Source organism: Eptesicus fuscus, chromosome 2, assembly GCF_027574615.1.
Source record: "Eptesicus fuscus isolate TK198812 chromosome 2, DD_ASM_mEF_20220401, whole genome shotgun sequence".
Lineage (NCBI taxonomy): Eukaryota > Metazoa > Chordata > Mammalia > Chiroptera > Vespertilionidae > Eptesicus > Eptesicus fuscus.
The window spans coordinates 34,306,049-34,378,137 of record NC_072474.1 but is presented as its reverse complement, the minus strand read 5'-3'; the positions used below and the strand labels follow the sequence as shown (position 1 = coordinate 34,378,137).

General features: G+C 45.7%; 1 protein-coding gene across 1 annotated transcript; it reads right to left on the bottom strand.

Moving 5' to 3' along the window:
- Positions 1 to 38,966: 38,966 nt before the first annotated feature.
- Positions 38,967 to 57,975, bottom strand: ECHDC3 (enoyl-CoA hydratase domain containing 3). Its single transcript, XM_008157758.3, has 5 exons — positions 57,702 to 57,975; positions 54,454 to 54,575; positions 52,224 to 52,321; positions 46,457 to 46,657; positions 38,967 to 39,356 (listed from the first exon to the last, which is right to left on the bottom strand). The coding sequence occupies exons 1-5, from the start codon at positions 57,869 to 57,871 to the stop codon at positions 39,045 to 39,047; spliced, it is 903 nt and encodes a 300-aa protein (XP_008155980.2). The 5' UTR covers positions 57,872 to 57,975; the 3' UTR covers positions 38,967 to 39,044.
- Between the last annotated feature and the right edge of the window lie 14,114 nt (positions 57,976 to 72,089).

The window sequence follows — 72,089 nt, the reverse complement described above, 5'->3', positions numbered from 1 at the left end:
TACTCCAACAAGAAGCCTTTTAGTGGAGCTGTTTATGTGTGTCTGTTATTTAATCATGAGTTCTAGAAGATGAAAATTGTGTCTTATTAATTTTTGTGTCCCCAACACTGCATTCCACATAGTAGTTATTCGGTAAATCTTTTTTTTTTTTTTTAAGGACAGATTTATTGATTGAGAAGGTGCCAACAGAGAGGGAGATCTAATGGTGCCTCAAATCCATCTTGCTCACTGGACTAGGTTAAGGGGCTTTAGGGAGTTGGAGGGAACAGATATGCAGAAGTGCTGGTGGGGCAAGTTTTAATTGGCAGATCTTGGAACTTGGCCGTTTATGGTAAGGGGCACCAACTCTGGATCTTCCTGGACAATAGACCCTTGGCTTCTGAAAGGGTTCGGGTGCTTAAGTTATGTCCAGTCCTTTGGTTCCATACTGTGTGTGGTTTGGCGGGGGGGGGGGGGGGGGGGGGGGGGGGATGAGGAGGGGAGAGACTGGTTTCGAAAGATTCCGGCAATTGTGTTGTCCTTCTTTTTGTAAACTGGCAGACCACGTTTAATTTTGAGAAACCAAGCACTTGAACATCTTCATTCATAACTTGTTTTTTATGACCAGGTTATCTTTTTTCCCCTTCTCAGTGGGAAAGGGGGTTTGTGATACTTAACTGGCAGGAGGTGCCGAGGACAAACATTTACATTTTGGCAATTTGGCTTCTCTCCTCCTTGGTCTCCTCCCTTCTGCTTCCCACTTCCTCCACGCCCTGGGGACGGGCCACTTTCTCTACAGTATTTGCTATCAACAGTTTCCATTCAATTTGTTGGCCCTCGTAGTTTTTTTTCCAGCTTGAAATAACACCCGAAAGACACCTGTATGAGATTTTGGTCCCATTTAGGGATGGTCTGGAAGACCTGGGCAGCCGGGTTTTCTTATCTACTGCGCTCTCAACATCCAGATTCTCATGCTCAGTCTTCAAATCAGATCTCGTCGCTAAGAGGCATGAATTGCAGTGAACTAAATACCCATAGGCTTTTAGCCCTCCTTGTTCTCATCAGCGCTAGCAAGGCAGCAGCAGTGCGGAAATAATATCCAGGAGGTGCTGTCAGCGTGGTGAAGGCTTGCGCCAGCCTGGCGTTTTTCTGCAGCTCTCAGTGCGCTTGAGTGTTGGGTGAACAGTAAGGGAATCTGTGGTTGGATTCTTACTCCAGGCAGAGAGCCAGACTCAGCTGAAAGATTTCCAGGCCAGGGAGAAGATGGCTGAATGGAGTAGAGCTTTTCACGCCGCCTTAATAAACTCAGCTCCGTAGGGAAGAAGGTGTAGGAGACCCGGGAGTGGCTTAAAGGGCAGCTCGTAGCGCTCTGAGCATTTCGCTTTCCCCGAAAGTCCTTGCAAGAAGTTGTTTTACAAAAAACACAAACAAGGCTTTCTCAAGCATCCCGGGCACCTCAGTTGTTAGTTGGGGAGGGGGGGGGGGGGCGGGGAAGGGTGGAGAAACTGCTAACATTTTGTAGATGAAAATTCCGCTCCCCAAGGATTCTCGCTGAGAGTGCTGGGGGAGGCGGGGCAAGGGGACGAAACGAGGACGCCCAGGAGGCTGCTGTGCTCTCAGTGCCTGCTCGGGGTTGGGTGACGGAGAAGGTGGGGCGAGGGCAGCGCGCAGAAATAGGGCTTTGGGCTCAGAGCACTGCCAGTCACCAGCGCAGTCTTCTGCCCGGAGCCAGTTCCCACGGAGGCTGGTGGGGTGCAGTGCGGGACGCCCACAGGGATCCTTACTCCCCAAGAGCCTCCGTGAGTCACCCGCTGAGTTCCGTTTACAATCCAGAGGAAATCAGGCTCCGGGTGGGGCGCATCCCCGGCGCCGTGGGGTCACCCCAGCTCGCCTCTCGTGGCTGGTGTTACCAGCTCTGCGTGCGCTGCGGTGGCGTCCGCGCTGTTCTGTGCCTCCAGCGGAGAAAGAGTTAATCAGCCAGCACTAGACGAGCCCAAAGGGAAGGCAGGAAATTGCCGTCCTTCTGAAACTTTCTCCTTCCTTTCTTTCCCCCCCACCCCCCCTCCCCCTGCGCAGAGGTGAATGCCGGGAGGCGGCGCTGATTCTCCCGTGCTGGGCTCTACGCCTCTGCTGCTGGAGCTGCTGCCCGACTGCCTGGGGCCAGGGACAGCCTTCGCGCTCGGACCTCCACTGGGACCCCTTCCGAAAGGGTGCGCACTGCCGTGTAGGGCGCGGAGCTGGCCGGGGGGATGCTTTTCGCCTGGCTGACGCAGGTGCTCGGCCTCATCCTCCTGCCTTCGGCCTTCAGGGTGTCTTTGGGCATCTCCGAGACGTACAAGTTCCTGCTGAAAACTTTGAGGTGAGCGCCTGCAGGGTTTCGGCGTCCTCGCACCTCCGGGGGCTTCAGGGAGAGCCTGGTGGTGGGGGTAGGGTTGGGGCCGAGGGTAGAACTCAGTTTAGGGGGAACCAGTTCTGACGGTCATTGGTCCGCCAGGGTGAGCATTTCTGTTTATCCTCCGCAGTAGCGCAAAGACAGCTTCTGCGGAGCTGGAGAAATCCGGGTGGGACTCCTGGACCACCCTAGTGTTCCTCTTCTTGGAGGCAGGACTACCCCACTTCCTGCACCGTTATTGTTCTTTTTACTGATAGATTAACAGTGCGGCCGCCTTTTATATCATTAGCTTTCTTTATATCCATCGCGCAGTGCCGCTGTCACTTCCCTCTCCGAAGTTTTCACAGCCCCTGGTTTCAGAGGTCCTTTCCTGTACTAAGGCAGCATGTTTATCTATTCAGTAAATCTTTGGCGAATTGTTTAACTTAAAATCTATTATTTTTAACTTGTGAACCTGGAAGCATGGGCTCCAAACAAACATTTGGGCTGATAGATGTTATTATGTCTGTATTTGTGGAAGAAGCAAAACAAAGTATAATTATGCCATGACTATTCCTCTCTAAAAAAAAAAAAAAAAAGATGGGTTGTCTCAATGGTGTGTGTTTGGGATGGCCTCCAGGCAAACCATTCCTTCTGCACCACTGTTTTCTGTGGTTAGGCGATTGAGTGTAGGTATGATCAGTAGATACCTATAATAATGTAAAATTGTAACCTGAGAAAGCAATTTCATATTCTGAGCCAAGAAAGTTTTTAAGCTATTCACGTACACATAAGAGGTAGAAGGTATACTAGTTAATGTTAGGGGGGGAAATCACTTTTTAATCTGTCTTTATGAAAAAATAATTAAGGTGACTTTTTAAAAATTCTTTATTGTTGAAAGAATTATGAATGTCCCCCTTCCTCCCCATTGTCCTCTCCCAACCTGCCCCCGCCCCCAGCCCAGGCCTTCACTCCCCTCCCATTGTCTGTGTCCATTGGTTATGCTTATATGCATACTAGTAGCCCTGCACATGAATCCGTGCGCCAGTAGCTCTCTGCAAGACCTGGCTGCTCCACACCCGCTGCCCAGAGGCCCATCCACAGCCACGCTTGCCTTGTCACCGGGGCGATGATACAAGCATCCCTCCTCACCACCACCCCCCACCACCACCACCACCACTCCGTGCCTGCTGCCCAGAGGCCCTTCTCGGCTGGGGTGGAATGCTTGCCTCGTCACCACAGCGACGAAGCAAGCACTCCACCAGGCCACTCATGCTGCCCTCTCTCAACAGCCACCACCACCACACACACACCCCCACCCCCGCCGCCCCGGGACTGAGGACTCCAGCGGGGCTGAGAAGACTGGGCGCTGCCATCTTGTGGCTATGGGCGCCACCATCTTTACGACGGAGTGATGGTTAATTTGCATATTACCCTTTTATTAGCTAGGATAAGTTCTTTGGTTGATCTCTTACTCCCCTCCCCCTCCTGCCCTCCCTCTGAGGTTTGACTATCTGTTTCATGAGTCTATGTCTCTGGATCTATTTTTGCTCATCAGTTTATGTTGTTCATTATATTCCACAAATGAGTGAGATCATGTTATACTTATCTTTCTCTAACTGGCTTATTTAACTTAGCATAATGCTCTCCAGTTCCATCCATGCTTTTTCACAACAGCATAGTATTCCATTATGTGGATGTACCACAGTTTTTTAATCCACTCATCTGTGGATGGGCACTTAGGCTGTTTCCAGTCTTAGCTATTGTAAATTGCAATGCTATGAACATAGGAGTGCATATGTTCTATCTGATTGGTGTTTTTTATTTCTTGGGATATATTCCAAGAAGTGGGATTACTAGGTCAAATGGGAGTTCCATTTTTAATTTTTTAAAAATGTATTTTTATTGATTTTGGAGAGGAAGAGATATAGACATCAATGATGAGAGGGAATTATTGATTGGCTGCCTCCTGCATGCCCCCCACTGGGGACCAAGACTGAAACCTGGGCATGTGCCCTTGACCGGAATCGAACCCAGGACCCTTCAGTCCGCAGGCCAATGCTCTATCCACTAAGCCAAACCAGCTAGGGCTCCATTTTTAATTTTTTGAGGAAACTCCATACTGTTTTCCACAGAGGCTGCACCAGTCTGCATTCCCACCAGCAGTGAACAAGGATTCCCTTTTCTTTTTCTTTTCTTTTTAAAATAAATCTTTATTGTTCAGATTATTATAGTTGTACCTCTTTTTCCCCCCATAGCTCCCCTCCACCTGGTTCCCCCCCACCCCATTCCCTTACCCCCCCCCAACTGTCCTCATCCATAGGTGTAAGATTTTTGTCCAATCTCCTCCCACACTCCCCACACCCCCTTTCCCCGAGAATTGTCAGTCCACTCCCTTTCTATGCCCCTGATTCTATTATATTCACCAGTTTATTCTGTTCATCAGATCTTTTATTCACTTGATTTTTAGATTCACTTGTGGATAGATATGTATTTGTTGTCACTTTGTTATTCATAATTTTTATCTTTACCTTTTTCTTCCTCTTCTTAGAGAATACCCTTCAGCATTTCATATAATACTGGTTTGGTGGTGATGAACTCCTTTCGTTTTTTTCTTGTCTGTGAAGCTCTTTATCTGACATTCAATTCTAAATGATAGCTTTGCTGGGTAGAGTAATCTTGGTTGTAGGTTCTTGCTATTCATCACTTTGTATATTTCTTGCCACTCCCTACTGGTCTGCATAGTTTCTGTTGAGAAATCAGCTGACAATCATATGGCAACTCCCTTGTAGGTAACTGTTTTTCTCTTGCTGCTTTTAAGATTCTCTCTTTGTCTTTTGCCCTTGGCATTTTATTTTATTTTTTTAATATATTTTATTGATTTTTTACAGAGAGGAAGAGAGAGAAATAGAGAGTTAGAAACATCAATGAGAGAGAAACATCGATCAGCTGCCTCTTGCACACCCCCTACTGGGGATGTGCCCGCAACCAAGGTACATGCTCTTGACCGGAATCGAACCTGGGACCCTTGAGTCCGCAGGCTGACGCTCTATCCACTGAGCCAAACTGGTTTTGGCTGCCCTTGGCATTTTAATTATAATGTGTCTTGGTGTGGTCCTTTTTAAAGTCTTCCTGCTTAGGGTTCTCTGCACTTCCTGAACTTGTAAGTCTATTTCTTTCACCAGGTAGGGGAAGTTTTCTGTCATTATTTCTTCAAATAGGTTTTCAATATCTTTCTCTCTCTCTCTCTTCTTCTGGCACCCCATAGTTCAGATGTTGGTACGCTTGAAGTTGTCCCAGAGGTTCCTTACACTATCTTCATATTTTTGGATTCTTTTTTCTTTTTGCTTTTCCAGTTGGGTGTTTTTTGCTTCTTCATATTTCAAGTCTTTGACTTGATTCTTGGGTTCTTCTAGTCTGCTGTTGAATCTCTGTATATTATTCTTTATTTCAGTCAGTGTATGCTTAATTTCTGATTGGGCCTTTTTCATATCCTTGAGGGTCTCACTAAATTTCTCAGAGGTTTCTAAAAGATTCTTGAGTAACCTTATAACCGTGGTTTTGAACACTATATCCAGTATTTTGCTTTCATCCATTTCTTTCATTTGTGACTTGTTTCGTTGTCTCTGCATTTTGGCTGCTTCCCTGTGTTTTCTTCTATGTACTGGGTAGCTGCTAAGTCTCCTTGAGTTGATAGAGTGGCCTTGTGTGGTTGATGTCCTATAGGGCCAGTGGCTCAGTCTCCCCAGTCACCTGAGGTAAATGCTCTTAGTGCACCCCTTTGTGGGCTGTTTACACAGTCTTGTTGTAGCTAACCCTTGATTGCTGTTGGTATCACTGGGAGGAATTGACCTCCAGGCCAATTGGCTGTGATGACCAGCTATCTGCACTGGAAGATCTGTTGTGCAAGAGACACCCTTATGGGGCAGGACATGCTTCAGTAGGGCTTTGGTGCTCACTGAGTCTGCCCCTTGAGTGTGTCTCTTGTGGATGTGAAGAGTTGTAATCCACTATGGTCTTACTCTCACCACTGAGTACACTGGCTCTTGGATCTCCAAGGAGGTGCAAGGTGAGCCACTATATGGGGCCGCCCAGCAGGAGCTACAGAGACATCTGCAGAATCCTCCTCTTTTTATGGGGTTTGGAAGTGCCCAGATGAAGCCCAGCTGTGAAGCAAGGCCACTGCTGCTGCTGTCAGGCCTTGGGCCTTCTTTTGGAAGCTCTGGGGCTATCGGACCCAGCTTCATTTTGACAGGTTTTAGGTGGAGAAACGATAGGCCATTCATATGCAAAAGCCGATGAGCACAGCTTGCTTGGGGTTGTAAATTGGGAGGGGTAGGGTCTCTGGGAATCACCAGGGCTGAGCAAACAGGAATGGCTGCCAGTCAGCCCTGAACCGGAGAAGTCCCCGGTTCTCTGTGTCCCACGCCCCCGTACAGGAACAATGATTGCTGTGAGCACCTCTAAGAGTAAGCTGCCCTCACATTCCTGTCCTGATGCCAGACAGTCCAGTTTCTCCCCATATGTGTCTGGGTCCCCCAGAGTCTTGCCCGGAACTGGAGTTCAGAGCCAGTGGTAGCTTGTATCACCTTCCTGGTTAAAAGAGCAGCACATCCAGGTGCCAGCACTTTCCGCATCTCCGCACCTCTTACCAATCTCAGTGCACTTTCTTCACCTCTCTAGTTGTGGAACTTCCACTCAGCCAGCTTTCCTGTGGTTCTGGGTGGTAGTTGTTCTGCCGTTTAGTTGTGGTTTTGATGTGGTTGTGAGAGGCAGCAAGTATAAGTGATTACCTATGCCGCCATTTTGGTTCTCTCAGGATTCCTTTTTCTCCACATCAGCACCAGCACTTGTTGTTTGTTGATGACAGACGTTTTGATAAGTGTGAGATGGTACCTCGTTGTTTTGATTTGCATCTTTGGAGGATTAGTGACTTCGAGCATTTTTTTCATATGTCTCCTGGCCTTCTATATGTCTGCTTTCAAGAAGTGTCTATTTAGCTCCTTTGCCCATATTTTAATTGGATTGTTTGACTTCCTTTTGTTAAATTGTATGAGTTCCCTATAAATTTAGGAGATTAAACCCTTATCGGAGATAACATTGGCAAATATGTTCTTTCATGCAGTGTGCTGTCTTGTTATTTTGTTGATGGTTTCTTTTGCTGTACAAAAGCTTTTTTATTTTGATATAGTTTCATTTTTTTGCATATATCTGTCCAATTTTCCCAACACCATTTATTGAAGAGACTATCTTGACTCCATTGTATGCTCTTGCCTCCTTTGTCAAATATTAATTGAGCATAATGGCTTGGGTCGATTCCTGAGTTCTCTGTTCTGTTCCATTGGTCTATATGTCTGTTCTTGTGCCAGTACCAGGCAGTTTTGAGAATAGTGACTTTGTAATATAGCTTTATATCTGGTATTGTGATCCTTCCCACTTTGTTCTTCTTTCTCAGGATTGCTGTGGCTATTCGGGGTCTTTTTTTATTTCAGATTAATTTTTGGAGAGTTTTTTCTAGGTCTGTGAAATATGCTGTTGGTATCTTAATGGGGATTGCTTTGAATCTATAAGTTGCTTTGGGTAGTATAGACATTTTAATGATGTTGATTGTACAAATCTATGAACATGGTATATTCTTCCATTTGTTTATATCTTCCTTTATCTCTTTTTCAACATCCTGTAGTTTTTAGAGTACAGGTCTTTTACCTCCTTAAGTTTATTCCTAAGTATCTTAAATTTTTGGTTGCAGTGGTAAATGAGATTTTTTTTTTAGTTTCTCTTTATGTGAGTTCATTATTGGTGTATAAAAAAGCCATAGATTTCTAGGTGTTAATTTTGTATCCTGCTACATTGTCAAATTCATTTACTAAATTTAGTAGTGTTTTGGTGGAGTCTTTGATGTTTTCTATGTACAATATCATATTAGCTGTGAATAATGACAATTTTACTTCTTCTTTTCCAATTTGGATGGATGTCTTTCATTCCTTCTTGTCTGATCTAGCTATGGCTAGCACTTCCAGTACTATGTCAAACAGGAGTGGTGAGAGTGAGCATCCCTGTCTTCTTCCTGTTCTTAAGGGAAATGGTTTTAGTTTTTGCCCATTGAGTATGATGTTGACTGTTTTTCATATATGGCCTTTATCATGTTGAGATATGCTCCCTCTATTCCAACTTTGCTGAGAGTTTTTATTAAAAATGGGAGTTGGATTTTGTTGAATGCTTTTTCTGTCTCTATTGATATGATCACATGGTTTTTGTCCTTCAATTTGTTTATGTGATGTATCACATTTATTGATTTGTGAATATTATACCAGCCTTTCTTCCCTGGAATAAATCCCACCTGATCATGGTGTATGATCTTTTTAATATATTGCTGGATGCTATTTGCTAATATTTTGTTGAGGATTTTAGCATCTATATTCTTCAGGGATACTGGCCTGTAATTCTCTTTCTTTGTAGTGTCTTTATCTGTTTTTGGAATTAGGATAATGCTGGCCTCATAAAAAGAATTTGGAAGTGTTCCTTCCTCTTGGATTTTCTGAAATAGTTTGAGGAGTATAGGTGTTAATTCTTCAAATGTTTGGTAAAACTCCCCTGTGAAACCATCTGGACCTGGGCTTTTGTTTGTTGGGAGTTTTTTTATTACTGCTTCTATGTCATCAGTTGTTATTGGCATATTCAGGTTTTTTTATTCTTCCTGATTCAGTTTGGGAGATTCTAGTTTTCTAGGAATTTCTCTATTACATCCACATTGTCCAGCTTGTTGGCATATAGTTGTTCATAGTATTTTCTTACAATCCCTTGTAGTTTTGTGGTGTCAGTTGTTACTTCTCCACTTTTGTTTCTGATTTATTTGGGTCCTCTCTGTTTCTTGATGAGTCTGGCTAATGGTTTATCAATTTTGTTTACCCTTTCAAAGAGCCCACTCTTAGTTTCATTGATTTATTTTTTTTTTTTTAGTCTCTATGTTATTTATTTCTGCTCTAATCTTTATTATTTCCTTTCTTATATGTACTCTGGGCTTTTCTTGTTGGTCTCTTTCTAATTCTTTAAGTTGTAGGGTTAAATAATTTATTGCTGATTTTTCTTGTTTTTTGAGGTATGCCTGTAGTGCTATGAACTTCCCTCTCAGGACTGCTTTTGCTGTGTCCCAGAGACTTTGGGTTGTTGTGTGTTCATTTTCATTTGTTTCCAAGAAGATTTTGACTTTTTTCTTGATCTCATTGGTAACCCATTCATTGTTTCATAACATGCTATTTAGCCTCAATGTGTTTGAATGTTTTGGGGTGTTTTTACTGTGGTTGATTTCTAACTTCATTCCACTGTGATCTAAGAAGGTGCTTGATATTATTTCAATCTTCTTAAACTTGTAGAGTTAATGCTGGGGTGATGTCCAGCATCTAGAAGGGTTCAGGAACCTGAAGAAGGGGCTGCAGCATAAATTAACGAAGAGACTAGAAATATAATATAAATTTGTAATCCATGGGGGAGCCAGAGGAACTCAACTGTAGTAGCTAAATTCTAGTAGTCAAGTTCTCTCCAGACCCAGGAGCTTTTTATTCCCACGTTTAGCCTTATAGCAAAGTAGATATACATATCAAAGGTAAGGTTTAGTATACAGTAGGCATTTTCGGTTTGGGGGGAACTGCCTTTGGCTGTTCAGGTGTTTGGCCAGCAGGAGACAATAACATGTAGATTAAAATGCCCTCAGCTGTCTGGTAACAGGCAATAATATATGCAGATCTTCAGGTTTGGGGAAATGCCCATGATCATTCCAACAGGCAATAATATCTATCTTTCAGCCCTTGCTGAAGGCTCAAGCTTCACCAACCTTTTGATGAACTTCTTGCATGTATGACCTGCTGGAATTAGCCTCCAGCATAGAGACTTGTTTGTGTCCTAATATATGGTCTATCTTTGTGAATGTTCCATGTGCACTTGAGAAGAATGTATATTACACTTCTCAATCTCTAGTGCAGGACAGTGTTAAAGGCTGTTTCTGACTATTTAGATCAGGCAAAGACTCAAAGCCTCCAGAGACCGCCTCTGCCTACAGACTGATAGGATTGTGACTTGAATTTCCCCCCAGGCAATCTTCCTCATGTGTGGTGAGAGTTTTTTTCAACAGGGTGGGGCAGTTGCTTCTGCCTGGAGGCTAATTGTTACTTTTAATCTCTTAAGTAGCCTCAGGGCATGGTGTTTTCCAATAGGTGTGTCAACTGTATTCCCCCCCCCAGACAAGGCAAATGTCTATGTGGGAAAAATGTCCTCTGCTGAGTGAGGGAATGACTCATCCCAGGAAACTTGGGGTGTCTGCCTTCTGAGCTCTATTCCCAGAGTCCCCAGTCCTGGCTTCTGCTTTCACAGCTCCAGTCCACTTCACCCTCCCTCTGCTGGAACACAAGGTTGGTGGCTCCATAAGGAATTTTGTGTGTTGGCCCTTTAAGAGGGTGCCTGAATTTGCAGCTGTTACTCCCTGGCAGACAGCACCCCGCTACTTTTCACAGCTAGATGTTATGTGGGTACCCTCCTCAGTTTTGGTGTTCTCTGCTGTGGGGGCCAGCTTGGTGATTAGATACCAGAGTTTACAGTGGCAATCCCCCATAGCTGAGATCTCTCTCCAGGACTTCAGTTGCTGTCTGTGGGCACTCAGTCAGCCCTTTCACACCTTTGCCCCTCCTACCAGTCTCCATGCGGTCTCCACTTTTGGTGCTTGGGTATCAGGGTTCTCTCCTACGAGTTTTCCGTTGATTATTCAAGATGTTTTTCTGTATTTTAGTTGTAATTCCAGTTTGTTCATGGGAGCATGTCCGTGCAGCATCCACTTACTCTGCCACCATTTTTAATCTCTAAGAACAGAGATTTAAAATGGAATAAAACTCCATTGATAATTTTTACCTTTAACGTTCCTTTCACAGTAAATAATTTCAAAAATTCTTCACAAGGGAACTACTGATTTTTCATGATGCCTATATAGAAATGGTTTTCACATTATCTTGAAAATAGATATGAATTTATTTAAATAGATTATTATAAAAGTGAGAAAACAAAACCCTCCTAGGTATGCAAAAAATATATCAAAGATGAGAATAAAATGCACTGATGTTTTAGGCTATCAAAATGAAATCACACGCCTGAAAAAAAATATTGATGCATACATATAATGGCTCATTTAAAAGCATTTTTAAATCCAAGTGATCTTTAAAAAAAATAAAAAAGAATAAACTATTTGAATGTTTAACTTAATTGGCTGTTAAGAAAACTTTTTAGCCCTAGATGCTTTGGCTCAGTGGATAGAGCATCAGCCTACGGAATTGTCACAGGTTCGATTTCCTGGTAGGGAGAGTACAGGAGGTAGCTGATCAATGATTCTCTCTCATCATTGATGTTTCTATCTCTCTCTCCCTCTCCCTTCTTCTCTGAAATCAATAAAAATATATTTTTTAAAAAAAGAAAACTTTCCATAACAAAGCTTACAGATTATTTTTAATCAAAAGAATAAATATATTGGAATATTCATTATCTGTCTCAATTTAAAATAACCAAATGAGTGCTTAAATTGAATCTAGATAACATGAAATATGTTAAATTTCTCAGGAAAAGAAAAATCTTAGTGTTCCATCAAGATATTATTTCAGTGTAGATAACTTGAAGACATTGTTATATTCCTTTTCTTCATAAGTGGAAATAGGTTGCTGTTTAAAATGTAATATCAGCCTGGCTGGGTAGCTCAGTTGGTTAGAGCATTGTCCCTATAGCCAAGATGCAGGTTCCATCCCTGGTCAGAGCACATACTAGAATCAGCAATGAATTTATAAATAAGAAGAACAAGGAATAGACGTTCCTTTCTCTCTCCCTTCCTTTCTTTCTAGATTTAATTTAAAAAGCATGAAAAATTAAATGTCCTAAGTCAGTTATAATTTGGTGATCACTTAGCCTGTTCAGATTTATTACATTCCATAAAATAGTCTACATTGTACTCTTATGGGAAGAGAAAACCTGCCACTATTATACTAAAACATGGTATTCTGTATTTTAAGTGTTTTCTATACTTTCATATTTCTGTATCAAATTTTTAATATAATGTCAATCATCTTCCCCTTTTTAAAAATGTTTTAGTTTAGCTAAATATTGTCCAAAAATTAAATATTTGTAAAGTGTTCATTCAAAAGGCATTGAGTAGGACTGAGAGGGAGGAGGGACACCAAAAAAATAAGTGCATTTTAAAAATATATGTTTTAATATACTGTATCCTATACTAGTGGCCCGGTGCATGAAATTCGTGCACAGGGGGGTTGTCTCTCAGCCTGGCCTGCATCCTCTCCAAACTGAGACCCCTGTGGATCGGGCCTAAACTGGCAGTCGGACAATCCCCTCGCAATCCAGGACTGCTGGCTCCTAACCGCTTACCTGCCTGCCTGCTTGATCACCCCTAACCACTCTGCCTGCTGGCCTGATTGCCCCCAACTGCACCCCCCTGCCAGCCTGCTCAACCCCAACTGGTCCCCTCTGCCAGCCTGCTCGCCCCCAACTGCCCTCCCCCCGCTCCCGCCAGCCTGATCACCCCCAACTGCCCTCCCTTCCTGGCCTGATCACTCCCCACTGCCTTCCACTCCTGGCCTGATCACCCCTAACCACCTCTGCCTCGGCACCACCACCATGGCTTTGTCTGGAAGGACTTCTGGAAGGTCTCATGGTCTAATTAGCATATTACCCTTTTATTAATATAGATAGGATATGACATACTGCCATAACTATAACATATGTGCCAGTATTACTCTATGAGAATACATACTTCATGCAATAGGAAGGCATCTAATACATTACATTGTATATGTTGTAAGTAGTAGGAAATACTGTATTCATAGCAATAATATACACCCTGTGACTTCCCTTCCTGATTTGGGAATGGTTTCCCAGTTCTTTGAACGTTTCCTGGCCTAATGTATTTTTTTTTTTTTTTTTTTTTCTCATTCAGTGTAACTTTATTTACTGTCTATTGCACATGATTTGAGGTCTTTAATTTCTAACCACCAAAGATTCAAGGGACCATTTTTTCCATTAATTTTAACATTAACATCAGTGAATTCATGTATTCATGTGTTTTTATTGTAAACATCTGAATTATTCACATTGTCATAGATCCTGAATTCATAAGCATGGACCATGCACAGGCTTATACTCTAGTGCGAGAAAACAGACAAGGGAGAGGGGGAGGAGAAAGGGAAGAAACAAGAGAAAAGGAAGATCAAACATTGTAGGTGCTGAGGTGAGAATTAAAGTAAGATGATGGATGGTGTGACTGGAGGACTCTAGATTGGGTGGTGAGGGAAAGGCTGTCTCAGATGAAACATCGGAGCTCTGAATGTCAAATCATTAATGCTAACATCAGCCCTCTCCGAGCTGCTGTTTGTGTCCGGCGGCCGCCCCTGACCCAGCGCTCCTCTCTGAAGGCAATTGGGAAACCTGAGGACTTGATTGAGCGCCGGCTACGTGCCTCTCACCGCGTGCCTCTCAGTATGCAAGCAGATGATTTGACCAGAAAGGCATAGGACCAGCAAAGAAAAAGCTTTTAGGTTTTACAGCACGAGACCACCAGGAACAGTCCTTAGACGAGATATTGGTGAGGGGGAGGAGTTTATGGCCGAGGCACTTGAGTACACAGGTGAAGAAACAGGCAACAAACACAGGGATACAGCGAGGAAGGAAGTTGGGATTATCACTTAAGAACATCTCTACATTTAAGAAACCATATGGAGAGGGAGATGAGGAGACTGTGCAGAGCAGAGGAGCATGATTCACAATAGCCAATATATGGTTACAACCTAAACGTCATCAATGGATGAACAGATAAGGAAAATGTGACTTATACAGAATGGATAACAACATGTGTTATGTACAAACAATGGAATATTATTCAGCTTCCTCCACAGAAGAAAATCTGCCATTTGCAACAACATGGATGAACCTGGAAAACGGAACCAAGATGGCGGCATAGGTTAAACACCTAACCTGCAGCCGGGCACAACAATTTCAAAAATACAACTAGAGGTCAGAACGGACATCGTCCAGAACCACAGGAAAGTTGGTGGACTGAAATGCCCACAGCTGGGGGGAAGGAGAAGGCCACGGGGACAGTCGGGGAAGCCGTAAAAGCCTGAGGTATGGAGAAACGGGCGGAGACACGAGCACACGCGCCTGCGGGGAGGATGGAACCAGAGAGGAAGGGGCGGCTGATGACCTGGCCGGAGTTCACTGGCAGGAAGGAGATAAAGGCTCCGGAGTGCGCTGAGCACCGGCTCCGATTGCACTGAACCCCATTCCGGGCGAAACCCTGGGAAACTCACTCACTTTCGCAACTCCGCCGCCCCTGCAGACCACCCGGCCCGGGACGCTGGGGACGCCACCGCAGCGGCGGCGCCCGGAGCCCCGCGGCCTCCCAGCACCCGTCCCCGCCGCGCAGCCCCCCGCGCGCCTGGTGCCGCGGGCCGCGCGCCCCGCACACCGGACGGAGGCCCGGGCGCCCTCTCCGTGCACCTCCCGGCGGCGCTAGACTTCAGTAGAGTTGACTGAATTCAAGGGATTAAGAAGTACAAATTGGGGGGACGCCGCGGCGGCGACGCCCGGAACGCGGCGATGGCGGTGCCTGGAGCTTGGTGGCCGCCCAGCGCCCATCCCAGCCACGCGGCCCTCGCGCGCCTGGTTCCGCGGGACGCGCGCACCGCGCACCGGACGGAGGCCCAGGCGCCCTTTCCATGCACCTCCCGGCGGCGCTAGACTTCAGTAGAGTTGACTGAAATGAAGGGATTAAGAAGTACAAATTGGGAAGTTTGAAAAAGATGGCGGCGGAGGTTAAAGGCTGTTCTGTTGCCTCGCACCCAGCGAAATCGGAGGGGATGAGGTGTGGAGGCGCGTGGGTCTGGCTGGTGGCGGGGGAAAGGGGCTTTTGTTCCAAACCTAGGGGAGATTAGCTCTCCATCACCCTGAAATCCATCTTCTGGCGAACCGCGGGAGACCCAGATGCCTGCGGGGAGAGGCAGACTCTTGCGGAGGTGCGCCCAGCAATCAGTGTTTGCTGCGCTGGAGTGCGGAACGAGGGGACTTAGATACGTGGAAGGCAGAAGGACCAGACTCACAGCCATCGCGGCTCGCCGCACCATGGCCTGTTGGCGCCCTGAGACCCCACCCCGCCCTGGGACCCGCCCCGCACGTTTTGAAGACCTACCCCGCAAGTCTTGCAGGCACACCTGCGCCCCAAGCAACGGCTTATGCATGTGGGTGGCCTGCCCTCTGGCAGCGGACCAGATGAACTGCTGTTCTAGTCGGACTGCTCCAGGGCCACTCAGACAGGAGGAAGAAACTACAGTTTTTGCTGTAATCCTTGCTGAGTGCCTAAGGCAGTAGCTGATCTACACCCCATTGGAGACCCAGAAACGAGGGCATCTAGTGGTCTGTGGGAGATGACACCAGATTTCAACCACGTGCATAAGGGACACATTCAACGGGAATATTCAGTGAGCGCCAAAGCTTTGCTGCACCAAGACCCGGCCCATAAACGTGTCTCCTGCACAGCAACTCTTCCTTTATAGACAAAGAGAGCCCCCCCAGTGACACCAACAACAATCAAGACTTAACTATACAAAGGAGGACCAAGATGGAGGCATAGGGCGGAAGCCTGATTGTTGCCTACCACAACAACTTTGAGACTACGACAAGAGAGCAGAGCAGACACCATCCAAGACCACCATAGGGCTGGCTGAGTAGATGCTCTACAACTAGAATAAAAGAGGGGTATGTGGGATGATGCTGATGCCGGTGACCCAAAGACCACACTTTAAGAACTACGGCTCAGGCGACACAAAAGAACTATGGCTCAGGCGATACAACAGCGGCCTGGAACGTGCTCGGCGCAGTTCCCCCGGCGGTCTCCGGCTGAGGGGACGGCTCCACTGGCAGCCAAGCACGGACAGACGAGCCCCTATGAGACATGGGGTGGGAGACTCCGCGCTTGCTGACCTCCGAGTCCGTCAAGAATCTCAACGCCCCGGAAGCGGCCAGGTGCGCATGCTCGGCGACCAGCCACCGATGCAGACCCAAGGGCCGACGCAGCGACGCCAGACTGGCCCACCGCCATGCACCGGGTGCACCGGACCTTCGCCGAGCCGCCGCCCGACGAGTTCTGCAGCAGCCATACTGGAGCTCTGGAAGGATGGCCAAGGGAATTGCTGAGGGGGGATTGACCGGCAGGAATTGGGATCGGGAAGACGGGGCCCCGCTGAGACCCGGGTGCGGGCGGGGTTGCGCGCCTCTGGGCTCGGGTGTGGTCACACGCCTCTGGGTATAAGTGAGGCCTCACGTCCCTGGGTCTAGGTGAGGCCACATGCCCCTGAGTCCAAGTGAGGCCGGACTCCGGGTCCGGGTGAGGCCATGTGCCCCTGGACCCGGATGACGCTGGATCCTGTGCCCGGGCGAGGCCAAGCGCCCCTGGGTCTGGGAGAGCCCACACACCCCTGGGTCCAGGCGAGACCATGTGTCCCTGGATCCGGATGAGGCCGCGTGCACCTAGGCCCAGGTGAGCCCAAGTGGCCCTGGGTCTGGGAGAGGCCAAGCGTCCCTGGGTCCGGGTGCGACCATGTGTCCCTGGAGCCGGATGAGGCCTCGTGCACCTAGGCCCGGGTGAGGCCACGTGCCCCTGGGCCTGGGAGAGGCCAAGCGTCCCTGGGTCCGGGTGAGACCATGTGTCCCTGGATCCGGGTGAGGCCTCGTGCACCTAGGCCCGGGTGAGCCCAAGTGGCCCTGGGTCTGGGAGAGGCCAAGCGTCCCTGGGTCCGGGTGAGACCATGTGTCCAAGGATCTGGGTGAGGCCTCGTGCACCTAGGCCCGGGTGAGCCCAAGTGGCCCTGGGTCTGGGAGAGGCCAAGCGTCCCTGGGTCCGGGTGAGACCATGTGTCCCTGGATCCGGGTGAGGCCTCGTGCACCTAGGCCCGGGTGAGCCCAAGTGGCCCTGGGTCTGGGAGAGGCCAAGCGTCCCTGGGTCCGGGTGAGACCATGAGTCCCTGGATCCGGGTGAGGCCTCGTGCACCTAAGCCCGGGTGAGCCCAAGTGGCCCTGGGTCTGGGAGAGGCCAAGCGTCCCTGGGTCCGGGTGAGACCATGTGTCCCAGGATCCGGGTGAGGCCTCGTGCACCTAGGCCCGGGTGAGCCCAAGTGGCCCTGGGTCTGGGAGAGGCCAAGCGTCCCTGGGTCCGGGTGAGACCATGTGTCCCTGGATCCGGGTGAGGCCTCGTGCACCTAGGCCCGGGTGAGCCCAAGTGGCCCTGGGTCTGGGAGAGGCCAAGCATCCCTGGGTCCGGGTGAGACCATGTGTCCCTGGATCCGGGTGAGGCCTCGTGCACCTAGGCCCGGGTGAGGCCAAGTGGCCCTGGGTCTGGGAGTGGCCAAACGTTCCTGGGTCTGGGTGAGACCATGTGTCCCTGGATCCGGGTGAGGCCTCGTGCACCTAGGCCCGGGTGAGGCCACGTGCCCCTGGGTCTGGGAGAGGCCAAGCGTCCCTGGGTCCGGGTGAGACCATGCGTCCCTGGATCCGGATGAGGCCTCGTGCACCTAGGCCCGGGTGAGCCCAAGTGGCCCTGGCTCTGGGAGAGGCCAAGCGTCCCTGGGTCCGGGAGAGACCACGTGTCCCTGGATCCAGGTGAGGCCTCGTGCAACTAAGCCCGGGTGAGGCCACGTGCCCCTGGGTCTGGGAGAGGCCAAGCGTCCCTGGGTACGGGTGAAGCCAGATCCTGGGTCCAGGTGAGGCCGTGCGCCCCTGGATCCATCCGGGTGAGGCTGGGTCCCAGGCCCGGGTGAGACCACGCGCCCCTTGGGTATGGGTGAGGCCACGTGCCCCTTAGTCCGGGTGACGCCGTGCCCCTGGGTTCGGCCGAGACCAAACCAGAGGGAGTCGGACCTCCATTACCACCATTTGTCCACCATCCAGAGCTGAGGGGTCAGTGTTGACATGTACACATAAGGAACTACTGGACATCGAAGTTGGGTCTCAAAAGAACTGTTGGTCCAGGGGGAAGCTCGCTACAGATTGATTCATTTGCCTGTCAGCATAACTATTATTGCTCGTCTCACATTCAGTTCTTATTAGTATATATCTAGTGACATATGATCTCGCTCATCTAGGGGAAATGATGAACAACATAGACTGAGGAACAAGAACAGAACCAGAAGCAAGGAGGCATCGATCGGACTATCGGGCCTCAGAGGGAGGATAGGGGAGGGTAGGGGGAGGGTGCGGGGAGGGGGAGAGTTCAACCAAAGGACCTGTATGCATGCATATAAGCCTATCCAATGGTTAAGTTCAACAGGGGATTGGGGCATGCGTGGGGAGAGGGGTGGGATGGGAATGGGGGGATGAGGACAAATATGTGACACCTTAATCAATAAAGAATTTTAAAAAAATAAAAAATAAAAAATAAATAAATAAAATAAAATGCAAATACATTCAGACATCTTATAAGAAAAAAAAAATGCTAACATCAAAGGGAAGAACATTCAGGCAAGAGGGACTATGTGCTCAGGGAATATATATTTAAGATCAGACCAAACAAAATATAATTAAAGAATAATTTTGTACCTCCACTAAATACGTTTCAACAACCTTTTATTTCCCTTATTCATATCTCTCTTAAAATGGACTATTCAGAATCCAATGTTGAGAAATACAGCTCAGCAGAAAACACAGAGACAACTGAGAAATATTAGCGGTTGAATGGAATAGTCACTTCTGATAGTGACTAGTGTGCCATTCTTCCTAGGCAGGAATCCTACCTCTTCCTGTTATCAGAGTAGGAAAGAAGAAAACAGCCCCAAACAAAGAAACCAAACCCAACCTAAAACATCCCACATCGCCCCAAATAGCAATAACCCATTTTATTTACCAACTTCAGCAGTGAGAGACGAGATGGACATCAGGGTACAACGTCATTATATTCCACATTAATTGCAGCAAAAAAGCAGAGAAGAGGTGAGACTTTGGAAAGAATGCTCAAAGAACTACACCCTTCCTCCTTGATTGTTTACATCAGAGTTGCAATAAAATACTAAAAATATACCAGCTATAAATTGTTTGACCAACTCACCTGCTCTGGAGTGAATTGTGTCATGCCCAAATTCATGTGTTGAAGCCCCAACCCCCTCATGTGACTGTGTTGGAGATGGGGCTTTTCAGGAGGAGACTGAGGTTAAATGAGGTCATAAGGGCAGAAACCTGCTCTTATAAGAATAGGAAGAGACACCAGAGCTGGCCTCTCTCTGCCATGTGAGGACACGGTGAGAAGGCAGCCAGAAGACAGTCTTCATCAGAACCAAACCATTCCAGTACTTTCATCTTGGACTTCCAGCCCCCAGAACTGTGAGAAATAAATGTCTGTCTGTAAGCCACCCAATCTGTGGTATTTTGTTATGGCAGACCAAGTAGACTATGAGGTCACCTTATCTCTAGGGGCACAGAGATGGTGTAGTAAAATAAGTGAAGGAGCAAGACACACACCCCAGCCCCAAATTGGTATTAGAAAAGGAGCTAATGAGACTGTGGTGTTTCGAGGATTTAATGTAAAATTTAAAAAATACTCTCTACTTTTTATAACTTTGAATTAATATATTGTTTAAACCAAAAGTTTAGTAATATTTTAAAAGATTTTTTACATTTATAGCAGGCCATTTGAAATGTGCATTGACTAAATGAATGAATATATGAAAATGATACCACTGATCCCTTAATTTACATTTTTCTCGCTGGTATTGAGGTTATCTTTATGTTTGACCAAGACTGGGCCCCTATTTAGTAGGTGGGTGTCAGCTACACCCTCCCCAAACAAGTTCAGGGCTGTAGGATGACTTAGAGGGCTGTAGACCACTGCCTTAATGGATCCCTTCCTCTATTACAAATTTAAAATTATATATTTTAGAATGGCATTCTTCTTATTTTATTTTTTAAATGTAATATTTAAAAAATATATATTTTACTGTTGAGAGTATTATAGATGTCTCCCATTTCCCTACCCCTTTGCCACCTTCCACCCATTTCCCACCCCATCCCAGGCCTTCACCTGTCTATTGTCTGTGTCCATGGGCTATGACTAATTTGTACTTCTAAATTCTATCACCTTTTTCACCCATCCCCCCAACTCTCCTCCCATCTGGCAACTGTTAAAATGTTCTCTGTATCTATGAGTCTGTTTCTGTTTTGCTTGTTCATTTATTTTGATTTTTAGATTCAATAGTTGATAGATATGTATTTATTCCATTTTATTGTTCATATTTTTTATCTTTTTTTTCTTCTACTTCTTCTTAAAGAAGACCCTTTAACATTTCATGTAATACTGGTTTGGTGGTGATGAACTCCTGTAGCTTTTTCTTATCTGGGAAGATATTTATCTGACCTTCAATTCTAAATAATAGCTTTGCTGGGTAGAGTCATCTTGGTTGTAGGTCCTTACTATTAATCACTTTGAATATTTTTTGCCACTCCCTTCTGGCCTGCAAAGTTTCTGTTGAAAAATCAGCTGACAATCTTATGGGAGCTCCCTTATAGGTATCTAACTGCTTTTCTCTTGCTGCTTTTAAGATTCTCTCTTTTATCTTTAACCTTTGGCATTTTAATTATGATGTGTCTTGGTATATGCCTCTTTGGGTTCATCTTGTTTGGTATTCTCTCTGCTTTCTGGACTTGTATGTCTACTTCTTTCACCAGGTAAGGGAAGTTTTATGTCATTATTTTTTCAAATAGGTTTTCAATTTCTTACCCTTCTCTTCTCTGTTTGGTATCTCCATGATTCAACTGTTAGTACACTATCTTCATGTGGGGGGATTCGTTTTTCTTTTTGCTGTTCTGATTGGGTGCTTTTTGCTTCCGTATATTCCACACTTTTTATTTGATTCTTGGGATCCTCTACTCTACTGTTTATTTACTATAAATTATTCTTTATTTCAGATAATGTGTGCTTCATTTCTGACTGATCCTTTTTATGTTGTTGATGTTCTCATTAAGTTCCTTGAAGTTCTCAGTAAGTTCCTTGAGCATCCTTATAACCATTGTTTTGAACTCTTTATCTGGTAGTTTTCTGGCTTCCATTTCATTTTATTCTTTTTCTATTGATTTCTTCTGTTCTTGCATTTGTGACATATTTCTTTCTCTCTGCTTGTTAGCTGTTTCCCTGTGCTTGTTTCTATGTATTAGGTATATCTGCTATGTCTCCCAAACTTGGTAGAGTGGCCTTATGTAGTAGGTGTCCTGTAGGGTCCAGTGGCTCAGCCTCCCCAGTCATCTGAGCTGGCACACCAGATGTGCCTCTGTGTGTGCTATATGAAGTGTCCTATTGTAGTTGAGCCTTGGTTGATGTTGGCATCACTGGGAGGGATTGACCCCCAGGCCAATCAGTTGTGAAGATTGGCTGCAACTACAGAGGAAGAGCTGATGTGCAGGAACTGACCCTATAGAGCAAGACTTGCTTCAGTGGGCCATTGGTGTTCACTGAGTCTGCCCCTGAGTGTGTCATTCATGGAGGTGGTAGGGTTATATTCCAGCATGGTCGAAACTGATCATGGAGTACCGCTGGCTCAGGAGCCTCCCAGGAGGTGCAAAGTCAACCACTGCCTATGCTCTGCCTGGGGCCATCCAGTGTAAGCTACAAAGCAATCTGCAGATGGTTGCTACTTGTGTTGGGCTTGGAGGTGCCTAGGAGAGACCAAGCTATGAATCAAGGCAGGCTGCTGCTAGTGCCAGGCCTGAGGCCACTTATTGAGAGGTACAGGGCACAAAGAAGACAGCTGCTGTTTGTTTGAGAGGTTTTAGGAAAGTCCAAAGCATGAAGCAAGAGAGGCCAGTTGTATGGAAAAACCATTGGAAATGGCTTGGATGAGCCTGCAAGTAGGGAGGAGCAGGGAATCTCCAGGATGGGACAAAAAGTGTGAGCCAGGTTGATGGAGATTCAGATATGGTGCCCTGCCTGCTAGCTCTGTGGTGGGGAGGGCTCAGCAAATGAACAGTAACCTCTGCCAGCACTTCTGTCTGGGAGAAAACTGCCCCTCTAGCTCTCACCATGATTCCAAGTAAGTTAGATCTTCCCCAAAATGTCCCAGGTTCCTTTCAAGCTGCTGTCCCAGCACTGGAGCTCAGAGGAAGTCTGAGTAAGTCCACGCACTGGCCCTTTAAGAGGAACTACCTGGGTCTCCAGCAGCCTCCATGTCACTCAGCCACAATCCCTGCTAGTTTTTACAGCCCGAAGTTGTGGGGACTTCTCTTCCTGGTACTGGAACCCTGGGCTTGGGGGCCTGGTGTGGGACTGGAACCCTTTACTCCTCAGGGAAACCTCCACATCCAAGATACACCTCCTGATTTTAAACTGCCACACAATGGATGTGGGACCAGCTGGTTCCATGATTCTGCCCCATGACTCCGCCCCTCCTACCAGTCTCAATGTGCTTCTTTAATTTTCTAGTTGTAGGACTTATGTTCAGCTAGATTTCAGGTGGTTCTGAATGATGATTGTTCTGTATTTTAGTTGTAATTTTGATGTGGTTGTGGGAGGCAGCGAGTACCACATTTAACTATGTCGCCATCTTGTCTGGAACCCCATTCTTCTTATTTTAAAGGAATGAACATGAAAACATTTTCCTGAGCCCATGAAAAATATCATGAGTCCTCGGCACTGTACATCTGGACCCTGACAGAACAGTTCATTCTCTGTTTCTAGGTCTCAGTCTGGCTTCCATCACTTATTAGCTGTGAGATTGGGGAAAGTTTACAAAAATGAGATGAATGAAGGTATAACAATATGAAGAAAAATATTCCTTGTTAACAAGAAACTTGTTTGGTTGGGGAGAGACTTTGATACCCATCTTAGGGTGGGATATGTGGTAGGAATAACACATTGTGCACTGGAGCTGATAGAGGAATTTGGAGGCAGTCAAGAACAGAAATACCGAAGGGCAAATCTTACAAAAAGGCTTCTCTTCTTCATTTCCTCAGGATATCTTTAGTAACATTTCCATTTCTCTTTAAACATTCTGAGAGTTGAATCTATTTGGGAGAAATCGAAGGTACTGAGTTCTGCTCCAAGGTGAGCCTGAATGTAGAACAGAAGTGGCAATGCCTGAGTTACCTGGGAAGTTCCTAGTTCAGTGCCTAGAAGTGCCCAATAAATACTGTCTTTTAATATTAACAGCCCAGCACAGGATCGAAAGCTCATTTCTGCCTCACTTGCACCATCTATACTGTGTCTAACAAATACACTAACTAGCCTAGATAATTATCTCGGGCAGTGGTCCAGCGGGGAATGATTTCATGCCTTCTCCCCTAATGGATGTTTGTCAATGTCTGGAGACATTTTTGGTTGTCACAACCAGGTGGGAGTGTGCTACTGGCATCGAGTACGTAGCAATTGTGGATGTTGCTAAACATTCTGCAAAGCTCAGGACAGCCCTGACAACAAAGAATTGTCTGGCCCAAAATGTCTATAGTGTCAAGTTGAGAAACCCTGATATGAGTCTTTTCTCTAATGACCACCGCCGCCTGAAATAAAAAATGAGGGAGCACACTATGGGTTTAGCTGACTCTAATTTAAAGAAAAAATACAAAGCAAACAACTATATTTATGAGCTCCTTCCTTCCCACTGCCTCAGATGAACTAACTAACTTTAGTATATAGTATATATATCCTGCGGAATAAATTACTTTTTTCTCAGGACCGAAAAGCTAAGGCGATTTTTCTAGTCACAGTATCCTAGATGCAAGTTAGGCAGCCAAGATTTCTATCTTCATCTAAGCTACCATTGCCCTCTGCTGGGGAAGTTTATGATTGCTGCTTAAGTACTGAGAATAATTGACCCTGGTTCATTTTAATTTAACAAGTGTCTGGGCCACTAACTTTTCTTTGAACTTGTGATTGCCTACAAGGAGTGGGTTTATATTGATTTGTGGGATAAATTTCATTCTTATAAAATTTTAGGCATTTTTTTATAATGATTAAATATTCCTCATCCTTCTCTATGAGCACAGAATTAATTCATGAAGCAGTATTAAAGCTTAATGATAGATACAAGTGAAGCAGATCCTAGGATGTTCTTTTGAAAATTTTGATTACTTAACAATTATAGAAAATTTGGGGAAAAAAATAGGAAAGTGAGAGGATAGCCCGGGCGGCATGGCTCAGTGGTTGAACATCAATCTATGAACCAGGTGATCACTGTTGAATTCCCAGTCAGGGCACTTGCCCGGGTTGTGGGCTTGATCTCCAGTAGAGGGCATGCAGGAGGCAGCCAATCAATGATTCTCAGTCATCATTGATGTTTCTATCTCTCTTTCCCTTTCTGAAATCAATAGAAATGTATTTTTAAAATAAAAATAATTTTTTTAAAAACGAAAAGTGAAAGGAGGAAGAAAAATTATGTGCAGTCCCACTTCCAGAAGAAAAAACACACAACTTTTTACATTTTGGAATATTTTCTTCTAGTCCCTTTTCTAGGAACATGAAGATGTTTTTTACAATGTTTTTATTGTTTGTTTTGCCTAGTTGTTACATGCTATAGATAAAAATTTGTGTCCTGTATGCTTTTCTCTCCAAACATCATAATCATTTTCCCATGTTAGTATGAGCATTTTCTCTTACTGTGAGGAACAGGTGGATGTGTCACCCAGACTCCCTTTCCGGGGCAGGACTTGGTGCCCCAACTGCTGCCTTTGGCTCCTGTGCCTCAGGGATTGCCTCAGCTGTAGGGAGCCACTTGGACCAGGCTTATGGCCTTCCCAGCACAGCCCACATCCAGGGACTGGCAGAGGCAGGTAGATGGCACAGCCATTTCGCCCAATGGGAAGACCTCTGTGGGCCCTGTCGGCTCTGGAGCTCCACAGGGGTTCGTCTGAAGCTGGCCTTCTGCTTCTGGCCATGCTGCTTCCCCTCTTATCTTCCACTAGCGTTCCCGTTGCAGGAAAAATCCTGCAATAGGGTTTCCTGCTGCACTCTACCCCGCCCTGCCTGCTCTCCTCCCTTGTCCCCCGCCCCGCCTTCTCCGCCAGCCCCCCTGCTTTTCTCCCTTCTCCGCCAGCCCACCCGCTCTTCTTCCTTCTCCCCTGGCCCCGTCTGCGCTCTTCCTTTCTCCCCCGCCCCGCCTTCTCCGCCAGCCAGCCTGCTTTTCCCTTCTCCCCTGGCCCCGCCTCCGCTCCTCCCTTCTCCTCCCCCTGGCTTGCTTGCTTCTCTGCAGCTTTGCTCCCTTCTGCAGCTCTTGGCTTCTTTCTACGCTGTCTTGATATGCAAACTAGCCGCCATCTTTGTTGGGGTAATTTGCATACTCGTCCTGATTGGTTGGTGGGCGTGGCGTGGCTTGCGCATCACGAAGGTGCAGTCAATTTGCATATTTGTCTATTATTAGGTAGGATGGTGTTCATTGGAGGCTACTTCCTGAATACATGCCGAATTCACAAAATTCTCTCACCATATGCTCATATAGAGCATATCCTCTGTGCCTGTGACTTCTAATTTTTTTAATGTAGTAATACGTACATATGTTAAAAGAAAATTTGAACTGTACAAAAGGGGTTTCAGTGCAAAAGTAAGTCTCCCTTTAATCCTGACCCCACTACCCATTGTTATCCCCAGAGGCAAACACTGTTATAAACACTGAGGGTATCTTAACAGGACTGGGCTGTACACATACAAACATGGATGCTGTGGTGGTTAATTTTATGTGTCCACTTGCCTGGATCACAGGATGCCTGCATAGCTAGTTAAACATTATTTCCTAGGAGTGTGTTTCCAGAAGAGATTAGCATTGAATCAGTGAACTGAGTAAAGTGGGTGGCCCTCCCCAGTGTGCGTGGGCCTCATTCAATCTGTTAAGGGCCCGACTAAAACAAAACGCTGGAGGGAGGAAGGATCTGCTCATTCTCTGCCTGACTGTATGAACTGGAGCATTGATCTTCTGCCCTCAGAGCTCCTGGTTCTCAGGCCTCCACATCTGGACTGGAGTCAACACCACTGGGTCTCCAGCTCTAAGCCTGGGAACTGCACTACTGGCTCTTCTGTGTCTCCAGCCTACAAGCGGCAGGTCATGGGACTCAGCCTCCATAACTGCGTGAGCAATTCCTTATAATAAAGCTCTTTCTAGAGATATTTATCCATCCATCCATCCACCCATCTATCCAACTATCCTATTAGTTTTGGTTTTCTGGAGAACCCTAATACAGATACATGTCACTTTAATTTTTTTTTATTTTGAAACAATTCTGTATTTACAGAAGAGTTGCAAAATACAGAGTTCCCTTCTTTCCTTCACGCAGCTTCATCTATTAACATCTTGCAGCACCATATTCACCACAACTAAGAAATCAACAGTGTACAATACTGTGAATCAAACTACAAATTTAATTCAGATCTCACCATTTTCCAGTGCTTTCCTTTTTCTGGACAGTGTGGGCCCCACTTTGCATGGAGCATATCACTTTCAGTGGCTTCGTGATATTCCTTCCAGCACATGTTCTAGAATTACCACACTTGTGTTGGACTCAAAGTAATTATGTTTTTTTTAATACTAATATAAATAACATGCTGGTTCACAGTGTTTTGTTTTTATAACGTTTGTTCTCAATTTCTGGTTCATTTTTGAGGATATAGGGCATGGCCGTTTTTTAAGGGTGTTGATGCCTGTGCCAAATTTGCCTCCTACAGAGTTGCCTGTTCGCTCCAGGAACACATCACTGCACTTTCCCACCACCTCTTGTCAGCAGGATGACCTTTGATGTGACCTAAATAGGTACGTGCTGTTTCAGTCCCTTCTTCTAGTTTTTAGGACAATTTTCCACATCTCAGTCACATCCCATGTAAGTCTGTTGAGTTCCAGCTTATCTCTCGGACACATCCCTCATGAGGCCTCCATTCTCCTGCCTGGGCTGGGTACTCTCCTGCCTCCTGCCCAACTGTCACCCTGGGCTGTCATTTTGGGGACTCTCTTTGACCCTCTCCTGAGCTGGTGTCATAGCCTGCATTCCCCCAGAAAGTAGAACCTGAGCCCCAAGCTGGCTTGCAGGTAGTTTATTTTGGAAAGTGAGCCTTGGGAGCAAGAGTAGGAGCAAGAAACAGGAGGGAAAGGCATACAAGTGTGTTGTGGGAGGTAAGAGAAACTGATTGTATTGGCCTCTCCCCACCCCGGGTCCCGGCGCCAGGCTCCCAAGACCCTTGTCATTTCCTCAATGATAAGAGCATCAGGAGCATCTCTTGTTCTAATATTTGCTGTGTGGACAAAGGAGCCACATGCTAACCTGACAAGCTCAGGGGAGGCCTGCGTGGCAGTCTTGCAAACTCAGAGACCTGGAATAACCACAAAGGATGGTTTGAAAATTAAATATCTAACTACAAACAGGTTATAGTGGGTAGTCTGTCCTAGTCTGATATCTTCCCTGACAAAGATCAACTTAGATCTTCTTTACTGAGCCCATTTGCCTTTTTGCCTCTAAGATAACATATCTGTGAGATGTCTGGGTAACTTGTAACTTCCTTTTTACCCCGGACCCCTCAGGGCACAACAAATGGCACCGGGACATTCCCTCATTGTTATTGTTACCAAGTTAATTGTCAACTGTTAATTACGTTAAAGTATCCTGTATCCATCTCTGTAAGAGAAGCACATGTCCATCATTTCACTTTTCACCCTGTCCCAGAGGTTTCCCCGCTTTGCTTTGTCCCATCTCCCTAATCTATCACCAATGGATTTCATGTAACTCACCTACGTCCCTTTCCTTTGATTTCAATGTATAAATATAGATGTAACCCTGCATTCTCCGGAGCATTATCTCAATTCATTGAGGTTCTGCTTCCCGGCATATGTCGACAGTTTGGCTCAAATAAACTCACTGAAATTCTTTACAGGTTTCAAATGTTTTGTTTTTTTTTTCGTTAACAGCTCTTTTACCTCAGTTTCTGACACAGAGCTCTTAAATCTCTTGGTATTTTCTGGGTGATAATGTTACAGGAGTCCAGGGCAGGAGGAATAGGGAAACAGATAGGAAAGTTAAAACAAGGCCAAACAGTGTGGGCCATTTGCAGCCAGCTTGTAACAAACCATTATCTTCCCCAGCCGAGGACAGGAAAACAAATGGTTAAAAAACCTCCCTAGTGAGAGAATATAGAAAGGGAGCAGGAAGGGGGAAAGGGAAAAAAGGCAGTTTTACTCCCTAAACAAAGAAGCCAGCAAACTCAAAGCCTGGCAAGATAAAGTGCCAGGTGCTTCTCATGAATTCTGAGAAGGCCACAGCAAAGTAAAATAAAAAGGGACCTTGAGAATTAATCTGTACCAAAATAGTCAGCAGAGGGATTCTGAGACCTATAGATGAAGCATAGTGGTCCCTCCTTTGGAAAAACTGCTGTTTGAAACTGCTATTTGAACCAATAACTAATAACTCTGTTATTCTTAGTCTCTTATTCCGTGGGTCAACTCTGTTATTTTTAGACTGTAAAATGACTTTATTTTTTGCTTGAATAAAAAAGATAAACTTAACTGACCTTGCAAGCTAGCCACCTAAAGGGGCTGATACACTCTATTAATTCACATATTCTGCCAAGTGTTTGTTCATCCAAGGTTACAGGTGCTTGATTAGATATAATATGTATTCAAGGTTATAAGCTTTATTACACAAAGAACTGGAAGGATATAAAAAGGAAATACTCTGTGGGATCCCCTTTCACGTCCCGTGTGTTTCAGGGTTCCCGTTCAGGTCCGGTTTCTGGAGAAGGCCGCAATCAAAATGAAAAGAGACTGGAAAAGAATTAATTTGGGTAAATGGGGGGCCAGGCAGGAGTCCACCTCTAGGGGGAGGACTACTCACTGCTCTGGCCTTTTCCATCCCTTTTATTGGGGTTCTGAGATACACCCATATCCTTTAGGCAGGAAATTCCAACAATAGACAATCAGCAAAAATTTACATATAATTAACAGGTGAGAGTTGCTTTAACTACCAATGTCTCAACTAAACAATGAGTGACTAGCTCTGACCATTCAGAGCGATTAAGGTTGACCAAAGCATTCCGGATTCCCTTTTCACATTTAACTTCCAATGTCTCAATGTTCGGTTTCGGCAATACTGCCTCCTGTGTTGGTTCAGAATTTGACAGAGGTAATCTGCTCTGAACCTGCGCGTAATAAAGATGACTCCTAACTAATTGGCTCATTAGGCGTCTTGTCCAGCTCGCCGATTTGCGATACAACATAGACAGGAGGGTACATAATGCCTCAGACCCCCCACCCAACCTGCTCTTCAGATTACCTGAGAACCCGTCTGCACTTCATAAACCAGATGTATAGGTTTGCTTTTTCAATAAAGGTGCAGGCTTAAATTGCTTTAATAAATTGGCCTTTCACAACATAGTCAAGGTCTCTCGTATAAATTCATTTATATGAGAAGACTAGGCTCACCCTTGGGAACAGCCCTCTCCCACTGACTCAGGGGGGAGGTCTGGTAACACCTCTCTGTGTAGGTGAGAGGGGTCTATAACAATAGAAGTGTCTTTTGTTCTAATAAGGTTACTCTGGGGTTCACTTCAAAACAGTCTGAGGTGGAAAGGGGGCAGGTAATACAAGATTGTCCAGTATGATTGATAAATCATTCATTGATAATTGTTAAAGCTGGGTAATGTGAACATGGTAGTTTATCACTCATTCCCCCCAACTTCTCCTTGTTTGAAATTGTTCACAGTGAAAACCCTTTAAAAATATGCTATTCCAGGTTAGAGTCGTGTAACTGACTGTAGGAAGGAGGAGGAGGGCACATGCAGGTTGGCATTGATGCTAATGAATGACAGGCGCTCCAGATGTCTCCAGGTGCATGATTGTGTTAAGACAGTGCATTTGGAGGGCAAAGAAAACAGTTCATTAGCAAAAGTGAACGCCTTCTTCTTCCATCACCTGCTAGTTCCAGACTTTCCAAGCACACTTGTCAATCATGGTGAGAACCTGTCGTCTTTAAGAAATAAGTCCTAGTGGTTATTTCACTGTAATTTATTTTAAAAAGAAACAGAGAGAATTAAGCCTGAAATATGTCCTTAAAGGAATGGCAAGGCACAAGGCCAGAAGATGAGCCATTCATTAAAGGCTGGCCATTTGTCTAAATTCTCTGTGCGTGCCATAGTGGCTGCCAGTGCAGGAGGAGTATTTAAGTATGATTACCTGAGCTATTTGCTGCTGCAAAGATGGATGGTTTCTGAGTGGAACCTCTTCTCACAGTAACCAAGCATGGTATTGAGTAAAATAATGGTCAGCGAGAATATCACCAGACCCCTAATGAGAAGCTGTTGACAGAAATATTGCTCTAACGTTCATCAAAAAGCCAATAAATGTCAAAGAAGGAACTAGAGTTGCAGCAGCTCATAAATTCCTTCTCAAGGGGCCTCTGGAGGGGAGTCTTAGGACACCACACCTGCTCTTTTTCCTGAATGTTGCTAAATGCACGTCCAGGAAGCTTAGCACACTTCGGGGTGGCTAAGCCTGACGGTTTTGAAGGGATATCAATAGGGAGGCTGCTCCAGCTTTTGGTCAGAGGATCCTGTTTTTGGTTTTGATCCTGGGTAGGTCTATATTCTTGAATCTTTTACTAGTATATCTTATCTGTGTGATGTCACAGTTTGTACTTAAGATCCTGAGAGTCAAGATCCTGTCTGGCTGGAAAAGCCAAAGATTTACATAGAAGATCCCATTTGCTTACCAAAGAGTCCAAATTGATTGTTCCTCTTGAGTTCCATAATACTATCTATGGTGTTCATTTAGAAACCAATCCTATTGTTTTATGGTAACAGGTCTTCTGTTAGTAAATCTTGTTTTCACTTTTTTATTAGGGGAGGTGATGTTCACTGAGTGGCTAATGTGAACCTGCTTCTTTTTAAAATATATATATTTTTTATTGAGAGGGAGAGATAGAAACATCTTTGATGAGAGAGAATCATTGATCGGCTGCCTCCTGCACATTCCCCCACTGGGGATTGAGCCCACAACCTGGGCATGTACCCTGACCGGGAATCGAACCATGACCTCCTCGTTCATAGGTCGACGCTTAACCACTGAGCCACGCCAGCTGGGCTGAACCTACTTCTTGACTGAGTTTGGGTTCTTGCAATGGCAGACACCAAACCAAGAACTGTGTGAACTTTGTGTACCTGGAAAGTGACCCCAGGAAGCACAAGTGAGGGCATGGGCCAAGGTCAGGCAGGGAAGGAGAAAAACCAATGAGGTTTTCATTAACCAGCAAGTCGGTGCTGTGGGCAACGAGGCTCAACCCTGCTGGGCCTTCTCAGGAAACACATCTCAGAATTGTTCCCTCAGACGATGCAATGTTGGGGCATTTATCCATGGACTCATATCTGTTGTTGCTTGAGGAGTGTCCCTGGAGGACCAATATCCCTCTACTTCTAGGTTGACCTGTTGAAGGCTGAGCAAGCTCCTAGATGTCAAAAATCACCCTCAGAGAGGCAAAGACAAAGGTGCTTGAGGGAGTGACTTAGGCTGCTCAAGCTGCTATAACAAAATACCACAGACTGTGAAGCTGAAGCAGAACTCTACTTTCTCAGAGTTTTGAAGGCTGAAAGTCTAAGATCAAAGTGTGGCAGGATTGGTTTCTCCTGAGGTCTCTCTCCTTGGCCCACAGCCACCTTCTCTCTGTCCCCACATGGCCTTTCTTCTGTGCAACACATTCCTGGTATCTCTCTCCCTCTTCTTATAAGGACACTGTTCTTATTGGATTAGGGTTCCATCCTCATTTAACCTCATTACCTCTTTAGAGGCCCTTTCTCCAAATATAGTCACAGTAGGGGCGGGGAGGGGGGAACCTAGGTCTCCATCATATGAATTTTGAGGGAACATAAATTCAGTCCATAATATGGGGAAGTTCTTACCTATGGAAACTGCTCAGCACAACTGCAGGTGAAAGGGAGGTGGGTCATCAGCAACATTGCTCCACATGTCTAGTTCAGTTTAATCCTCCCAACTACTTGGAGGTAGGTGTTATCATTATCCCTAGTATAAACATGAAGAAACTGCAACTCAAAGAGGTTAAACAACTAGCCCCACATCACAGAGCTAGTCATAAGGGGTGGGTTCAGAGGCAACCAACCATCTGACTCTTATCCCATGATAACTATTTTGTATTTTAATTTTAATGTGGTTCATGACTTACCTTGTCTCTTAGACTAAGTTCCCAGAGGGTCAGAGTTGTCTTACCCAAAAACCCATTTCATAGTACCTAGCACAGTAACAAATGAGACAATTTCAGCTTAAGGTTCAAATAAGGGTTTTAACTACTTCAATAGCTTCTATTAAGATAACTCTATTAGATATCTTCACCCCTTGCCAACCTACCATATATTGCATATATCACTCTATGTGAAGAATGTTTATCACCAGAAGTGTAATCATTTGGGTACCAAAGCATGCTTCCACTATGCTTTAAAGAAAGAAAACGGGCTTTATAGAACCCCTGGGTCTGATTTCATCCAAGTGAGCAGTGTCTTCCCAATATCAACCTACACTTTTACAAAGAGATGATTATGAACTCCCTGGACCTACAAAGAAAATGCTGCTTTCATTCATGTTCTGCTAAGCCATTTAACTTCCCATTACTATTTAGAAAGTGTGGTCTGAGAATTAAAAAAAAACACACCTGTCTGTATTATGTAGCCTGTCCAGGGGAATGTACCCTGGCCATATTGAACTGGACCTAACAAGTCTGCCCTTTGCTGGGCAGTGTCTATGCTCTGAGCATGTAAGAAATGAATAAGGATTAATGTGGCCCTGCAGAGATGCACACTTTTGTTGGGGGGCAGGAAGGATGGAATGTGGGACTGTGAATTAAACACAATAATTTAATGTGCTTTACACAGAACATTAGTTATGTGCAAAGTGGCGCAATGTGGCAGTCACCTACAAGCAGGTAAGAGGGGCAACAGAATGGCCTGGTGCAGGAATCACAGCCCATGTTCCTGAGTTAGACCACCTGGCCTTCAAAACCCCACTCCCCATACAGGCTACATGCTGCTGATAGGTCTTTAAAATTCTCAGACTACATTTCCTAAGTCAATTTTAGAGAATTAAAAAATTGAGTCCTAGTCGGTTTGACTCAGTGGATAGAGCATCAGCCTGTGGACCAGAGAGTCCCAGGTTCAATTTCAGTCAAGGGCATGTATCTCGGTTGCAGGCTCAAATCAATGTGTATCTCTCATATAGATGTTTCTCTCTCTGTCTCTCCCCCTCCTTTCCACTCTCTCTCAAAAAAAAAAAAAATCAATAGAAGAGTATCCTCAGGTGAGGATTAATTAAAAAAAACCCTGAGAATATGCCCCTCAGTAGCTATGTGAAGACAGGCAAGTCATTTAATATATTTGTGTTTTGTTTTTCATTGTATAAAGGGGTTCATAAAGCCTACCTCATAGAGCTTTTGTGAGAATTAAAGTATTACTGACTGTAAAATGCTTAACACAGTGCCTGGCACAGAGCAATCACACACAAACTGGAGCATCAATCAGCACCAAGTCACACTCCACTTTAACCAATATTTTTTTATTTCCTTTTCTAAATTCCTAGAAATATCTAAAACTGGGAGTTACCATCTCCATACAAAATTTGGTAAGATCAATATTGAAAACATTTACACTAATAAAAGGGTAATATGCTAATTAGACCTGATAGACTGGACGTTTTCCAGACATCCAAGCTGCAGGGGCTGCGAGGGCTGAGGAGGGCCGGCGTCTAGCAGTGGCAGTGGTGGCAGCAGCAGCAGGGTGATGGGGGCAGTGCCTTCCCCTGATCGGCCCAGTCGCCTTTTCATGGGGTGCGGGCCTAAGCCATCAGTAGGACATTCCCTGAGGGCTCCTGAACTATGAGAAGGGGCAGGCCGGGCTGAGGGAACCCCTCACGAATTTTTGTGCACCAGGCCTCTAGTATAAAATAAAATGGGAATATTTCTTAAATGTGTAAAAATAACTTGCAAATTGTTTTGTGGATTGTGCTTAAACATTTCTGGGCAGGGCAGTGAGATTCGAAGGAAATCCTATCTAATAAAGAGGGAATATGCTAATTGACCCTCACACTGTCCCAAAGGTGGCAGCACCTATAGCCACTCAGGTAATATGCTAATTGACTGTCCCACCCTCAAAGATGGTGGTGCCCAGTCCCCTCAGTCCCACTGGGGCAGCAGACGTGGCAAGGCTGGGCCTGCCCCCAGGTGGGCGCACCTGCCTCGGGAGTCCCTCAGTCCCCTCAGCCCCCCAGCTGACCAGGGCCAGCCCAAGGTGCAGGCAAGTCTCAGATGTCGGCTGCCCAGCTGCCCAGGGCCACCCAAGGCTCAGGTCACCTAGGCTGGCTGAGGCCTGCACTGCCAGCAGTGGCAGCAACAGAGGTGTGATGGGGCATCGCCTTCCCCTGATCACCGGGTCGCCTCCCGCTCCAGAGGGCTCCTGGACTGTGAGAGGGGGTAGGCCTGGCTGAGGAACCCCCCACCCTCCAGGGCATAGATTTTCATGCACTGGGCTTCTAATCCTATATAATAAAAGGGTAATATGCAAATAGACCAAACAGCAGAACAACTGAACAACCAATCAAGAGTGTAATATGCTAATGATATGCTAAAGCTGCTCAACTGCTCACTATTACATGCACTGACCACCTGGGGGCAGACAGTCAACTGGTCGACCAGTCGCTATGATGTGCACTGACCACCAGGGGGCAGATGCTCCAACTGGTAGGTTAGCTTGCTGCTGGGTCTGGCCGTTCAGGACTGAGCGGGATGGACTGGGCTCACCCTGGAGCCCTCCCACGGTCCCTCCCCAGCCTGATTGTGCACTGGTGGGGTCCCTCAGCCTGGCCTGCGCCCTCTCGTATCAATATAAAATCAATAAGAATGTCTGAAGGCTGCACACTGGGAATATAAACCTCATGACACCTGATTCACCCACTGCTTCCCCTCATCCCCATTTCCCTGTGGAACAGCCAACCCCGCTAACTGTGAGCCCGGTGGACCGGTGTTCCATTCAAGAGACACTGCATGGGTCTCTGGTTGGGACCTGAAAAATAAGTTTTGAGCCCAAAATACAATGCAAGACTGAAATTTAATATTAACTGCAAAATGTCTATTTCAATGTTGAATTTAACTCTTACCTACTTGATGATTGCCCAGAAATAATCAGTTAATTCATCAAATATTTTTAAAATATTAAAAAGCAAATAATTCCATTTTCTTCCCTAACTAGAAGAATTATATTTGCTGCACAATATAGGTGTGTTCTGGTGTTTAATGTGATAGGAGGTGGGACTTCCAAAGGCTTAAGCAACGAGGGCTGAGGAAGCCCCTAAAACCCGCCCCAGGGGAGGACTTCAAGGGGCTCCTGGAAGGGTCAAGTCTCCTCATAGTGCTCTCCAGGCCACACAACTGCTCACAATTCATCACAAAGGCCCGATGCTCCAATGTAGAAACTGCCAGAGAGATATGTCATGCCCGCCCTGGTGCAGGAGTTCACACTTTAGCATGCAGCAGAATCACTTGGAAATCTCTTTTTAAAATTCTTATTTTGGGGTCTCCCACACCAGAATTTATGATTCAGCAGGTCTAGTGAGGAGCTCAGGGGTCTGCACTTGTACAGTTCAGACCTTCTACGGGCCACACTTTGGAAATACTCTTAGCACAGTGGGTTTTCAGAGGAAGGAGAGAGGAGAGGGGGCTGGCTGAGTAATGCACCTAGACAAAGGAAGGGTAGCTGCCAATTTTGATAAAGATGTGCCTGCTGTAGGGTCTTCCTAGTCATGACATCAGAAGGTTCAGGTGTGGCCTGAAAACCTCTGTGTCTGTCACGGATTTCTTGTTCTCAAATGTAATAAGGTGTTTTCAATGTAAAAATAGCATGCTCATATTCCTCATTCATAAAAGAGCATTTTCTACAAACAAAAGCTTCCTGTTTCAAGTTTCACACAAGTTTCCAAAACCAGTATTGTAGAAGAGGAAAAGTGTGCTGAAAGGGGTTAGTCACATCACCTGCACACAGTGACACAGCTAGTTGATGGCAAACCTGGGACTAAGCGCCCTTTGTGTTCCCATTTGCACTTTTCCGAATCCTGTTTGGGAAGCAAAACAGTTGGCTTGGCTGTGCCATTTCCGACCGGCTGCCATTGCGCACTGGCAGTCTTTCTCTCCAGGCCTCAGTGTGGCAGTCACGTTGGGAGGAATCTAAGGTGGTAGTCAGGAGCACAGGCTTCAGAACCATACAGGTCCAAGCCCTCCATGGTGGCCGATGCCTTCACTCTCTGAACTCCAGGATAGCAGCGGGACAGGAAGAGCTACTTCATTGGGCTGCCTGACAGTTCTCTTCTGTAAAGTTAATCAGTCATTCACTCCATTTCTTTATATTTTCCAGGGCTCAGGCCAGCCTTTGGAATGGTGTCTTGTCCAGGTGAGCAGGAGTGAACACCTGTTTCACTGACCTTCCAGCCCTATACTGCTGGGGTGATGACTGCTGGATGAGCTCAGCAAAGCTCCCTGGGAAGTAAAATGATACAGGGAAAAAGGAATATACTAGACTTTCCAGAGGCAATCATGACATGTTAGCAGAAAATGTTCATTCTATGTCCCAGTGGAAGGAAGCTGATACATATTAACCCAAAATTTATATTAGCCTTGGGGTTAATTATATGACATCAGAAGGTAGATAGCAGACTTTCATTCTGGATTATTTATGCACAAGAGACTATTAAGATTTATAGCTAGTCTCTGAGGGCACATCAGTTCACAGGCTGGGAAGGCAGCCCAGAGGCCCCAGGATTTCATGGTTTGAGGGAATCGTGTGACTCACACAGACACTGGAAAGTTGTTAACCTTTGCTTTTCATTTGCCAAATGTGTGAGAAGGCTTTGTTACTTTCTCCAAAGCCCAGAGAGTTTGTAACACCTTCTCCTCTACGCTGTGTGATCTGGTACTGCCAAACAGTGATTGCCACAGCAGGCCCCTGGAGAGAGGGTGCAGTAGGGACCCCACTGACTGCAATGTTCTGGCAGCTCCATCCTTCACCACATACTTTAGAACTACAGCCAGCTCTTTATTAGTTTTATAGAAAAACTCCATTTGTAGTCTGCCAATAACTCAAATCTGATGTCCCCTGCACACTGGCAGAGTTCTGTAGCAAGGAGCGCCTGGTCTGTTATTTTGGTTGGAAAGCTGCCATGGAGCAGGAAAGTCACTTCTTCGGGCTGGCCTCCCCATAAGGCAGTGTGGCCAGGAGAAAGCATCCATGACTTCACCATGCAGATAGAGTTTGGAACCCTCTCAGTGTACTCAGTGTCAGCTGTTTGATCTGGGATCATGTGGGCCTCAGCTATTCACGTGTGAGATGGAGCTCACTGTAGGTGCTGCTCCTTGGGTGTGGTGAGGACTGAAGGAGAATGTAGCATGTCAGGTGTCCAGCAGATGGTAGTTCTAATGATCTTTCCGCTCAGGAGGGGCACTCTTCCTTTCCAAGAAAAACTCTTTTATTAACCTTTCCAAACTTGCTAAAAAACAAAACCTACACAAAAACGTGCCAATCTGAATAGAAACCTGTGAAACTACTAGAGGACATCATACCAAGAAATGTTTGCCCTGAGTGAGAACCACTGGCTGTAGAGCGACATGGTTCTCGTCTTTGGTTGGTACTAACCAAATTTAGGACCACATTCTATTCTTAGGTAAGATAAGCTGGGCAAGCTTGAGGACAGGAGATTTAGAACATTTCTTGGCCAGACTGAACCAGAAACCAGAAAGTAGCATGTTTAGGTCCTAAGCCAAGCCCTTGCTCAGCTGGGGACTCAACTGCTCGATGCTACTGTGGATTCTCACCAGAAGCTGAGCAGAGTTTGGAAGCAAGTCCAGAGCAGGTGATCTTTAGTGGGTAAGACGTGTGTTCTGCATCCTTCCCACCTATCCTGATGTTTTTATCCTCAGGTTGTGCCCAGGGTCCCAGTTTCACAGTAGCTCCAATGGCTAGGACATTCACTACAAAAACATCAGGCACCTACTCAGTGTCCGTAGTACAAAGAAAGAATTCATTTATTTTTTTTCCTCAAACAGCTTATGTTCTGGTTAAAAAGATAAAATACCAGACTCTCTAAATACTTAGTATTTTAAAGTCACATACGATTATTCCAAAGCCATAGGCATGTTTCTTTCTCAATAGAACCAAGATGTGCAATGTGGAGAATACCTCATTGAGATTGGAAACGGTTCGTGTGTCTGGGCAAACAGAACTACCTCCCACCGTATGGGACATTTCTGATAGCAGAAGCAGGTTGGCATCCTTCTTTCATGCTTCATTTTATCATCACCTTCTCCCATGTCAGTGTGGTCCCACACTTAAGGTCCCGTGAAGAAGTGTATAAAATTCCAGGCTTACTACCACAGCTGACCCAGCATAGGTGCTCACTACCCTTAAATTAGCATTTCCTTTGAGTCTCCTTTCATCCTTTCCCCATGGAACCATGGCTTTGAATACAGACCCCATGCAGTGGGACCATTATTAATGGTACAGAAGCAGTCTGTCTGCTGTTTCTGTCATGAGGCAGCAGTGGTGGTGGTGGGGGTGGGCGGGCGGGGAGCATCCTGAGTGCTGCTCCCTGGGTCACACTCCCCCCATCCCTCTAATATGGCCGACTCAGTGTGACCAGACAGGCTTTCTCTTCTGGATGAAGGCCTTGATTCCCGCCTGCCCATCTTGCAAGGCCACATTGTCCACCATGGTCTGGGAGGCCAGGTGGTAGGCTGTTCTAAGGTCCTGGTGCACTTGCTTGTAGAAGGCGGCCTTGCCCAAAGACACCACAGGACGGCTCAAGGAAGCGATCTTTCTTGCGATTCTCATGGTCTCTTCCTCCAGCTGCTCTGCCGGCACTACTCTACTGAGCAGCCCATGGAGCAAGGCCTCCTGAGCAGATATGGGCTCTCCAGTAAAAAGCATTTCTAAGGCGACCTGAGGGAGGAAACACGGGCAGTTATTAAGGCACTCTAGTCCTGACCCCCTGCCACCTAAGTCCCACCCTCTCCATTTCACTCTGCTGAGATGGTTGGTGTCCTGACTTCCTGACAACCTGAGCAAGTTCTCAGGAACAGATTGGATCTTTCCAGGAGCAAGGAGAAGAAGGGACTCTCCATGACCTCCTGTTCCTTCCCCAAGCTGAACTCCCAGCCCTACAGAGGCAGGAGATTTGAGCTGCCTCTTTCAAGGGCCACGCACAGGACAGCGGCCACATCTGATGGCATGAAACTAAAAACACCACAGAACAAGGCCCATCACCTCGCACAAGCCAGTGCAGTGGTTACTTTCCAGAATAAAGGGATGTCCAGAGAAGCCACCACCTCAGCCTGAGTTGAAAGAGCAGCCTCGTCTCCCAGAGAAGGAGGGGAATAAAAGGAAATGCCTTCTAGGGACAGATGGAGGGGTCCAGCATGATGTTAACTTATAAGGAGGGAATGACCTCTTTCCACAATCCTCTCCCCCCAGATTTCCGAGGCCCGCAGAAAGGGGGAGTACACCTTTCTCATTCTACAGTTTCCTCAGTTCTGTCCGCCTGCCATACTGTGCCTCAATTCTGTAATTCTAAAAAGCTGAGCTTCTTGAAACTAAAATGTCTGATTTAGAAAAAGGATTTCCAGATACGTAAGAAACACAGGGCCTCTCCTACCCCTCTCCCCTTGCTCACCCTCCTGCAGCCCAGCTGGCGTCTTTGCTGTTCCTTGAACACGCCAAGTGTGCTGTCACCGCAGTCCTATACTTGCTGTTTTCCTTGGCCTGCAATGCTGTGTCCCCAGATAGCCTCAGGGCCTGTTCCCTCATCTCCTTCAGGTCTCTGCTCACCTGTCACCTCATCAGTGAGGTACTCCATGACCATAGCTATTACAATTGCAATCCAACCTCAGGACTGCCCCATTTCTATTTTAATCCTTTGTACTTTCATCATTTAACAAACTATATACTGTACACATTTATTTATTATGTTATCTCCTTTGCTGGCATGTGAATTTGACTAGGGCAGAGATTATTTTGTTGTTATTGTTAATCGTATCCTGAGGATTAATTTTCCATTGCTTTTATTTACTAGAGGCCTGGTGCACAGATTTGTGCACCAGTTGGGGTCCCTCAGCCAGGTCTGCGGGGATCGGGCTGAAACTGGCTCTCCAACATCCCCCAAGGGGTCCCAGGTTGCAAGGGGGCACAGGCCAAGCCAAGGGACCCCACTGATGCACGATCAGGGCCAGGGAGGGACCGTGGGAGGCTCTAGGGTGTGTCTGGCCTGTCTCGCACAATACCTATTGGCTGGACCCCAGCAGCAAGCTAACCTACCAGTTGGAGCATCTGGCCCCTGGTGGTCAGTGCACATCATAGCGACTGGTCAAACGATCGAATGAACAGTTGGGACACTTAGCATATTAGGCTTTTATTATATTTTTTTAAGGAGCTTGCTTGGTCTCACTTTATCATGCTCTCAGGCTAACCTTGACTGAGGTTGGTGTTCTGTTTTAAATCTTCACCCGAGGATATTTTTCCATTGATTTTTAGAGATAGTGGAAGAGAGATGGAAAGACAGAGAGAAATTTGAGAGAAATATATCGATTGGTTGCTTCCTGCATGAGTTCTGACCAGGGCCCGGGCCAGGGAGATGCATGCAACAGAGGTACGTGCCCTTGACCAGGATCAAACCTGGGATACTTTGGTGTGCAGGCCGATGCTATATTCACTGAGCCAAACTGGCTAGGGCCATTTTTCCATTGCTTTAAGCTAGAGTGGAAGGTGGGCAGGGGGTGGGGGGAAGGACATGGCAGGCAGCAGGACCGCACATTGATGTGAGAAAGATGCATCCATTAGTCGCCTCCCACACCAGTGGTCGGCAAACTGTGGCTCGCGAGCTACATGCGGCTCTTTGGCCCCTTGAGTGTGGCTCTTCCACAAAATACCACGGCCTGGGCGAGTCTATTTTGAAGAAGTGGCATTAAAAGAAGTTTAAATTTAAAAAATTTGGCTCTCTAAATTTCAATCGTTGTACTGTTGATATTTGGCTCTGTTGACTAATGAGTTTGCCGACCACTGCCTCCCACACCCTTGCCGACCGGAGTTGAGCAACAAACCTGCAACCCAGGTATGTGCCCTGGACTGGGAATCGAACCCATGACTCTTTGGTGCATGGGCCGACATCTAACCACCGAGCAACACTGGCCAGGATGAGTTTTCTTTTTAGTGTTCTGTTCATTTCTGTGTCTCCAGCATCAGAAGAACACCTTGCATGTGGCAGACAACCTATTAAATAGTCATCAATGAATGATTTAATGAATGAACGGATGAGGGCAAACAGTACAGCCAAAGTGGCACTTTAGTTTTTTAAAGGCTAGGTGGCACTTTAGTTTTTTAAAGGCTAGGTCAAAAGGTGACACAGCTTCCATCTGGCTCTTTCCCTTGGCAACACAGACTGAGAACCCAGCTGCCCTGCTCTGAGGAAGCCTAAGCCACACCGCCCAGAGGCTGCACTAAGTGCCTGAGTCCCCGCTGAGAGGCAGCCTCAGCAGCCAGCGTGAGTGAACATGCCTTACACTGACGGTCCCCAGCTGTCACTCCCCCACCTTGAAGTCTCCTAGCTGAGGCCACAGACGCTGTGAAGCAGAGATCAGCTTTCCTCACTGACCTTGAGCCCTGTCCAAATTGCAGATTCATGAGCTAAACAAATTGCTGTTGTTCTGATCCACTAAGAATAGTGGTTACGCAGTGAGAGATAATGAGAACAGTTTATACTATATATAAGATATAGCGCATCAGCACAATCTACTTACTGCTTAAGTTTCTATGTAGTGGGCCCTAGAAACTTCTGGTGAGAGAGCATTTATATCATAGTTTCTCAGTCTCGGTGCCATTGTATCTTTTGGATCAGATAATGTTTTGTTGTGTGGGTTTGTTCTGTGCAGGGTAGCATCCCTGGCCTCTGTCCACTGGGTGCCAGTAGCATCCCCCACTCCCAATTTGTGATGATCAGAAATAGCTGCAGGCTTTGTCAAATGTCTCCAGGGTCAAAATTGCTCTTAGTTTATTTTATTTACTTACTTTTTAATTGATCTTAAGAGGAAGAAAGGGGCCGGGTCGGGGGAGAGGGAGAAAGAGAAACATTGATGTGAGAGAAACATTCATCGGTTGTCTCCCAACCAGGGATCGAACCTGGGTATGGGCCTTGACTGGGAATGAATCCACCATCTCTGGTGCACAGGATGACACTCTAACTGAACCACACTAGCCAGGGCAGCCCCCAGTTAAGAACCACTGATTTAGATGGTTTTTAAAATCATGAGACTAGATTATGCTTCTGCTATCCTGGCACTTCTCTGTCCAGGAGACCAAGGAGGTCTTAACAGGATTAAAGCTGCTTGTAAAAGACATTTTGACTGGAAGAGGGTCAGGGCCAGAGGACTGGACAGAGTTCCTGGCCTACCTTTAGCTTTCTAAGTCACCCACGCCTAGCTTATGCCTCTTTCTGGGCCTCAGTTTCCTCACCTGCCTAGTGGGGTAATACTGTTTGGCACCGTGTTGATTTATGGGGACTTTATCCAGGCAGATTAGGTAATGGAGTGGCATTCCCTAAGAAAAAGAAAGCCTGTTTATTTTATAGTACACAAGCAACAATCTTTACTTGGGCCCCTGAAACTTGAGGTGAGAGAGAAGAAAATACCTCCTAATAAACTCTTGTTCATTTTAGGGGTACTTTTTGGGTCCCCCTAACAAGTTGCTGATTTACTACTTCCTCCTCCCAGGCTATTTGCATTAAAAACAATAAAAAGGACTGGAGGCCAAGACTCACTCACAGGGTGGTGGGGCTTGTGTCTGGATGTCCCTGAGGCCACTTACTAACCATAGACCTTAAGGGAACAATTTAACCCATCTGAGTCTGTTTCCTTATCTGAAAAACAGGAATAAGACCACCATCCTCCTGCAGAATTGTCAAGATTAGAGACAATGTATACAGCTTATACTACAGTGCTGGGCACTCAGTAGCACCCAATAAGTGCAGTGACTATTATTCACATGCTTATTCCAGCTATAAACATGTATGAATCTCTATCTGTGTTTTAGGGATCACGGCCCCAGAAAGCAGAGCAGTCTTCCAGATCCCTCCTAGTCACGCCGATGACAAGAACCAGTTGGTGGCAGTGGAGGGGCTGGAATGCTGGAGGACTCAGAGGGGAATGAAGCTGACAAGATCACCAGGCTAATTTAATTGGCTGGGCAACCTGAGAAGTAAGTAAATTAGGGTGCTGAGCATGTCCTCAAAGACACTAAGGCACCTCTGACAGCCACAGGAATCACTGATAGAGTGCAGATTTGATGCAGTCGATCTGGGGCTGAGACCTGCATTTCTCCAGGCTCTGGTGAACTGCACACCAGCTGAGGGTCAATGCCTTAACTCTCCTTCTAGCTTGGAAGTACTACTCTGTTCTAATTAGACAACTGAGAAATCAGATTCTACAGATACATAAGTTACTGTAGGTAAACAGGTGACAGCAAGTGTTCCTACCGCAGAGAAATGACTGGTTTGGAAGAAAGGGGTTCAGATCTTTCATGTGCTCTAAGGGGTGCCACCCGCCGAGGCACGGGCTCCACATTTCTGAACAAGGCCAGCTCTGATAGGCAGAGGGCACAGCTGCATCAGGCACACTGTTTATATGGTGCAATGAAGACACATTATTTAACTCACACCAGAGGAGAGAAACACTTTACAATCGTGGAAAATTATTCATGCCCAGGCTCAGTCTGGCTGAACACAAGGGCTCCATGCCATTATTTCTGCTCCCAGTGGATCAGCTGCAGCCCTGGGTCTCTGTCACAGCTAAGCAGTTTTCCATGGTGACCAGCAGAGGGTACTGGTGACCCATATGTGTGGCCTTAAGCTGCCTGAAAAAGGCCACGTTTCCCAATTAGGTCAGTTTGCAAAAGCACCTGCTTGCTACCCTGTGGATGTGCATGGGGATACCTGCCCAACACTCACAGTTTACAGGCCTGTGTAAGAATGTGTTCCTGTGGGTGCAATCAAGCAAGGACAATAGGTAGGTGTGTTTTGTTCAGGTTTAGATCTTTATGAATCCCTAGTTTTCCTCCCAAAGGGGGCCACCCAGGGTAAAATCTGCAGTCCCGAAACCTGGCGAAGGCCTTGAGTGCCAGCAGGCTTTTCACCCCACTAAATCCCCTTTATCACTACTGTGATTTCAGCTCATTAATACGAACCCAAAACCATATCTCTGCCTTATGCCTCCAAGTAGCCCCACATGCAGGGACATCTGTTACAACTGGAAAAACTCTGAAGACTTCAAAACAAGAAAACTACCCCTGACTAGTGATTCAGAGGCCTCCTGGGATCAGGACAGGAGGAGCACAGAGCAAGGATCCGAATGGGACAGTAGTGGAGATCCTCTCCCGTCTTCTGAGTGGGCCTGGCACTGCCAGAACTTTCTGTGGGAGGCCAAAGTTACTTTGGTCTTACAACATCCTGCCCCTTAATCTCTCATGCTGGACAATTATGCAACGTGGTTCTGAGAACTGGGCTTTGTAGGAACTAAAGTCCTGTTTTTGCCACATTTTCCTTCTCTTTCTTCTCAAAAACTAATTTAAATTTGACAAATATGATATAATGTTTACATTTTTAGGACTCAATTATAAGCCTTGATTTTTAAAAGTTTGTTTTAAGAGAGAATGGATTATTATCCTGACAGAACAATCATGATTTAAAGGTTTCAAATGCCTTAACATGGTTGAAGATGAACAGTTGCAGAGAGGCTAACCAGACAACCACCCTTTAGTATGCAAAAGGCCTTGAGTTGATTTGCACAATTATGAGATAGTTTGTTAATAAGCTGACAATGTTTTTAATGAATGCATTTTAATTTAATGTACTGGCACAAAGTAGAAAACACACACACCCCACATTTAAAGTCCATGTGTATCCTGACAGAATGAAACCACTCCCTTGGGCTGAGCACATTTCAGCAAGCTCTGTGTTTGGACAGGCCACTTTTTGTAGTTGTGGAGCCCATGTTCAGCCAGTTTTCATGTGTGTGTGTGTGCTGGTAGGTATCTCTATTCAGAACATCTGCAAAAGCACACACCTCTGTAAAAACTAATGAGGAGGCATCGTGAAAGAAAGGAGTGCTTCCCTAAATGTCTCTAGCCCTGTGGCTTGATTTCGCTTGGGTCTCATTTCTTTTGTGCCTCAGGCATATGAAGAACTGCTGACTTTTGTAGTAGATGCTAAAGGGACATGATATCCTAGAAAGCAATTTAGTTTCCTACTAAATGGTATACAACATACCCCCCGCCCCCATTTTTAAAAACAGATTTCCCATTGAGAATGAAGATATATATATTTTTTAGAACAAGGAAGCCACTGGTTTCTACTCACAAGATGTTCAATAAATATTGTTTTATATCTTACAGGAAGGGATAAAGCTTTGTAAAGAAAATGGATTTAGCAAGGACAAAACAACGTTTACAATATGGCTCCTGGGGCAGCTTCAGCATGCCGAGCTCAAGATGTTCCATGCTCCTGAAATACAACGATCATAAAGCCGACACACTCAGTATAGCAGTTACTCCAGTCCTTTCTAGAATACGACAGGCTGACAGCAAACAATCAGCCAGTGACACTCATATCCTAGCCTCTTGGTACTGGCATGTCACCATGCTATTACATGTCACGGACACCCTTTGAGTGCAACAAAACTGTATCAACTGCATTTCAAATAAGATTACAAAAAATGTGTGCCTTTATGAAAACAAACAAAAGAATCCAAAACCATAACTAGCCACATAGAGGGGCAGGCAACAGCGGAATGCATGATTCACGAAGTGAAGTACCCTGTGAGAAGCTACGCATTCCCCCCTAGACAAGAGGTCTCAGAAGGAACACTGCAGCACATCCAGCCAGCTATGCTTCATGCAGACCATCCTGATTCAAATGGTACTTTAACCAGCGAATTTGGAACCAACCCTCCAGTGCATGTGAGGGTTACAACTAGAGAGGAGGCTGCAGCGGGTCAGATTACCTTTCTTGGCACTGCTCTCCCTAAGGCCACCCCAGGGGTGGAGCAGAAGAGTCCAATGTTTACACCTGGAGTGGCAAATGAGGATTTGTCACTGGCCACGGCAATGTCACAGCTGGCAACCAGCTGACATCCAGCAGCAGTGGCCAAGCCGTTCACCATGGCAATCACGGGGACGGGATGATTCTGGATCAGCATCATGACCTGAAGGAGCAAACATAACCAGTTCACATCCATCCAAGAGTGAGGTGCAACATTAATGTTTATTTCATGTGACTTTACTTCAGAGCACTTTTCATCCCCATTAGTGTATCAGATTCTATGGAAAAGGACAGAAGCAGGCACAAAGAGAACTTGCATTGAATATTGACTGTGGACCAGATGGTGCTATTTGACTCCTGAGAAGCCCAGGAGGAAGGAACACTATATTACAATTGAGACACAAGGCTCAGGGGGAAGGAACTGGCCTAAGGCCACAAGATCCACATGTGGTGGCTGTGGGGTCTGAATGCACACATCTATCTGACTCCCAGCCCCTGGCCTCTTGGAGGCTGCAGTCCCCTTCTCTCCAACTGCTTCCTCAGCAGCCCTACAAAAGAACCAAGCTGATTCTCTCTCTACGGAACAAATAGTTCTGTTCTCACTGAGCCTGTGTGGAGTTCTAGTGTTAAAGGTCTGAAACTGATATTTGGAATTTCCTTTAAAAATTAAGATGGAAAAGGGATTGGAAGGCAATTTCTCTAGTAATTCTCAGATTACCACCATGAATGTTCTTTCAATTCTATTTAAAAAGTAGGAAACATCCTGCTGTCATCTAAATAAATAAAAGCCCAGCCAGTGTTGCTCAGTGGTTGAGTGTACACCTATGAACCAGGAGGTCACGGTTGGATTCCCGGTCACAGCACATGCCCGGGTTGCGGGCTTGATCCCCATTGTGGGGTGTGCAGGAGGCAGCCAATGATTCACACTCATCATTGATGTTACTATTTCTCTCTCCCTCTCCCTTCCTCTCTGAAATCAATAAAAACCTATTTAAAAAATAATAATCCTAATATATAAAAAGAGAGAGGCCGTCACAACTGAAACAACCACACGGATGACGGAACAGCAGGCTGCTGGGGCTACAAGGCCAGCAGGGAGGTTAGTGAGGAACAACCAAACAACTGAACAGCAGGCTGCGTGGGGCGACCAGGCTGGCAGGGGGAGCATTAAGGGGCAACTAGGCTGGAAGGGGGGAGGGCAGTTAGAGGCGACCAGTCTCGCGGAGGGTGTGGGCGGGGGGGGGGGGGCAGTTAGAGGCGATCAGGCAGGCAGGCAGGTGAGCAGTTAGGAGCCAATAGTCCCGGATTGTGAGAGGGATGTCCGAGGGGTCCCAGATTGGAAAGGGTGCAGGCTGGGCTGAGGGGACCCTACCCTATGCACAAATTTTGTGCACCAGGCCTCAAATAAATAAAATTTCTAAAACAGTGCTATTGGTAGAGAGCAGCCAAAAACTTGCTCATGTGATACCTAGTTCCCCTCATATGTCTCCAGAACTTTAACTTATTTTTGCAGCTTTTGAAATAACTTGATTTATTTCTCCACTTCTTGAAGACACTCTACACAGACTGTGTTGCTGTGGTAACTTCCATTTATAAATGGTTGCTCTTTGAACCCTGGCAGGGAGGGCGGAGAGGGAGAGAGGAGCTTCATCTGGGCTTTCCTACCATGATAACAACTCAAAGAAAGATGGCCTTCATTGATTTTGCCCAAGGAACTTACCTTTGTCTTTATAAGCATTTAGTATTTGTCAGCTTTCTTATAACATAGCTAATTATATTTTTAAGGCTATGCTGTCATGTTCTATAGTAGTGGCGCTTGATTTTTTTGGGACGGTGGTCACCTTTGAGAATCTAAGTGCTAGTGACCCTTTTCATAGAAGAATGTATTTTTATGTACCTATACCCCAAGCCACACATGGATTATGGGGTTCATGTATTCTAGGTGAGAATGGGATGGTCAGTGATAGAGCTCATTCATAGTGAGGTACAGTAACAAGGAAAAGAACACACAAGAAACTCAGAAATTTACTGAAAAGAAAGACAGAATTTCATTTTAGCTGTGCATGTCACCTGTCACCTAATGAACTTCAGTTACTTATGAAAAGTCAATGGACTGTGATTAGAGTTGAGCAATTTATCTCTTGTCTGCCACCTACAAAAGGCTAGGATTTCATGCTACCTGGTAGGAAAATATTTAGGTAATCCACTATATATCAACAACATTAAAAATATTCATACCTTTGATCTAGGAATTGTACTAACCAGAAATCATCTGAAAGGATAAAAAGCCGTCTGACAAAGATGTTCACCAAATCATCACTGTATAATAATAAAATCTAAACTAATAAGTATATAAAAATAAGGAAATGGCTATGTTAACTAGACTATATTCATTTCATGGAATGTTGTATTCCCATTAAAATGAAATTTTCCAAGAGAAACATCAGCACGGTAGTCTGTGCATTGTGTAATGGAGCCAGCTGCTGAGGTTTGATGCCCAGTCTATCACTCACTCACTGCCTAACACTCAGTCTTCACATCTGTAAAATGGGTATAATAATAATACCAAATTTACAGAACATGAGAATTATATAAATTAATATGTCTAAAGTACTCAAGTGATTACCTGGAACATCAGAAGCATTCAATATTATATAAGTACACAGTATAATCATATGTATGTATGATTATTCAGACGAATATGTTCATGTGGAAAAATTATTAAAAAGAAATGTAGTGAACATTTTTATTAATTACAGTTCTCTCTGGGTAGTACAATCATGGTATGGTATCAATAATTTATTTTCCTTTTGTTTTTCTAGATTTCCAAAATTTTCTGTACTACACATTTATTACTTTTATAATTCAAAATAATTTTAAATAAACTTAGAGAGCAATTTAGAGAATAAAGCTAGATAATTGATCCCCTAATAGTCAAGAATTGATTATTCCTCCTATTTTACCTCCTGATGAAGCACTTTTGGGGGTCCAGCCTACTCCAAAATGTGACATAAATTTAACTCTGCTGTAGCCTCATGGAACAGCATTGCTGAGGGTCCACATTATATTCAAAAGCGAGAGGACCTATCCCATTGTCATTTCTGGGTGGGGTGTGAGGAGAAAAAGAAGAATCTCCTGGACTGGGGTTTCCACCATCAAACTTCACAGGATACTGAAGAAGACGGACAAGAACAGGTGTCTAGTGAAAGCTGCCGCAGCAGCTCACAGACGTTACTATCACTCTTCCACAACCAAGTACTACTCATTCCCAATTTGCCCTCTTCCTGATTTTTAAAAATATATATTTTTATTGATTTCATGAAGAGAGACAGGGAGAAAGATATAGAAACATCAATAATGAGAGAGAATCACTGATCGGCTGCCTCCTGCAGGCCCCACACTGGGGATCCAGCCTGCTACCTGAGCATGTGCCCTGATTGGGAATCAAATTGCGACCTGCTTCATAGATCTCATAGGTCAACACTCAACCATTGAGCCTTGCTGGCCAGACTGATTTTTAATAATTAACTATCATGCCATACTAAATGCATATCATTGCATTTTCACTCGGTTTGACTGCATCAGGGCTAGGTCTTGTGTAGGCACTGGGTCCTTTTCAGGGAGCTGGAGGCATCCACAAAATCGGTCTTTATCCTCTGAAGAAGCCTGGCTCCCGCCCTTTGGTAACTTGTTTAGACCTCAGTACATGCAGATCGTCTTGCAGAATGATAAATGCAGGTCCTTTCAGGAGGATGGAGGGCTCTACTGGTTTTCTTATGATGATTTTCTATTTTGGTCAAACTTACTGGACATCCATAGGAAAATAACTTTTAAAGCACCAACCCTTGGCAAACACAGAAGCAAAAGGTTACATAATCATTAATGTGAAACAAAAGACCTAAGTCCTAGCTCTGGCTTGCTTTCTCCTGTCTATGACACCTCAAGCTAATCACTTTTCCCCTTTGTCCCTCCTTGAAGTGAGAGAACTATAATCTGATCTGCAAATGGGTTTCTGGAAAGGCAAGGGAAAAAAAGGATGATAAAGAAGGTATCTTAATCACCTTCTGTTTCCCAACCCCCATTGCTCACCTCTGTCTTGTCTACATAGTAGATATCATTATGTATTTACCAGAGGCCCGGTGCATGAAATTCGTGCAATGGAGGGGAGGGGTCCCCTCAGCCTGGCCTGCACCCTCTTGCATTCCGGGACCCCTCAGGGATCAGGCCTAAGCCGACAGTTGGACATCCCTCTCACAGTGCAGGATCCCTCTCACAGTCCAGGACCCCTTGCTTCTTACTGCCTGCCTGCTCGCTGCTCCTTACCGCTCAGCTCACTGCTCCTTAGTGCTGCTGTGGAGGTGGGAGAGGCCCCTGCCACCTGATTTTTAAAAACATATATTTTTATTGATTTCATGAAGGGAGACGGGGAGAGAGATATAGAAACATCTGCTGCGCTCGCCAGCCATGAGCCCAGCTTCTGGCTGAGTGGCACTCCCCCTGTGGGAGTGCACTGACCACCAGGGGCAGCTCCTGCATTGAGCGTCTGCCCCCTGGTGGTCAGTGCACATCATAGCGACCAGTCATTCTGCTGGTCATTCTGCCATTTGGTTGATTTGCATATTAGGGTTTTATTATATAGGATTGAATCATAAGTGATCAAATGAAAGAATGAGGAAGTTTATGAATGGTGAAAAATTAGGCTAAGTTATCTTAGGGTCAAGTTATGAAACTGTTTTTTATGTCTTGTTTCTCAACTAGATTTCCATTTTTGGTTTGGCAAGAAACTCTTTTTCCTTTTATTTCCCTCAATATTTTGCAAGCATCATACATTTGGCAGGTGCTCAATAAATACTCCTGAAATGAACAATGTGTTATGTAAAGCTGGATTCTATTATTTAATTTTTTATTATCCAAGGGTTGATTTGATACAATTATAAATTATCTTAAACTTTTTGTTCTTCCTCCTCTATATCTGTTGGAAATTTCCCTTGTTAATGTGGTTAAAGAGAAAAGTGAAAATGAAGAGGTTAATTTTTCTAGTTGGAGGTGATGATTATAAAGGTTGGTTGAAAGAAGGGTTTGAAAATGAATTTTAAAATTGTTACTGTTATTCCATTTATGAATGCTCTCTCTTTCCCATTAACAGAACTGTTTCAGTTTAAAAAATTAAATTATAATCTTAGGTTCTTTCTCTATAAAGATGTACATTTCTATCCTTTACCTCTTAAGACATATATACCAAGACATACCCATGATGCTGGAGATGGCAGCTATCAATACCAACAAATACTTCCCTTTCTTTGGCATATCACATATCAATAGCAAACTATGGTTGCTTTTTAAAAGCCTAAACCAGGGGTCCTCAAACTACGGCCCGCCGAGGACATTTATCTGGCCCGCCGGGTGTTTTTGCCGCCGCTGCCTGTCCTGCTTAGCAGCCAACTCGTTCCGGGCCCGCAGTGCACAAGTGTGGAATGTGTGCCGGACTCTCCGACTCCCCTCCAACCGTCTGAGAGACAGTGAACTGGCCCCCTGTTTAAAAAGTTTGAGGACCCCTGGTCTAAACCAAATTGTTGCTTGGATGAAGGACTCATCAATGGTCACAGAGGTTCTGCTGTGGTTACGTCTCACAGATAAAACCTTACCTGTAAACTAGAAGCCTAACTCAATATTTAATATGTGTAATTATCATTTTCAGGTTTGCAATGCAAGTTGTCCTCCTGGCTTACCTCAGAACAGGTTTGAAATACTTCAGCGTGATATTCTGGACCTTGCTCATCTGTCAGTTCCTTTAAATCATGCCCAGAAGAAAATACAGGTCCCTCAGCTGCAAATGGTTCCAATTGAGAAAAGAAAATGAAAAGGTGTAAACAGCAGAGCTGAGGTCACTTATTTGTCAATTGAATCATTTTAATGAACAATTGTATCATTGCTGTGGACACAGAAAGTTAATGGCCCAATTTGGTAAGGATAATTCCAGTTAACTGGAAAAGTTATAGCCAGTATTTTGTGATGACAATTCAACGTGAGGCATCTGTACTCTAAAAGGTCCATGGTGTGCCCTGGCCAGTGTGGCTCAGTGGTTAGAGCGTCAGCCTGCGGACTGGAGGGTCCCGGGTTCGATTCCCGGTCAAGGGCATGTACCTTGGTTGCGGGCACATCCCCAGTAGGGGGCGTGCAGGAGGCAGCTGATCGATGTGTCTCTCTCCTTGATGTTTCTGACTCTCTCTCCCCCTCCTTTCCTCTCTGTGAAAAATCAATAAAATATATTAAAAAAAATAAAAATAAAAAAATAAAATAAAAGGTCCATGGTGGAAACCAATGAACACATGCAATTACACATGCAGTAACCAAAGCAGATGGACGACTTCTTTCAGAGTTGTCCCTCCAGTCTCAGTTTTGTTTTTGGATTTGATCTGGCCTAAATTTTTGACTCATGTAGTCAAGATCCACTGTGCCTTCTGCAACGACCCTGTCATTTAGTCTACAGACATTAGCCATCCGTACAGGCTGCAATCAGGAAGGTCAGAAGGTAAAGAGAACCTCTTTATTTTTAAAATATGTATATTTTTTATTGATTAAGGAGAGGAAGAGAAAGGGAGAGAGATAGAAACACCAATGATGAGAGAGAATACTGATCGGCTGCCTCCTGCACACCCAATTCTGGGAATCGAGCCTGAAACCTTGGCACGTGCCCTTGGCCAGAATGGAACCCGGGACCCTTTAGTCTACAGGCCAACGCTCTATCCACTGAGCCAAACCAGCTATGGTGAGAACTCTTTATTTTTCACCTGGACCTAAGGATGTGGTTTTATTGTTATTGTTAAAATTAATAACAACAAGCCGAAACCGGTTTGGCTCAGTGGATAGAGCGTCGGCCTGTGGACTCAAGGGTCCCGGGTTCGATTCCGGTCAAGGGCATATACCTTGGTTGCGGGCACATCCCCAGTAGGGGATGTGCAAGAGGCAGCTGATCAATGTTTCTCTCTCATCGATGTTTCTAACTCTCTATCCCTCTCTCTTCCTCTCTGTAAAAAATCAATAAAATATATTTAAAAAAAAATTAATAACAACAAAATGTAATTCCACTGATAAGCTGGTAACACTTTCTCATATTTTCCTTTTGTTGTGACTCTTTTGATGGGCAATATTATTCCCTTTAAACAAGTGAGGAAATTGTGTTGTCTGGAAGTTAACTGTCTTTGCTACATCTGTGTAACATCCCTGTGGCTGCTGAACGATATCTGTCCTATATCTTTTCCCTTTGCCATAAAAAACAGTTGATAATTTATATCCAACCATAGGTAAGAAGGTAACATTCTAAGTATCTGCCTCCAGAAATACTGACCCTTAATTTCTATAACAACAAAAGTACATCACAGGGTATCATCCATTTTATTTTTCTATGGATGCTTTAAAATGCTGACACTGATATTACTTAGACCATCACCATCATCACTAAATAATTCATTAACAACTTTTACTGGAGAAGAGCAAGGAAAGAAATGAGCAAACTGAAGAAGACTGCAGATATTGGTTCAAAGTTTAGTAGGAACAGACAGACAAACCAATCAAATGCTTGAGCAGCCTGGTCCCATCGACTTGCTAGGCTACCCAAAGGATCAGTGATTAAACTCCTCTTATCCAGTCCATGAGGAAACCAGTTATCTGATTCCAATTGGAATACTATGTATCTGACAAAAAGGAAAGACATTTTCCCTGCACAGTAATCTTTGCTATAATTTCCAGTTAATAGTATTAGGGGAAAAAATAATGTCAACAATGAAAAAAAAGTAAGTGTTAGGACCAAGCCCCCCCACTACACAATACTTTTTCATAATGAATGTTCTTGTAAAGGGGCTTCCAAACAATTCTCCCATTAACTGAGGGGATCCCCAGTTAACAAAAGAATTCTGGAAAAAGTCTTCAGAACCCTGAGGAGGGATATAAGATAAGTACCTGAAATGATAATGACTTTCAGATCTTTGCTTTCAGCTTCATGAAGAATGTCACTTTGGAGAGATTTCAGCATTGCCAGTGACAGCGCATTCCTCCTCTTTGGATTGCTCAAGACAATGTTCCTGTGAAGAACATTTTATAATTACTGGGTCATGCACCAGTCAAAACAAGTGAGGACCCCTGCATTTCCTTTCTAATTTGGGAGCTATTTTTAAAACACCAGAAAAAAGAACTGCTGGTGCTTTGAGGCAATTGAGATGGTCTGTCAACTCTCCCGAGTTACGGCTAAGTCAAAACAAGGAGACGTCCTGAAATGCAGGCTGCGGATTCTCCCTCTTCCCTTGATTTGTTTCTTTTTCAGATTTGCTGTCAGAAACATTACTGTCAGCACCGAAAGGGCAAGTCAGAGTCATTCCAAAATCATTGCCGCCCATACCTAGAGGCCTCGCAGTTTGTAAGACAGCGGCAGGAGCCAGAGGAATCTGACACACAGTGCCACCTTCAACTTCTTCCCACTGTTCCTCAGAAATAAATTAGGTTAGGAAAAGAACCAAAAGTATGCCCCCATCTCCTCCCACCCACCACACGGAAGAGGCAGCCAAGGTGCAGCTGCCCATACATACATATGACAGCATTTTTCCACCTTTTATAGTGGCATCCTATAATTCTGCACAATAATTCATGCTGTCTGAACATAGGATGGTATGTGATGAACAAAAGGACAGAACCGTACAGCAAGAGGGCTCTTTTGGACATGTTATCTCACTAGGAGCTGGCACTCAGAGGCCCGCTCACTATTTTATGTATGCTGATTAACCTGTATTGTCATCTTACCGCCCATACACAGAAATGTCTTATTTTTCCTGTTATAAGGAATAAGCAGCAAGCCAAACACGTTATTAATATATGGTTTTATATCTGATTCCCACCCACATTTTTCTGCCTTCCTCATTCTTTTTTGAATCTGATATTCTTACTGATATTTGTCATCTTGGATTCTCCATAAATAGCCTCCTATGTCACTGTTGTCTGGAAAACTACTTTGATGACTGAATCTGTGTAATACCATTTTCTTTGGAATACCATTTCTATTTTTGCTGCCATCTTTAGGTGGCTGTGATATTCATCGTTTCTCATGTGCATGCTGTCTCCTGAGTACAAAAATGACTTGCAGCTGATATGCTGATAAGACTGTGAAACCTGTATGTGGGGTGTGGGGGGTGGAGGGGAGTAGCCTGGAGATGGTAGTGAGAGAATTGCTGATAAACCTTCCAGTAAAATAATGAATGTGCTTGCTGTAGTATACTCAAAAAGCTGCCATCCTATCCATGACAGATGCTTAAATAAAAGTCCAAGGCCTCAGGCAAAATTGTGTAAAAAGATGCCGGCCCCAAATGCCAGTGCTTCAAGGCAGTGTCTGCTCAAATGGGTCTCATTAATCCTTTGGCTTGCGTATGACACACCCTTTGAGAGTGCTCCAGGTTGCTGAGTTCACTTTGCAACCAGTGTCATTAACCAGGCTTCCTGCCCCTGTTCCTGCCACTCCACTAAAACTATTCTCACCTGACAGCTCCTAACTGTCTGAACCAAACCCAGTGGCCATTTGGATCATGCTCTCCTTCTGGAAACACATTCCTCCTCTCCTGGCTTTTTAGTCCTTCTCTACTTCTTCCATGGGCTCCTAGCCTTTTGCTAACATCCAAATGCCAGCCATCTTCAGAGCTCCTTCTCGTGCCTAGAGCAGTACCCAATTCATAGCTGGCCCTCACCTACTGTTGAGAGGAACAGCTTTGAAAAGGAACACTGAAAGCTTGACTGAGCTGCTCAAACTCACCTACTTAGTAACATAGTACTGCTTCCATGCTGGATTGGGGGACTTCCTTCCTTCTGAACAATTCCCAGTATTTATGATAGGTTGTTCTTCTCTTATCTCCCTTTCTGCTTCATGTTTCACTCCAGAGAACTCAACCAGGTCTCCTTTTACAATTGGGCTGCCACGCCACAAGTCAGGCTCCTGATCAGATGGAACCAAATTTTCAAACTGCCTTTGAAAATGGGCAGGACGGCCCCTGCCTGGGTCCTGCACTTTGGAACACAGAGCTCTGGGCCTACTTCCAGCTCTGCCCATCCAAGCGAGCAGGAGACCACTAGGATAATGGGAAGTGCTCGCCTGGAATCACCTCCCCCTCCCAAACCTTGCTGCAGTTACCTGAGACCCTGGAGTTCCCTGGCTGTGCAGTGGGCACCCTAGTTCCCCGGGCTAACCAATAAGAGTTGTTGTCTGTGGGGAGAGAACAGAGAGGGCATGTGCATGGGGTGTCTGCAGAGTTATGGGCCAAGCCTCTGGAAGAGCAGCGGGAAGGAGGGGTGAAGAGGCCAGAGTGGTGAGCAGAAGCTGGGAAGAAAAGAAAAGCTGCAGGTCAGCAGCTGGCTCTCCATTTTGGGGGGACTCCTAGGAGCCTGAGGGTTGTAAATTCAAACATGACCTTCGAGGTTTTATGAAGTACTGCTTGTCAGGGCAGCAGAAGAAAACACATTCAGCAGTTCGTTTGTAACTTTTAAATATAAACACTTAGATATGCTAAATGGGCCTCGCATGGGGTCCTTGACTGGCCAGGCAAATGTCAGGATGAGGCCCGGATGGGGCTGGAGGCCCTTCACCCTTGACTTCCCGGTGCGGCTCCCACTGTGCGCACAGGTATGGTTTTAAGGGGCTTGGGGCCTGTAGAGACAAAGGGCAGGGCTCAGGACGGCGTGTCCTTCATCTGTTTATTGACTGGGCACTTGTGGGTGAGGGCCAAGCAGCAGCTCTGCCGGGCCTCCCCTGGCCTTGGAGCCAGGCCCAGCTCCTGGCCCAGACCCTCAAGGAAGGGCTTTCTCACAGGCGCGCGGCGGGGGCACCGGCAGAGCTGCCCACACTGAGCCCGCGGGCCTGCGGGTTTGGGGCCGTCGAGGCAGTCCCACTTGAAATCCTCCTGTGTGGGTCTTGCCGGGTCTCAGACGCCACTGCGCCCAGGCAGAGGACTCCCCAAGGTACCGCATCCGCGATTCCTTCCCACGGGACCACCTCGCGGGCCAGATCCCGCGGTGACGGCTAACGGGGGTCCAGGGCAGCGGGCGGCGCCCTCGTGGGACTCCGCGTGGGGTGGCGGGCGCGGTGCCGGGCGGCCTCTTGCCCAGCTCTCCACCCACCCCCACCCCACCCCCGTTCCCCACCCGGGAACAGCCCCGCAAGCCTGCAGCCTGACCTGATGCCGTCCCGCTGCCGCGAGCTAGTGAGTCGCGACCCCGGCTCCGGCTGCCCGGCCCCGGCCGGCCCTCGGCTGCAGAAGCCGGCGGCGAGCGGAACGCACCGGCCGCGCCGGAGCCAGTCGGGAACCTTTGCCCAGAAGGCCCGCAAGCCCGCAGCAGCCGCCATTGGGGGCCTGAGACGCGCTCCAAGGGCGCAGGTGCGAGCCCGGCCGCGGGGCTTCGGCCGTGGGAAGATCCGGCTCGGAACTCCCAGGTCCCGGTCCGGACCGACTCCCAGGCCGGATCCCTCCGCCGCCCCGCCCCTCGGGCCGTCAATCCACAGCCCCTTCCCCCCCGCGGTCCCGCCCTGGCCCCGCCCACTCGCCGCCCGGCCCCTGAAGCCCCGCCCCTGAGCCCTCCTCTCCTGATCCGCCTCCGCGGTCCCGGATTCCACTCTGGCTACAGGTGCCCGGCTCCCGAAAGGATGAGGCCAGGCCAACCTGTAGGCGATCTCCGTGATTTGTTTGCCTTGCAAGGCCAGATAAAGAGGTGAGGAGTGGGTTGGTCTGTTCCTTTCTGCACCAACACCAAGAATGTGGTGGTTTGCCTAGATTAGAAAAATGAATGTTATGTGGTGAGTGGTGTGACTTCACTTTGTTACCTCACCCCACCCATGAAAAACCGCCAGGCCTGGCAGATGATCATAGCTCGGGAGGTGAGGTATATCCCACTCAGGCGTTGACTTTTGAATGCTTTATGTCCTCCCTTAGAGAAACCCTAGGATCTACGTTTATTTCTTGAGTTTTTCAAATGCACCGGGGAAGAATGGGAGGCCCTTTCAGGATCTAAGTGGCTGCCACAGACAGGGCATGTTCTACACTTAAAGCTTAAGTATGAAGTGAATGTTTTCATTGTCATTTGTTAGTTAACTGCTTCCTGTATTAAATTCTCAAAGTCTGGAGATGTGCAGGAAACTTAGGAGAGATGGTGTCGTTGTTCAAATATCTTATATATGCTTTCTGGAGAGACATCATGCCCAAGAGCCTACACACCTTTCACACTGACTTTTGCAAGAATAACAATTGTACAAAAGCATACTAAAATGGGGCCATTGAGATTGTACAGTGGCTTAAAATAGTCACACCTTGGGTTCCTCTCAGTGAGGCTCTTATTAATTCTCAGCTTCATAATTGGGCAGAACACATGTACAAAAGGATATTTTGAAATGTCAATTGAGATCACCTGCACCTTGGTCACTTCCTGGGTCTCCACTCCATTCAGACAACCTGGTGTATTCTCATTCATTGCCTCCAAGGATGAAGGGCTCTGGCAGAATTCAGAGACAAACAGGAGGCAATTCTTGGCTTTTGAGTTGTAAAAGTCCAGCAGATGGGGGGTTGGAAAACACCAAACAGGCATAATAGATTGGGGTGTGGGGGGAGCTACTGGTAAGTCAGAACAAGGCTCTCTGGCTGAGACCAGATTAAGGTTCCCCAGGTTTTGGGGACAAGGATAGGGCAAGTAGAGCTTTTAGGAAAAGCTAGAAGAGGGCAACTGTTGTAGGATTTGGAAAAGGGATGGGCCAAAACCTCCTGGAGAAGTGGGAATGGTGGGAAGCCCCAGCTAGAGAGGAGGCAGACTTGCTCATTTTCCTTGTTAGTATCCCAGGGGAGTCATGAGACTCCAGGTGGCATGGAATGCCTGGGCAGATAAGCCTGAACACCTCCCAGAATTTCACATGGCCCAGTGTGATGCTCTGACAATTGGGCATTGCACTGGGCTCAGAGACAGCTGGGAGAGGTCTGGACCTGAGGAGGCTTTGAGGTGGGGAATGGAAGATGACTCAGCCAGTGTGGATTTGTGGTATAGGCAGTTAGACAGACATGAGCAGAGCAAGGATGATGGGCCAGGTACAGAAGGTCACCAAGTGGACAGCCCTGGATGCCTAGCAATGTACAATTGTAGGGTGAGACCTCATCCCCATGGTTACCTTTCCTCCTTTAGCATATTGATGGTCAAGCGGTTTGGACCTTTCTTCCCTGGAGATAACATCTAAGCCTCAGTTGTTTTTCAGTTCCAGGCCCAGAGAAGCAGCAAAATCAGACAAGCAGCTGACCTCAGAACCAGCTGCAGTGAATAATGACCCCCTGCCCTGGTGCCAACCAATCAGTGGAGATCCCCACCCTGAAAGGACACACCTGGAAAGTTGCTTAATAGTCTAGGGCAGTGGTTCTCAACCTTCCTAATGCCGCGACCCTTTAATACAGTTCCTCATGTTGTGGTGACCCCCAACCATAAAATTATTTTCGTTGCTACTTCATAACTGTAATTTTGCTACTGTTATATGAATCGTTTTTGAAATATCTATGTTTTCCGATGGTCTTAGGCGACCCACAGGTTGAGAACCGCTGCTGTAGAGCCTAAGACCATCAGGTTGAGAACTGCTAGCAGGGTCGCCTAGGACCATCAGAAAACACAGATATTTACATTATGATTCATAACAGTAGCAAAATTACAGTTATGAAGTAGCAACGAAAAATAATTTTATGGTTGGGGGTCACCACAACATGAGGAACTGTATTAAAGGGTCGTGGCATTAAAAAGGTTGAGAACCACTGGTCTATGGAGATTTTCCCCTGGGACTGTCCCTGAAGATGACACCCTTAAAACCTTTAGGAGGGAGGACCTAGCTGCTCTCCCAGGAGCAAGGCTGCACCTTACCCTTCCCCATTCTCCTCCCCATCCCATCAAGCACATCACCTTGACCTTCCTTTGCCTCCATAACTTGTTTCCTCAGCCCATTTCTTCTACCAACTACTTCTTTTACCTCTTTGATTTTCTAAATAAATGTTCTCTTATAGTTTGAATCTTGGCTCTGAATTCTTTCCTAGCCAGAACTCAAATACCAAGGTTATTGAACCCAGGTCGGGCCTCACCCCATTAGTCTAACACTGGGTGCCTTTCTCACTGCCCCCACAGATTGACAAGTTGAAGATAAGGTGGGAATGAGGACATTTTGGATGGTTGCCATTACCTGTAGGTAGACTAGAATATGGTGAGGTATCAAAAACAACAAAACACAGGCTAGGTGGCTCAATAACAAAGCCTCATTTCTCATTCATGCTACAGGTCTACTGCAGATCAGCTGAAAGCTCTGAGCTAGGTCAGTGCTGTCCTCACCTAGGGACCTATTGCAGTAACCTCTGTCTGGAAAGTTGGCAAAGGAATCCTATATAATAAAGAAGTAATATGCAAATTGACCATCATTCCAACACACAAGATGGCTGGCAGGGGAGGGCAGTTGAGAGGGACCAGGCCTGCAAGGGAGGGCAGTTGGGGACAATCAGGCCTGCAGGGGATGGCAGTTAGGGACAACCAGGTCTGCAGGGGAGGGCAGTTGTGGGGGACCAGGCCTGCAGGGGAGGGCAGTTGGGGGCAACCAGGCCAACAGGGGAGGGCAGTTAGCGGTGACCAGGCCAGCAGGGGATGGCAGTTAGGGACAACCAGGTCTGCAGGGGAGGGCAGTTGTGGGGGACCAGGCCTGCAGGGGAGGGCAGTTGGGGGCAACCAGGCCAACAGGGGAGGGCAGTTAGCGGTGACCAGACCTGCAGGGGAGGGCAGTTAGGGGTGACTGGGCAAGCAGGGGAGGACAGTTGGGGGCGACCAGGCCTTCAGGGGAGGGCAGTTAGGGGTGACCAGGCCAGCAGGGGATGGCAGTTAGGGGTGACTGGGCAAGCAGAGGAGGGCAGTTGGGGGGGGGGGGCAGGCCAATAGGGGAGGGCAGTTGAGGGTGGCCAGGCCAGCAGGGGAGAGCAGTTAGGGGCAATCGGGCCAGCAGAGGAGCAGTTAGACATTGATCAGGCTGGCAGGGGAGTGGTTAAGGGGTGATCAGGCTGGCAGGCAGAAGCAGTTAGGGGCAATCAGGCAGGCAGGCAGGCAAGTAGTTGGGAGCCAGCAGTCCTGGATTGTGAGAGGGATCCCAGATTGGAGATGGTGCAAGCTGGGCTGAGGGACACACACCCCCTGTGCATGAATTTTGTGCACTGGGCCTCTAGTAAAAAATAAAAAAAATAAAGAAAGAATGGGGAGAAGTATGGACTGACACTTAAAGTTTCCTTCTGGAAATGCCACTTGCTTGCACATCTCATTTGCCAAAGCAAGTCATGTGGCCACACTTCAGGTGTCTGGGGAATTACAAGCCTCCTATATATTTGGAAGAAGAGAGCTGGAATCTTTTTTAGTAGTGACTACCTAATGACTAGCACAATCGCCCAAGCACGGAGCCTTTGTGTTCTAAACTAACTCATACTTATTATTCAGGGGTGGGGGATAGAACTCCAAATCGGCTTACGTGAAGTTTCTGCCACTAGACAGAATGACAGTTTGAAATAGAAGTTAAGCTCATAAATAAAATGAAGTTAAATTTCTAGAACACCTGAGATTTACATCGATCCTCTTAGTCATGTCATGTGCTGCCGAAGAGGCAGAGCATACTACCTGAGGCTGCAGGTCATGCAGGATCAAAAAGTCTGATCAGAATGATCACCATCATGGTCCAGAGTCCAGCAGCCAAGTACATTTCTCACCTTCGTACTAAGGTTAGTACAAAGTACTGATAGTGCCGTCTCGTGGGCTCAGTGGGACATGCTCATTTCCCCATGAGAACAACGGAGAGCAGTGGAGTCCAAACAGGGGTGTTGCCCAGAGGGTGGCTTGAGCATGGGCTCTGTAGCAGATCTGACAAACAAAGGCTATTTAGAGTTCTCGGAGACTAATATTTGTGCTTTAAAAAAGACACATCTCGGGGTTTTCTCTTTTGGCTTTTCAACGTCTTTGATGAGTGCAATTGTCTGTGACAATGCAGGGAACAATCTATGACAGTCAATGAAAATTGAAAGCTCCTGATTCTAATAAGGTTTTTGATATATCCAGTTGATCCTCCAACCTCTGGTGCTCATGGCAGTCTGTAGAGGGGAATAATTTTATTGTTTGGGCAGCTGCTGTTGGAGTGCTCATTTATTCCGAGTGGAAGCATTCAGGATGGTCCAGAATCACATCACTGAAGTCATTCATCAAAGTCACCTGCTTTTTTGGGATTCTGGTCCAGATAGGCTCAAACTTGCATGTTAGATATTGTTATTGTTGGCAAGGGTAGGGGCTGTATGTTCATGGAGTTTTCTGACATTAGTTTTTGCTTGTTTGTGTTTGCCTTTGTTAAATTAGTACTAGATAAGTATTAAATTAAAAAAAAAAAATTATGGGAGACGGGGAGAGGAAGAGACTGCTTCATCCTAACACAGGACTTGGAGTAGAGGTGCCCCGGCCAGCGGGGTCTTCTAACGGGGGTACCGAGGCGGCGCACCTACGAGAATGAGAGACAGACAAGGGACGCAAAGAATGGAGGCAAGACAAAGGGGTTCTGATCAAGCCTCGAAATTTTATTTTTTACAGCATTCCTTATATGTGGTTTCTAGAAGGGGAGATGCCTAGGAGGGGTGGGGGCTGACTTAGATAATCGGCTAAAGTCGTAAATGGTGCTGACTATAGATAAAGGGTGTGGCGGTTGAAGGGCGGCTACAGAAGGAATGCTTTGTCCTCAGGCAAGAGGAGGTGGGCCTAGTTTCAGTAACTTACTGAAGGTCAGAGTTAATCCTTTGACCAACTCTTGGCTCCTGACATAGAGGACCTAACAGGAATATTGGGTTTTGAGTTTCACATTTCCTTCAAAGACCCACAGATGCTTGGCAGAACTGTTTCAGAGACAACATCCACCTGCTTTTAAATTTTATTTAATAATAGAAACAGCTGCTCTTTAAGAAACGCCCCTCTGTGCCATCGCCTGCACATGGTGCTTTCCTGATGCCACCTGAGGATAACTTGTGAGGCAGGTGCCATTCATTATCCCAGTTAAGAGAAGTTAGCGCGGTGGGACTGGGCTCTGGAGGTGACCTAAAAGATGGTGCTGGGATGCAGGTTTCCACGCTCACCTAAATTCCTACCCCTGCTCTCCCATCCCTTTCATGTCTCCTTCCTCCCTTCATCTCTTCCAGCGTCCGAAGCTCTGGTTTGAGAGTGATGAAATGGCGATGGACAGCCACCGCACTCTCCAGGCGGGAGTTGATGTCACTTGTTGGAATGTTTGTCCATCCTTCAGCAGTGCAAGAGTCTTTTCATGTAGGCTCTTTCTCCAGGCCCCCTCTGCCTCGCATTAATTTTGGTAGGGCCAGCTTGTCTTTCTTCTCTCTTGCTCAGTGCCCTTCTAATCTATTTTTTCCACGTGGGCCTTCTCCCTGACACAATTTAGTTCCAGGTTGCCAGCAGGCTTCTCTCTGCCTTTCATTTATGTGCTCCTTCCCTGTGCCACGTGTCTTAGCCATACAGATGTGTCTTTGCTACGTTTCACATTTCCTTTCAAGACCCGCAGATGCTTGGCAGAACTTTGCAGACAGAATGCAGAACAAATGGCAGTTCTGGGGAACCTGGTGTCTCAGGCTTGCTGTGGGAATGAAGGAAGTATCAGAATTCTTCAGGGTGCAGAGAAAGAAAAGCAAAGGGCAGATTTTCAGCTGCACATGGAGTGGTTTTTGAACTTCCTTTTTTATTAAGTTCAGGCCAGTCTAAGACAGGCATGTAATGACACGGTTCAGAGGTGCCCTGTGGGAGCTTAGTTTCAGCTGAGATCCCTCTGGCATCCAGCTGGCTCGCCAGTGCTAGCTTTCACCCTCATTCTCCTCATATCTGCCCCCCGGTGCCTCCCAAAAAAGTCACAGGAGAGTCAATCACCCATAAACCAGAAATGTTTAGATCTTTCATTATTTCACACAACTGTGGGTACTTTGCAGTGCCCCAGTTTTATTTCATATTTTATTTATAACCCACCAGTCATTTTCCAAACGCCTTTTGCAAACCTAAAATTTCTTCACAAAGACCCATGCTTTAAGTTGGTTGAACATTTACAAACTAAAAAGGGAGGAAGGGTGAGTGCATGATTGAAATTAACTTCCTTTTACCCACACTTAGTGAATGTTCTTGAGTTTGCTCAGATGCCAAACAAACAAAGCCAATAATTTTAAGTAAAGGATATGGAAAAGTGATATAAACTGATGAAGAGGTATGTGCTTCATGCATCGTGGCTATCGATAACACTTTGAATGAGCTTGAGAAAGTTAAAGGATCCTAATAATGGCATTGATGGAAACTTTCTGGAGGCAAGGAGTCATCTGGGAGATGAATGTTGAACATTTGACCCATTAAATGGTGCTAAAAAAGACAGCCATGTGGAGGCCACAGAGCCGTGCAGCTCAGTGTTCACAATCCCCTGATGAGGAAGGGACAACAGACCACAGAGCCTGTTTGCCTGGGAAGAACTAGTGCCAGGGCCCAGGCATGGGCGGGAACCTACTGGTCCGTCTTTCACACCTCCCCCATCTACACCACACCTCCCAGTAATTACAATCCCAGCACTCGAAGAAAAGGTTAAATTATGTTTCAATAACTGTAAGAGGAAAGGAAAATAGTGGGAATCCTACCATCAAACAGGTTAACCTTTAGCCAAATGGAATATTCCTCTGTGAATGTGGAGTTATCTATTGCTCCAATATCCCAGAGAGCCTCGGTGGAGAGCTGTGGTGGTGGGTGGTGGTGGTAGTGGTGGTGTGTGGTGGTAGTGGTGGTGATGAAGGGGACTGGGGGGGGGGGGGGAGGGGCGGGCGGAGAGAAGGAGGGAGTTTGTTTGACTGGAAGGGGGACAATTTTCTACTTGGCTTCTAGGAGGGAGGGATGGAGCAGTTTAGTTCTTGGTAGTTAGTAGCTTACTCTTTTAATGACCTTAGCAAGTTATCTCTGAGCCTGTGCTAAGGACTTCAGAGCTTGCAAAAGCTAGAGCTGACTTCTCTGTGATTCTTGAGGAGAGCTTTGGGCACTTTACAGAGTGAAAAACATTAAGAGAGTAGGTGCGAACCAATTCCCCATGGTGTGTCAGCCTTCTAAGTCTGTGTGCATCTGTGCAGAGCTGAATAGCTCTAAAGTTCAAGGTTTTTATGTTGTTTTTACATGTAATTGACATATAACATATTCGTTTCAGGTGTACAGCATAATTTGATAATTGTCTATATTGTGAAATGATCACCACAGTAAGTCTAATTAGCATCCATTGCCATACATAGTTTCAAATTATTTTTCTTAGTAACTTTACTCTCTTAATTACTTTCAATCCTATCTAATAAAAAGGGAATATGCTAATTGACCCTCACACCATCACAAAGATGGTGGCGCCCACAGCCAATAAGGAGGGAATATGCTATTGATTGCACTGCCCTCAAAGATGGCGGTGCCCACAGCCACAAGATTGTGGCACCCAGTCCCCTCAGCCCTGCCTCCAGAGTCCCCCAGTCCCCTTAGCCCACCAGTCACCCAGGGCCGGCCCAAAGCACAGGCAAGCCTCAGATGGTGGCTGCCCAGCCACCCAGGGCTGCCCGAGGCTCAGGTAACCAGGGCCGGCCGAGGTTTGCGCTGCTGGCAGTGGCAGCAGCAGAGGTGTGATGGGGCATTGCCTTCCCCTGATCACCAGGTCGCCTCCCGCCCCTGAGAGCTCCCGGACTATGAGAGGGGACAGGCCGGGCTGAGGGACACCCCCCTCCAGTGCATGAATTTTCATGCACTGGGCCTCTAGTTAAAGATAAATGTGATTAACTATAGTCACTATGCTGTACACTACATCCCCAGAACTTATTTTATAGCTGGAAGTTTGTGCCTTTTGACCACCTTCACCAATCTTGCCGACCTCTCACCCCTGCCTCTGGCAACCACCAATCTGTTCTCTGTATTTATAATTTCAGTTGTGTATTTTGGTTTGTTTGTTTTTTAGATTCTACTTGTGAGAGCATATTGTCTTTGTGTGTTTGTCTGACTTATTTCACGTACCGTAATGCCCTCGAGGCCCATCCATGTTGTTGAAAATGGCAGGATTGCCTTCTTTTTTTTGGCTGTATAGCCATACCATGTTATCTATTCCTCCATTGATGAACACGTAGGTTGTTTTCATGTCTTGGCTATCCTATATAATAAAAACTTAATATGCAAATTGACCAAACGGCAGAACTACTGGTGGAACCACTGGTTGCTATGATGCTCACTGACCACCAAGGGGCAGACGCTCAACCCAGGAGCTGCCCCCAGCCTGCAGGCCCCAGCCCAGCCAAGGTGGGTGCCAGTGGAGGGCCCTCGAAGGTCCCACCAGTCACCCCGCAGAGGGAGGCAATCAACAGCATTGGGGGGGCAGGGCCGGTGAGCGGGCGGCACCAGGCCAGCCAAGGCAGGTGCCACTGGGGGCCCCCTGATTTCCCTGCCAGTCGCCCCACAGATTAGCCCTGATCATTGGCCAGGCCTAGGGACCCTACCCATGCACGAATTTCATGCATCGGGCCTCTAGTTGTAAATAATGCTGCAATGAACATGGGGGTGTAGATATCTTTTTGAGTTAGTATTTTTGTTTCCCTCTGATGAATACCCAGACATAGAATTTCTGGATTATATGGTAGTTCTGTTTTTAATTTTGAGGAACTTGCTTTTTTTTAATTGAACTTATTGGGTGACACTGGTTAATAAAATTATATAGGTTTCAGGTATACAATTCTACAATACATCATCTGTATATTGTATTGTGTGTTTACCACCCCAAGTCAAATCTCCTTTCATCACTACTTATCCCCCCTTTACCCTCTTCCCTCTGGCAATCACTATACTGTTATCTGTGTCCAAGAGTCTTTCTTTTTTTCTTCTTCTTTGTTTAATCCCTTCATCCAGCTCCCAACCCCACCCCCCCTCTGACAGCTGTCAATTTGTTTTCTAAATCCATGAGTCTGCTTCCACTTTGTTAGTTTATTCTGTTCATTAGATTCCACATATAAGTGAGATCGCTGGTAGGTTTTCTTTTCATTTTGTTGACGGTTTCCCTTGCTGTACAGAAACTTTTTAGTTTGGTGTAGGCCTGTTTATTTATTTTGCTTTTGTTGCCTTTCCTTTTGATGCCAACTCCAAAAAATTGTTGCCAAGACCAATGTCAAGGAGTTTACCACCTATGTTTTCTTCTTATGGTTTTAGGTCTAATGTTCACTTTTTTATTCTTTTGGGGCTGCTATTATTTTTACATGACTTAATGTAATACAATTTCAAAATAGGTGGGAATTAGTTTTGGTAACTTCCATCTGAATTGTTTGGAACTGCCTTGAGCTCTAGGTGCCTTTATGTTGTCTTTCTCTTCCAATCCCCCTCCTCCCTCCCCACAGTGATACCCTCATACTCCTTACACTGCACCCTAGCTCCAGCCCCATTCCCTTAGGCATGTCTTCTTCCCATCCCCCAAGTGAAACTTAGCTTGGGCACAAGTTAGAGAATCACAATCTAATTAAACCACTGTTTCTGGCCTTATTTCTTACTCCTATCTTGATACCTAATCAGGTATTGTCCTTGTTCCCCAAAGCTAAGAGGTCCCAATCCAAACCCGTCCTCTGCCCTCACTTGATCACCCATCTTCTTTTTATTCCTACACAGGCTCAGAGCTTTCATGTCTCCTTGAATGCCATTCCTACACTTCCTTTCTCTCTAGACTGGGAGCTTGGGGGTTCCTCACCCTCAGAGTTTGGATGAGGCTGGTTCAAATTACATACTGACCTCCCTAGGAGCCTCTTGTGTCTCACTCCCATGCCCCATTAGGACAATTGCAGTGGCCTCTGAATATGGCCCCCTCACCTCTAGCCTTTCCCTTGTAATCCGTACTGTGGCCAGATTAGCCTCCTTGGAGCCCTTCTCTCAATCCCCATTGACAGTGGTCTTGGTGTAGCTACCACTGTCTCACCTGGCAACCACAGCGGCCTCATTACTGGTGCCCCAGAGCTGCCCATGTCTCATTCTTCACACTGTGCCAGAGAGATGTTTACATATTGTAGACACAGTCAAGTTGCTCCCCAGTTTCCTGTGGCGCTTAAAATCCAGGCTCATTGCCATGACATGTAAGGTCAGCATGAACTAGTGCCTTTCCCTCCATGCCACCTCTTGCCACCCCCTCTCTTGTTCCTGCCCTCCACTCACATCAGCATTTTTCCAGTTTCTTGAGGTCAGGAAACTACTTTCTTCTTCTGGCCTGTATGCAAGTGTTAAAGGTTCATTTCCCAAATCTCTACCTGGCCATTGTGGGTCCTTCAGGATGTCATTTGCTCAAAGAAGACTTCCCTGACCCTCAATTTCAATTAAGGTTCCAACCCCTCAGTATTCTTTTACAGGATCTTGTTTTTCATTATCTGCCTTATCATAATCTTTAATCAGGTTTTTATTTGTATGAACACTTCGTTATAATCTCTCCCTGCTATAAGCTCTGTGATAGCAGGGCCCATGTGTGTTTTTCTCAACACTCAGTACCCAACACCTTGTGCCTCCCACTGGTAGGCACACTAATATTCGTGGAATAAATCAAAGAGTAAGTGATCTTTTCTCCTCTGCTCAAGTGCCTTCCCTGGATCCCACTTTGTCACCCAGAGAAGTCCAAGTTTGTTTGATCATTTTTTAATTTTTAAAACATATTTTATATTTTAAATGTTATTCTGTTTTATTTTTCAATAACAGTTAACATCAAGTTTTTTTATCTTAATTTAAATTATTACCCTTCACAAATTTATGCTCCCATAACACAAAATTCCTTGTTATTATTTCCATAACGCCTTCATTTTTCTGCTTGAGTGACTTCATTTTACCATTAGTTAAAAGAATTCATGAGTGAACCAATTAATGACTGGCCCTCCATGAGACCCAGTCTATAAGGTCCATATCAAATACAGTATCTACCATGGAATTCATTTTGCCTTCTTCCAGCCTTCCATGGCACTTTCTCTTGAGCAATTAAAAGTATTTGTTGTACCTGGCTGGCATGGCTTAGTGGTTGAGCATGGACTCATGAATCAGGAGGTCACAGTTCGATTCCCGGTCAGGGCACATGCCCGGGTTGCGGGCTCAATCCCCAGTGTGGGACATGCATGAGGCAGCCAATCAATGACTCTCTCTCATCATTGATGTTTCTATCTCTCTCTCCCTCTCCCTTCCTGTCTGAAATCAATAAAAATACATTTTTTTTAAAAAAAGTATTTGTTGCTTTCTGCCTCTCTCTTCAAATTTCTTTCTGCATGTCTTATCTTCTTTGTTAAACTGTGAGCTTCTTGAGGGCAAGATTTACATTCTAATCATCTTTATATCTGCCACCACGACACTTTAGCTACAGCAGGTGCTCAGTGAAGGCAAACATTATGGATAATTGATTCAACGTGGTTATAATTTTTCAAATAACTTAAATGGTAGTTCCCTTTAGAAACACATGAGGGTGCCCTAACCAAGCAAAAGTATAGAGCCAGCACTACTTGAATTATTTCTAAACTATTGTAAAGATGATGGGGCTCCTTTTGAATTCTGCCTCACTGGTCATATTGACCATCTGTGGATGACAGAAATGTAAGGGACAAAGTAAGAGAGTTATTAAATCAAATGTAAGGGCAAAGTAAGAGAGTTATTAAATCAAATTCAAAGATTACAGCTGGCCAGAGAGACAAGGCAAGGTACCACACCTGCTTTCTCTGAATGAGGGGCCCTATCTATGATCGCAGACTATGGATTTAGCCTTGATATCATGGGTCTCCAAATGAAGAAGGGCTGGGAGTTGGGCTATGGAGTGAGCTATAACCCATCGAAATTCCTATGTTTAATCCCTAACCCATAGTATGATGGCATTTGGAGATGGGGCCTTTAGGATGAACTCATGAGAGAGGGGACTCCATGGTGGGATTCATGTCCTTATATGAAGAGAAAGAGAGAACAGAGCTCTCTCCCTCTCTGTCATGTGAAGATGCAGTGAGAAGGCAGCTGTCTGCAAACTTGGGACAGGGTTCTCATCAAGAACTTGACCATCCAGCACCCTGATCTCCAACATGCAGCTTCCAGAACTGTATGGAAATACACCTCTGTTGTGTAAGCCCCCCACTCTGTGGTACTTTGTTATGGCAGCCCAAGCAGACTAGGGCAGGCTGAGTGCTGAGCTGGGCTGCCTTTCAAGCTCTTTTCCCTTTCACGAGGAAATTGATATTTAGATAACAAAATGTTGAAGCATAAGTTGGGAGCAGACCCATTGGATATGGGATTTCAATCCCCTATACAATCCTCTGATTTTGCTTTCTTAAAGTATATGTTGTGCTTTGAAGACCTATCTTACATGCACTAAAAAAGCATCACTTCTTTTATAACAAGTATGTTGGTAGCAAATCTCTTCTATTAGTTTGTTTGGGTCAGAATCCTATTTCTATTTTTGAATGAATTCCTTTCCATTTTAAATGTCGGGACCTTATGTGGGAAATAAGCTCTGAGAACTCTGGGACAAATTGATTTTTTTCACTATTGGTCTAAATGTGCAAAGCATTCATTAGAATCAATCCAGGGATGTCTCCACAACAATAGCCACATGCATTGCCACCTGGGGCACTTGAATACCTAGATTTACATCTGTCAAACCATTGCTTTCCTGATCCCTGTCATTATCCAGCGCTTTTTTTCATTTTAAAAAATTTACATGTTTATTTGGATAAACTGAATTTGAATAAGCTGAATTTAAAGGTGCAATCTAAAGTGGTTTACAAGCTGAAATAGAAACTCCTCCTTTCTCATCCTCCACCTCTCCACCCTTCCCTCCACCCTCTCAGGTGCTTTGTGCTATTGTGTGTGTGTATCAGTATGTGTGGGTGTCTGCGCATCATATTCTATATAAATTAAAGATGGGGCTGAGTTTCACAACTGGGTCAACATGGTGTGGCCATGATAACATAGGTGTCTTCCTCTCACCCTGCTACTTAGAAATGGTAGGAATCTCAGGGAAGGCTTTGAACTTCCACAATCCATGGAATTGGTGAAAAGGAACTGAACCAATTATCATTAGAGCTTAAGAAGTAGAGAGGTCTCAGTTTATATCTAAGTTATATATTTTCTTAATGTATATATTTTATAACATATGATATAAACTTGGAATAAGACAGTGCAATGTTTTACAGCCTGCTTTTACAACTTGCTTTTTCTTGTTAATCCTATATAATAAAAGGCTAATATGCAAATTGTCCCCTCAACCGGGAGTTCAACTGGGATTTTGACCAGGGGGTGGGGCCAGCTGGCCAACCACCCAAGGCCCTTCCCCCTGACCTGCCCCCCCCCTAAACCCCAATCGGGGCAGGCTGGCCAGACCCCACCTGTGCATGAGTTTGTGCACCCGGCCTTTAGTAAATTATAAATACTTGCATGACACTAAATATTCTCCTACAAATAATTTTAATAGTAGCATGCTATTGTATTATATATCTCTACCATAATTTATTTAATCAATC

Coding starts and splice junctions, on each gene's coding strand:
- ECHDC3 (XM_008157758.3), bottom strand. CDS start 57,871: ATGGCGGCTGCTGCGGGCTTGCGGGCCTTCTGGGCAAAGGTTCCCGAC. Junction 54,576..57,701: donor CGGCAGCGGGACGGCATCAG/GTCAGGCTGCAG, acceptor TGTTCTTCACAG/GAACATTGTCTTGAGCAATC. Junction 52,322..54,453: donor GAAAGTCATTATCATTTCAG/GTACTTATCTTA, acceptor AACCATTTGCAG/CTGAGGGACCTGTATTTTCT.